Below are 72,089 nucleotides of genomic sequence, written 5' to 3' on the forward strand. Positions count from 1 at the left end.
GTTTGTGTGCTTACTGGAGTGTTGCTCTGGTGAATGGAAAATGCTACAGGAGGAAAGGAGAATGGCTGAAATGATGTCTGTGAGTAGGTGAGAGAGGATGGAACCTAATGAATATGTGGAATGGGGGGGCTTGGCTAGCATTTTAGACACTTGAACTGTCATAACAGGGAAGAAAGCAGGGCACTGATACAGGTGGATGTATAGATGTGTTGTGGGAAATTGTGGAAATCCTTCTTCATTCCTTCTGTTTTCTTGGTGAAAGAGAAGAAGCAAGGCTATCAGCTGAACATAAATATTGAGGAGGAGGGGCTAGGGGTTTGAGGAGAGGATAACTTATGAAATAGCAGTTTGTGAGGACATGTTGAAGGGTTGCCATGAAGGGTCCATATGAGATTAGAGAACATCAGTTGACTGTGAGACTGGTCAGCATGTCTGTATTTTTCTCTGACCATGTGCACCTGCAAAATACCAAAAGCACTAAATTTAACCAAGTATGTTGAGGAAGGAAAGGGACAAAAGATTTGAGGTGAATGCAAGGAGTAATTATAATTTGGACCATGATATTTCATCGGGTTAGAGAGGGAAGCAAAAGACTGAGGAAAATAAAGGACAGTGAAGAGGAGGAAGGATTAATGGATTGTAGGTACTGACGGGGTTGAAAAATTATACAAATTGAGGCACTGGATGGAAGGAGCTAGAAAGGATAGGTAGTGGTGAATGGAGAGTGGGATATTAAAAATTAGATTGGAGGAGGCTTTAGTGACTTTTAATGACAAAGTGTTGGATACACCCATGAGGTTATGTCTGTGGTATGGTGGGGAATAAACTCATTTTAGAGAATTAAAAATTTAAAGTCTGGGTTTTGGAATAATCATTTACATGAAAAGTTAAACCACGAAGAATTGCCCCAGGTATGTTTTTACAGAAAGTGACAATCAGCCAGGAGCTAAAATCTTTGAGGAATAAGCACAAGTGACACTTTGGCAACCATAAATGGTCATAACAAGAAGAGACGGTGGTAGTATAGTTTAACAACAGGAGGTTCAAAGTTTGTTCTGCTTTTGGTTTGTTTTTGTTTCAGAGAGAAAAGAAGGATGTTCTAGAAGTGGCAAGGAGTGCATAGTCCCAGTAATAGCTGAGAAGCGAAGGACAAAACAGACATTAATTGTTAGGGCTGCCAGGAAAGTCAGGTTTCAGTAGAGGAAGTTGAAAGGGGGAATATAGCAAATAGGTGGAGAATATGGTGAGTTTTACTGATGGTTGACTATGAATTTCGAGAGCAAAGAGTGAATGGGTTTTAGGAGTTAGGCTGAAATGAGAGATGAGGTATAATGAGTTTCTAGGGAATTAGAGTTGGAGGTTGAGGGGTAACTTGGGAGTTGTGAGCTTCCTTTGTGACTGAGAATAACAGTCATAAAGAACACAACGGTCTTGTTAATCTTAAGGCAATCACGACTGGGTTGCTTGGGAGAGTGGGGTTGGCATCTTGCGAGAAGCATGCTGCATTTGCTCCTGGCAGAAAGGTATGGGTGGTGGAAAATGTAAGAGTGGTCTTACACAGATTAATGTGTGTGTGTGTATTAAATGACAATCTAATTAATAAGAATTATTGTCATGGAATTACATTTTTTGAAAGTTTATTGTCATCGTCATCTCGTGTATAACTATGATATATCAAGTAATTATTCTCTGACAGGTATTATAATTGGAATTTACATAAACTTTATATTGTTAACTTCTCACAGAAGTGTCGGGAAGTAGAATTCATGGATTCCATTTTACAGGTTTTAAACTTCAGACAACTGAGACCCACAGAGATTAAGGAGCCTGTCTGGGTCTCACAGTGAGCAGTAAAGAAATCAAACCTGGTCTGTGTAGCACACAAATCACTCTTTTTCTGGTGATATTAACTGCTTCTCCACTAATGCACACACCCATTGTCTTTCTTAACTACTTCACTTGGATATTTCTGTGACAGCAGACAGAAATCTATTCATGGGAGAAGTGCAGACCTTTCTATAGATAGATGATTTTCTGGAGATGATATTATTTACAGAAAAAAACAGTTTTATTAGTGATGTCAAATGTAATGTTTTCCCCTAGGTTTCGTACAGTCTGACAAAAAAAAATTCCAATTATAGACTAATTGATTTTTGCCGTAACTCAAGCAAATAGAGATTTCCATAATCTTTGTTTAAAAGAAAATATAATTATCCTTGCTTTTATTTATATGTTCTGCCTGCTATAATCTTCGAGTCTCCTCCTTCTTTTAAATACTCTCTTCAGTAATTTACCTCTGGAGTTTTTCTTGTGATTGAGGTTGGGCTAATTTAATATGGTAGTCTGAATTCGATTATCCAAGGGACCAGTACTGTAGATAGTATAGAGTGACACTGTACAAAGGCATTTCTCATCATAGCTTAATGAATAACAAACTTCTACTATCTTGGAGAAGAGTGAGTATCTGCTTTAGAAACTGGCTTTATCATTTCTCTCTCATTGTGCTAGAGTGGCAGAGAACCTTCTCAAACAAGATGCAAAAAGACTTTCTTTTAGAATATGAAATGATTCACAACTTTTGCACATTTCAGAACTTTCTATATTCTATTTGGGTACAATTCCTTTATCTAGGTTTCTCTTTGCTGATCTCTTCATATTCTTGCTCACATTTATGAGAATTTTTCCCCCTTAAGCACCTCATATAAATTAAGTTAATTTTAAAATTACAGAATAAAAAAATGTAATTATCTTTTCTACTTAACTTAAAAATCTACATGAGAGAAATAGTATTCCAAAACTAACAAATTCATCTCCATCAATCCAAACATGACAAACTGTGAGCAAACATTGATCAAAAGCAAAACATTCTAATGGAAGGAGAAATAACTATCTCCTTTAAGACTATAGCACTATCTTCTTTGTTGGGGGTTGTGATATTATGATTTATAATAAGAAATATATTTGGCCTTTGACACCATTTGTTTCACAAAGCTCCTAAAACCCTTAGAAAATGTTGTGATAAGAGGGACTAAAATTGTCTTTTGTTATGTTAACGAGGTGACCTTTGGAAAGCTGCTCTTTTAGGTAATCTTAGGAAGGGGTTAGTTGTCAGGGAACCAACCACGTGATTAGAGGGTTGGAACTTTTAGAACCCCCACCCCAGCCTCTCAGGAGGAGAGTGGGGCTGGAGATTGAATCAATAGCCAGTGGCCAATGAATTAATCAATCATGACTTTGTAATAAAGCCTCCATAAAAAACCCAAAAGACAGGGTTCAGAGAGCTTCTCGGATGGTGAGCAGGTGTAGATTTAGGGAGAGTGGCAAACCTGAGGAGAGCGTGGAAGCTCCACCCCCTTACACCTTGATACCCCGTTCATCTCTCCCACTTGGCTGTTCCTGAGTTATATTCTTTAATAATAGATAGGTGATCTATTAAGTAAAAATGTTTCTCTGTGTTCTGTAAGCCACTCTATTAAATTAATTGACTCCAAGGAGGGGTTGTTGGGACCTCTGATCTGTAACCAGTAGGTCAGAAGCATAGGCGGCAACCTGGACTTGCCACTGGCAACCAAAGTGGGGGGCATTCTTTTATGACTAAACCTTTAACCTGTGGAGTTCTGATGCTGTCTCTGGGCATATAGTGTCAGAATCAAGTTGAATTGTCAGACACCATGCTCATGTCCAAGAAATGCATGTTGGTGCTAATGGAAACCATCCTACCCACTCACCCAATTTGGAAATTGGTGACCAGAACATAAAAAAGAGGGAACTTCCATCCTATTGGATTCAATCATGGGTAACGATATTGAGGGCTTTATATTAGAGGAAAACATTAGCTATTCTATGGAGTAAGAGTGAATTTAAGACATAAAAACAGTTAAGGTCCTGACAGAAATTATGAAGAATGCTGATAATCAGAAGTTTGGCAGTTCAGCTGGTCAGCAATAAAAATACTTCCAGGATGAAACAAGAAAGCCCAAACTGGTAAATATTTCTGAATATTTAGGTGCATCCTTACAACTGCATATTTTGGCCAGCTTATCTTTTTCCAGAGATATGGGAAGCATCTTTAAGTCAGAGACTGTATCTTATTTATCATTATGTAACCCACCAGGTCTTCCAACTATTCTTTTAATCATTAGTGTGTTCATTTATTCATATATTTATCGTACCAACAATAATTGCATAGCTACTGTGTGTGTGTCAGGTACTGTGCTATGTCTAGAAATAGAATAATTCATGGACCCTATTATTTTCTTATTCATTTGTTTACTCGTTGATTTAACAAATATTTATCAAAATCTCATTATTTGTCAGATACTGCTTTAAGAATTTAGAATACATCAGGGAATAAAAAAGAAATCCTTGCCCCTGTAAAGCACATGTTCTAGAAGAGGGAGATAGAAAATAAATAAATAAATAACACGATAAATACTATATTAGAATGTAAAAGTACTATGAAAAAAAAACAAGTAAATCAGTGCAAATAGGCTCAAGAGGCTGAGTGCTGGAGAGGGTTGCAGTCTGCAATTTTAAGAATAGTAATATGGGTAGACTACACTGAAAAGGTGAAGGAGTTACCCATATGGCTCGTTGGGCAACTATTTTAGTAAGAGAAACAGCCAGTATAAAAGCCCTGAGATGTTATGATCCAGTAACATAAAGGGGCCAAAGTGGTGGAAGTGGAGTGTGCAGGTGGGGAGCAGTGGGAGTTGAGGTCAGAGAGGGTTTAGAAAATGTGATCATGTGGGCCCTTTCAGGGTTTGTCTTTTTCTCCATGTGAGATGGGGAGCCATGACAGAGTTTTGAGCAGAGAAATTTAAGCTGACTGACATTTTGAAAGGGTTACTCTGGCTGCTATGTTGAGAATGGACAACTTGGAATCAAGAAAAGACATGGGGAGGCCACTGGAAAGTTATTGCAGAAATCCAGGTTTGTGTTGGTAGCTTGGACTAGAAGAGTACAGAATAGGCAGTGGAAATGACCAGAGTCCACATGTATTTTGAGGGCAGAACCAACAGAATTTCCTGATGGACTGTCTGTAGGTTATGAGAGAAAGAGAGAAGTCAAGGATGACTAAGGTTTCTCAAATTTCTTAGAGTAATGAACAATAAAACCAGTGGTTACAATGTAGTACAAATAATACTACAGGTATAAGTAGAGTCTATCAGGAGCCTTGAATTGGTATATATTTAAATAGACAAGAGTGTCAAGGAAGGCTTTCTAGAAGAGATAATATTTGAATAACACTTGGTAAGATGGTTAGGTATTTATGAGCTACAGAAAGTAAGGGAAGATAATGATGCAGATTATAGAGAAATAAGCAAGTAGAAAGGCAGGAAAGAGCAAGGAATACAGGTGGAGAATTGGTAAGAGAGGAGAACAAAGTAGACAGACAGCAGGAAGTCATGCAGGACTTTAATATACTAAGTACAAACTCTTAAGCTTTATCATGAATGTTGGGAATAGCCTCTGGAGGGTGTTAAGCAGGGGTGTGACATAATAAAAAGGATGAGGTTTGAAATACTGTGTCAGAAAAGATATATTAAAGGGAGATAGTTATGGGTCCACTTTAAGGTCTAGATAAGATGAAATGAAAACTTGAACTAAGGCTGTGACTGAGGGGACACATGAGAGATTGAAAGTAGGATCTATAAACCTGATTATGTATTAAATGAGGGTGGGGGAATTCCTCAGGGTGTCATCACTTGACAGAGGAAACTAAAATGTAGACAAGCTTGGAGAGAAAGATGATCAGTTGAGTTTTGAGTAAAGTGAGATTGTGGACATCTAAGCTGAAATGATTAATAGGGTTGACTACATGTATCTAAACTGGAGAAAGTTCCCACTGGGGATTTAGGTTGTAGAGCATGGCAGGAGATGATAGCTAACACCACATGTTTGGATAATATCACCTAAAACAAAGAAAAAAAACCGTATTGCTGAGAACAAAGACAAGTGCAGCACCAACATTTAGAGGCAAACAGAAGGAGAGGTGCCCATAAATAAAACATAGAATGGGGGAATGGGGAAAGAGGGAGGTGTTTCAGGAGAGAGGAGTGTCTTAGAAAGTGGAAAATTTTAAGAGGAAGTGGTCAATGGCACCAAATGCTCCAGACCCTCAGGAGAGGAGGTGAAAGTATTCCATTGGATTGTCATTATGAATGTCATTAGTGACACTCCCCCTAAAAAATATTGTTGTGGTTTATGATCCTAGAAAACAATGTAGAATCTTCTAAACAAAGGGTATGAAAGGCAATAGTACTAAGAAAAGCTGAACATAGACTCCCAATTCAGAAAATGGGTCAACATTTGCAACTCTAGGTAAGTTATATTAGTTAGATATAGGAATTCAATGTCTAATTTCTTAAATCTTTGCCTCTAAGAATATCTTCTCTCTGTTTTTATATGTGTGCTGCTATTTTAATAAAAATATGTATGTTGTTGTAGTCAGAACCTGGGAATTATTTCCCTGGCTTCCCATGGAAGAGATATTCTTCCCACCCACCCTGTGCCTTTGTCCACTTTTGTGTGTGTGTGTGTGTGTGTTTGGCAGAAACCCAGTATGAGGAGTGTCTGTCATATAGAAAGAATTTACTCAATGTTAAGTCAATAAAAGTAAAAGCAATCTCAGCTTAAGAGATGAATAGTTAATTTAAATCTTGTCAATTGATGGTAGATAATAGTATATTTATTGCAGAAACTTTTCCATAGACACAGATTCCCTTAATTTCTAACCATGGCTACCAATTTGCAAATAATGCCATTGTATATAAAGAGTAGGGTGGATAAAGGTGAAAGGTTCAGACCTACACTTTTTTTTTCATAGAAAATCAACTTAAAATAGACTTCCCTGCTGATGGCTTGGTCAGAAGAGCCACACCATATACTATGTTCTAGAAATATATTTGCTGCTTTAAGCCTGCAAATCACCTTGTCCAAGTAATGTAACTTGTTGTCTTACTTTTCAATTTACACTTCAATTCTGTCTTTTAAAAATAATAATTATTATATTTTTTCTAAAAAGTATGAATAATTCTAATAATAGACCAATGGAATACAGAAAAAAAATCCCAGCTACTTGCCCAGCAGGTCCAAGTTGACATTCTACATGACAAAAAAGATAACAAATGCCTGCAGTACAAAGAAGTAGAGCTTAAATTAAATCCAACCTAACTTTAAAACGTGTGAGAAAAATGGCTTTGTCAGGGACCTCAGAAATACCAAGTGTCCAGAAGTGGATGTGACTAAGGGTAGATTTTCATAAGTAATCCGAATTAATGTGATCCCTGTCCACTATTACCTGGAAATGATGAAAAAAAAATCTACCATAAACTTTGATTAAAAAATGTTTGTAAAGCTAAGAAAGGTCTTGTTATAATGTGCAAAGCTACATCATAAATGAATACTTGTCCTCCACCTCAGTATTTCACTATGTATACACTCTGAGACAGGCATTTACTCTTCTGACAAGGAAGATAAAGACCATAGATCAGAATAATTAAGGTCTGTTTTCTCATACTGTTGTGAACACCCTTTCCCTTCACTTATTTTTTCTTTCAAGTTTGCAATGCCTTTTGGGCTTGAGTTGTAGTCTTCAGCAACCTCCTGTCACCTGTAAACGATCTCTGGTGCTTTCCTACTCGGCTTTTCTGGGTAGACACTGGAGGGTTAATACCGTGATATTGAGACTGTGATATTTATGCATCAAGCCAAAGGCCACCTGTCCAATTTTTGCTTTCTTGTCAATCCCAGTCCTGGAGACACTGCAGTTTGCCCTGACTTGAGGACAAGCTGACTCTGGAAGTCCCAACAGTACCAAGTCTAGGGCCGGAGAAGAGCAAGTCTTAAACTTGGAGTAAACATAGATCCATAATTCCCTCCTCCACTTTTGTCCCTAGTTATTCCTGATCCCTCTAGCCTCTTTCACCATTCATTTCATGTGCACAATACTTCACCTCTTCATTCATTCTGTACCCTACTCTATTTTTGCACTCAGACTACATAGATAAGTAAGATACCCAAAACCTGAAAGAAAGTTTAGCATAGTGAGAAAAACAGAGTCCTGACCTACAAGGAGGAGGTTTATAGTCAAAGGTATGGGAAGCTGTGTACTCTGTGTCCTGTGTGGTATGGGAGAGCAGGGGCTAAATACGTGGGGACTGTGTGCTGCAGACCAAGGGCTATCCCTATGCTACTTCTATATTTGCCTGGGAGGTTAAGTTTTGTATTATCAGTATTTTCCAACGGGGCTATTCCTAAGGTCTGGAATCTGAGATATGTTTAAATTTCAGCCCAATGTTGTATAGCTTTTCTGTTTAATCGATTTTCAAACCTCCCCGAATAATTGCCTTTCAAACAAAGGGGCACCAGATTTAGAAGGCCCTTCTCTATTGTATATCCATCAAGCAGGCTTTTCCATTGTCCATATTAATTCTTTCTTTTGGAAAGTCATGTAACATTTTTCTCCTTTTTATGGCAAGTTTTTCTTATTCTAAATGGTATAATAGTTGTTGGCATACTATTCTTGATTTGGTTATTTTGAGAGTCTAATACAATACTTTTCGAATGGAACAGCCCTCTGCAGTTATTTCCCTCTGCTCTTCCATACTAAATATACTCTTCCACACCACATATACTCTTCCACTTCTTGAAAAAAGGCCCAAACTGGCTCAGCCTCCAGGACTGGTCTTAGTAGACCATGTGACAGAGTTCTCCTTACATTAAACATAGTTGTCAGGTGTCAATCTGGGACTTATCTGAAGCTTAGTTGGCTATGAAAGTTAGGGTTTTTAGATTTGATGTCCCCACTTCTATAAGGAAAAAGAGTGGAATAATAGGAGGGACCTAAGAAAGTCAGAGAACAACACACATATTAGAAGTAGGAGAAGTGTCTTATTAGGGTGCCTGAAATGTGAGTCTACCGTAAGATCAACCTGGTTCATTCACAGGCCGAGATACAGTTAAAGGATTAGGCCTTTCTTATATATAGCTGTGATAGTGCCTCAGACATTGGTGGTATCAGTGGGTGGCTGTTGAAACTTTTGACCCTGTTGTATAATATCCATTAACATTTCTCCACCCCATCTCCACACTTCTTACATATGGACATTTGACATTTTCTCTATCTTATATATTATGCAAAGTGAAAGACAAGCCCTCTAGTTGAAGCCCCCTCCTCCCTATTAAGACTCCTTACTCCAATAGTACCCTATGTAGAAATACTGACACCCACCATTAGTCTCAGAAATTCAGCCAAAAAGTTGTACGTGCTTTTGCACTATGACCTCTGCCTTGAGTCTGGACACTGATAGGGCCTTCTGAGCAAATTGTTCTAGGAATCAACCCTAGATTAGTTCATGGCCTTAGAAAACCTTTAGATTCATCTGTGTTTTAGGAGTGTAACCTTGAACAAGTCACAATCTCTGAAATAAGATCTGTAATATTAATACCTCCCTTTAGAGTTATTGTGATATTTAAGGAATGCATGTTAAGTGCTTTGCACAGTAACTAACACAGGCGCTGAAAATGATGACCACTACGATGCCATGAACCTATCTGTTCTCAGTCAGGTATTCCCAATAACCTCCATGCTAAATCTCTCCTGATCCTCTCAACAGTATATTAGAATAGGTCTCATATTCCCTGAACTAAAATATGCCTATCCTATGCCTGGGGAGTGCCAGGATATTTCTGAACTAACCAAATTTAAGTTACTTGTTCTATAAGGGACAAGAGCCCACACTGATGCCTGTAGATTGGATCTAAAGCTGTTCAAATTGGACCATGGAATCTACAGGAAAAAATGGGAAACATTACCATGCTCCAGCTAGTCCTGACAAAAATGGAAAGTTAATTCTGTTTGAGTAATATATACATATCCCACTCTACTTTCCTGAGGTTTTCTTAAAAAATCAATTATTAAATTCACAGATTTGATATCCAAAGAAGGTATTTATAATACAAAATTATTCTGGTATCAGCTGAAGGTTTGTGTATCAGCCTTATAAAGCAAGGACATGTAGCTTTGTTTATGTTAGCACTTAGAAAGTGATTATATCAGTAACAGAGGTGGGAGGAAGGTGAGGAGGTGGCATTACTTTTCAACAAACATTTAGAAATCTCTGGAATTTAAGGCTGGACCAATAGACCCAACCAAAAATGGAAAAGTTGTGGCTATTTTTAATGGGTATTCCAGCAGTGATATATTATGTTCTTCTGCATTTTTGTTTATTCAGCTTGATGGAGGATATTTAAAAGGTGCTTTTGATTAAGCATTTTAATATTTTATATTTATATAGTACCTTTCACCCCAAAGGGCTTAATAAACTATGTTTATCCAGTTTTATAAATCTTATGCAGAATTGGCCTTTTCTTCACCAGGAATGGTAGGAAGCCATCTGTGGTAGGCATCTGCCCCACTGAAGGAGGTAAGGAATTCAGGCCAAGCTCACCAAGGCAGATTCAGCTGGAGCAGAAATCTACTAAAATTCTAACTATTGGGAAAATCCTACGTTGGTTTATGAGTTGGGGGATTGGGGATGTATGATGAGAACATTAATTAATCTACTGTTTAATTAACTAATTAATCTCCTATTTAGACAGTTGCTGTTGAGTCTCTGTTCTTGCTAGTATGTGAGGAAGGTTGCATTAAATTTTGGCATTTCCTGTCTAAAACCATGAACTCATTTCCATCAATGTGATTAAAAATAACAAAAATACCTCATCGGTTATTTACTTAAACTTTTCCAAGATATTTTGTTTGGGAACAATTTTTTCTATGGTTAGAATGAAGAATAGGGTACATATTTATGTTTGGTACATACTAATTTATAAAAAGGATGAATAAATGAATAATAGTATTTTAATATATGTTTATGTTGTCTATATTGATTTTAAATGATAAATACTGTATTGATTATAGCCACTAGTGTCAAGTAAAATGGAAACAATTACTGGATCACGTATTGGGGTCACTGGAGTCATGCTATGAGAGTTATGTTTTTATAATAGTTTCAGGTACTCATTCTTGATAGCTAAAAAACAACCAAAATACAGCTCATTAGCTTTAGGAATGGAAATAAAATTATAATCTACAAGTAGTAAATTTATTATTATGTTCCTGAGACTTTAGGTCACATTTGATTTTTTTTTTATTGAAGTATAGTCAGTTACAATGTGTCAATTTCTGGTGTACAGGGTAATGTCCCAGTCATGCATATATGTATATATATATATATTAATTTTCATATTCTTTTTCATTATTGATTTTAAATATTGAATATGAAGTCCCTATCTTTCTATCTCTCTGTCTTTGTCTGTCTCTCACACACACACACACACACACACACACACACACACACACACACATCCCTAACTGAAGGAATCCTACATCAGGATTCAAGAGACCTCTAGGTTAATCTTGATTTTTATCTCTGATGAATTTACTTGTCAATCTCTTGTTAACCTCAGTTTATGAGTTTATATTACTGGCTATGAAATGCAGTAATGGAGAAAGTCTACATATTATAAAATAATGGTATATTAAATATATGAATCATCTGAGGAATTTGTATGACTCTTCCAAGTCTCACATATCAAGTTAAAATCATCAAATTCTTTTAGGTCCTATAAAATCCTTTCATAATGTAAACTTTACAGCTGCATTAACCTTTTTAGGCTACTATGTTGTCCCTTACTGCATGAAATAAGGCATGAATGAATTTATGAGGTTTTAAAAGATGCCCAATTTCCAACTGGAAACTTTAAAATTCTGAGTTATTCAGCACTTCTCTGTGATACATTCAGTTGAATTGAAGAAGATACCACATTCAATATATTATTTTATAAGCATCAAAAAACACTTAATGCATATCCATATTTTTGAAGGACAAGACTGAGACCTACCTTGAAATATATCTAGGTTGTATCTATACTCTCTCTTAATGCTTCAAGCTTTCATATATTCACATTTACGTAAATAACTCTGTTGTATTTGGGATATACCATATTTGTTTAACTTGTGATGGTGACTTTTCTCCCATTTTCATTATTTTGTTTTTCATTAATTAGCAACATAACTAAGCTCTGAAATTTGCAAGTTCATATTTTAAATCAAAGGATTAGAGCAGTATTTATAAAGAAGTAAAGAAAGCTAAGTATCATAGTTTGGAGGAAAACCCATGTGTGCTGTTTCATTATATTATGACAGGTATAATTTCAGATGACACGTATGTTTATCTTGTTGTTCCCAGAAGGTACAACAATCTCAATAGCCAACTCCGCTTTCTTTGTAGCCTATAATATTTCTCAGAAAATTTCTTGCATAAGTAATTCCTCCACATTACATTGCTATGCGTTAGAGAATGGATTATGCCTGTGCACTTGGAAACAATTGATCCTGTAGGCTGGATTTCATGGGAAAATGAAAACCAAAAACAAAATACATTTTGACAAAGTTTGCTGGGCTAATACAATTTCTCAATCAACTGTCTACACAAAATACATTTTGACAAAGTTTACTGGACTAATACAATTTCTCAGTCAACTGTCTGCATGCTGGCTTTTACTGAGTGCCATGGATTGCAAACAGTTGGGTTACAAATAAAGAAGGCATCTTACTCTAATATTCATCTTATTGGGAATGCCTGTCTTTATGAAAATAATTAGAGTTAAAATAGTTAGTCCAACTAAATACTTTATTGTACTCCTATTTAGAGAGTCTTACACTGCATATTATGTAGAAAACAGAGATCCTGCTTCTACTCTCTTATCAAACTTATTTTATTCTGCATTGTAGTAAGCATAGCTAGTTTATGTAAATCATTATTTTCTCCCCAGAGGTCAGGGCCTATGTCATGATCATTTACATTTCTCTTCTTACTCAAATATCATGACTTGTGTTCAGTAGGTAAATAAATATCTGGAACATAAAAAAACTTAGAAGACTTAACCTGATAGAACCAAGGAATGTATTTGTCTTCGATTTTCAGATTTATAAAAAGGAACACATTGATATAGAGTGCAATCTGCCAAATTAATAGGTCTGTAGAATGATTTCTCAATAACTATAAAGTCCAAATATCTTTGGTACTCAAGACTCTTCATAATTTGCCACTTCCTGCATCCCTAGTCTCAATTCCATGACTTACTCCTACATATTCCACAGTTTAGCTGTGTTGAGTTATGCCTAGATGATCATACATACTGATTTACCCAGAATGGACATGGTTTATATTTGTTTTCTTGGCATGATTATTAATAAGTCTGATTTTCACTTTTATAACGATAATAGTTTCATATCAAGTGTGTGGTCAACCTAATTTACGTATTTCCTTAATGGGTCTGTAGTGTTTCATGCTTCTGTATATTTTGGAAAATTATTTTTGGAGTTTCTATCTGTCTATGTGTGACAAACATTTGGATACATGTTCAACCTTAGGTCTTGCACATGCAACCTAGGAGTTAAATTAGCTCAAATTTTCTGGGAGCTTCAAGTTTCTCAAGAGCTGTCTAAAACTATAAGAATCATGGAGGCCTGGTTGGTTTAGATATTCCCTAGAGTAATTCTGTTGATTTCACTGGGACAGTTCCAACACTGTGCCTTTTTCTGAATAATGCTGGGAACATCCTGGATCCAACTTAGTTGTTAATTTAGGACTACAGTGATCCCCTCTCAGACTGTTCTACAAGATCCCAAAACATGGCAGAGTCATACTAATTTTTTTCAAAGTGCATCCTCTATGACTGATCTGTGTTCCATAGTCTAGGAATTCCTTTATTTATCATAGCATTGTTTTCAGAGTAATTCTGGTCTCTTCTGAGGGAACTAAGAACTTCAAACCGGGAATTATTGAGGGAACAGAGCATACAGTTGGAGTGTTAGTAACTTTGATAAAGCTTATGCTGGTTTTTGTCTGCTTCCTCAGATAAGATGCTGATACCCAACAGGAACAAATCCAGTACATCTGCCTAGTTAAGTTACTTTGATTTATATGAATGTGGATATGCACAGATTTACTGAACTAATCTCCATGGCATTGCCTTCATCCATGGTTTTCTGTCTACTTGCCTCCCACAACCCCTGCCTTTGGTTTTTAGCTTTCCAGTTGAATAGTAAACGTTTATTTTCTCCTTTGGCTCAGAACATGAAACTCCTGTCACAGTTAATAAAAGGCACTAGCATCTGCTAAAACAACAATGCTGCTCTGAAAGCCTGTGGTTCAAACATTTTCAGTTTTTCTTTTTCCCTGCCTTCTTTTTTAGTCATGAGAGTGTAGGAGGGGGCAAAGTTCACAGTTCTTACAGTGCTAGTGAAATCATTTATTCTGCCTCTGCCTGTAGAACTAAGATTGCTGGAGGAGACCTTGGATGGTTTCATAGGAGCCAAGGGCACCTGAGGCTACTAGAGGTGTCTGCTTTGTGTCTCATAACAGGAATGTGAAAAAGACTGTGAAAAATATTGATGGGATAAATTGGCCTTATAGTAAAGTGAGAGTGAGTTTCAATGCATAAAATCATTCAGGTAAAATCATTAAGACTATTATAAATTGTAACCCAAGGCATGTGTGATCGTACACATGTGATGCATATGTGTGGTTGTAGACTGTCCCCTGAAAAGCACTTCTCAATGAATTTTCCAGGCTCAAGAAGAATAATTAAATCAAATTAGGTAATGTGTGGAAAATAATTTAAAAATTCTGAACCTTTTCTTTTTTCAAATCCATGATGTTTGTATACCTAAAGGTCTATGTGCTATTTTATTTACTGCTTCTCAATAAAAGAATATCAAAATAGAAAATATTCATAAAGAGGGAATATAAATGATCTGAGTGACAGAAAAATCCTGCGTGAAAATTAAATGTTGGACAGATAGATAAGCTTGAGAGAGAATATACTTATTATTCATTAAATTATGAAGATTTATCTATCAAACCTGCAAAACAAAATTAACTGGGTCTTGGTTTTACAAGTGCCATTTTGGGATGCAAAAATTATTTCCAAAAGTGGAAACAGGGTTAGGGAACAAATGAATGATGTTGAACTGTCTAGAGTCTATCAATAGTGGAAAGCCATTACTATCCCTAAACTTAAAGGGACAAGGAAAGAAAGTGATACTGCTGGAATTCAAAGAGATCTGAAGCTTTTGAGGGGAGGGCTTCCCACAGGACCTAGAAAATTCATGGGACACAACCCCTGCCGGAAATAGAGGACAAGGATTTTATTCAATTTGGGCTGCTATAAGAGAATATTACAGAGTGGGTGACTTATTTATAACAGAAATTTATTTTAGTGTAGTTCTTGAGAATTGGAGATCCAAGATCAAGGCACTGGCAGATTTGTGGTCTGGTGAGGAACTGCTTCTTGATTCATAGATAACTGTCTTCTTGCTGTGTATTCACATGGTAGAAGGGGGTAAAGGAGCTCTCTCAGGTGTCTTTCATGAGGGCACTAATCCTGTTCATAAGGGCTCCATCCTTATGACTTAATCACTTCCCAAAAGCCCCACCTCTAAAAACTATCACACTGAGGATTAGGATTTCAACATGTAAAATTTGGGGGGACACAAACTTTCAGTCTATAGCAGAAGTGGAAGTACCCACTCTATCACTTTCAATTCTTAAATATCCTGCTGTGTCTCTCCTTAACTGAATCTAATTAAAAGACAGAGGGGAAAGTGATCCAATGTAATTAACTCCTTGGGTGTCAATTCTCCTGGGGTACAGAGCACGATTGAGAAAATTGAAACATTGGTCTGTGAATAAAGGAAGGGCAAGTAAGGTGGCAAATTCGCAGCATAATCTTATACAACAATGTTACAACTTCGGTATTGGTAGTTCTCATTTTACAGATGCAAAACCTGAGTCTGGGATTGTTAAATAATTTTTCCAAGATCACACAGCTAGTGAAACTTAGACCATTGCCTTGAATTTATGTTTCTTATTTAATAGCCAATGCTAATTACTATGTTATATTGCTACTCCAATATTTATATTTTTTTCTATGGATTGTCACCATAAAAAATAAACATTTAAAGGAAATGTATGTATAAAAATCAAAATTTATGGATGGATCAACTAAATCCAAAGAAAAATATAAGGGAAATGAAAACTAGATATTGGAGGCAGTATAGGGGAAGTCAGAACATACTGTTTTGATCTTTTCAATTCTTTGCTTCCATTGCATGTTTTATTTCTTACATTCCCAGCAAAAGCTTAGAATTCCTGTCACATCAATCCAAAATTAGCTTTTGCGGGCTAAGGGCCTTGGGCATGAATGTTTGCAAATTGGGTAGAAAAAGCATCGCAGTGGTCCAAAGGCTCCCAAGTCAGCTTGAATTTTCAGCATAGCTTGGACCAGGGCCTAAAGTAACTGTCTGGGATGTGTGAGTGTGAGGGAAAGAAGTTGAAACTGCCTCCTTTTTCATATTTTCAATATTAAACAGAAACCAAGAGGGAAATGGTTCCAATATTTTATCATGTAGATTACTTCTAAAACATTCTAATCTGACAATGTTGTGTAAATGGACTAAAGCAAATGAAATTTTCTCAAAGCAAAGTGAGAAACAGAACTGCATGATCTTGATTATAAAATGTAAAACATTACATGTATTATTTCTGTGAGTAAATATTTTTTTCATAAAATGTAGGAGTAGTCTGTTCCACCACCACAGTAAAATTAAAATTTGTACTATTTTAACACTCGGTACACTGTAACACCATGACCAACCATAGTCCAGAGTTCAGTTCATTTTGTTTAGATTTTCTTCTCAACAGCCAGTGTCGGATAGTAGAGGCCTAAAAGGATGACAGAGACAATGGATCATTAAGCACTGAACAAAGAGTTCTTCAGCGTTTAAGGCGACTAAACAGAGGAAGGAGGGGCCATCCAGATAGATAGCTTTTCTATAGTGTGTTATTTAATATAAGGGTTCACAAAAGAAAGGAAGTAGAAGGTGCATTAGCAAACAAAGGAGAGCAAAATAGGGTATAAACAAATAACTAATTTTTTTATAAGAGGAAAACGTCATGCTTACTGCAAAAAAAAAAAAAAAAAAAAACCCCAGCATTTTTTAAAGATCAAGTATAAGAAATGTGACAAGAAAAATGGAGAAGTCAGTTGTTGAACAAAGGATTGTGTTCTGGCAGAGGGACTGGCATGAGCAAATGCATTGGTTTGAGAGGCAGTGGGTAATACAGCTTACTTGTAAAGATCCTGTCAGGATGTTAGGAAGAAATAACAACTACTGGCTTTTGGTTAAGGGTGGATAAAAAATGGTGGGAGAACATGGAGGTTTCCAAGCCAAATCAAGAAAATGGAAAAGGAAAATATGGATTCTATAAGCACTTGGGATGTGGCAAGAGTGTGTAAGTCAGTGTCATCTCCTCCTTGGTATTACATTTCTTGGAAATTTGTTCAATTTTGAAAGATACATGAAATTCTGTAAAAAATAATTTTACAAAATTTATGAATATATTGCATATAACCTTCCAGTCCTTACTGATTTTACTACCACACTATTTTTACTTCACCATCTACGTGAGAAAAAAAAATGGGTGTCTGATGTTGCTTTATATGTACATTTGCTTCAATGCATATTGCAAATGCTTTCTTTGATATCTTTCTATATCAATCTTTTTGAATTTGGAGATGCATTTATGAGATCTATCAATTTTATATATGTATAAACATTTTATTCAGTTCATTGCTGTGTAGCTGTGCTTTGCATGGCTGTGTTACAGTTCATTTATACTTATATTTTGTCCAGTATTACTCAATTAAAAACAATGCTTCAGGCCTCTACATCCCATAATGTGCTTGGTGCCCCAGTTCCCATTTCTCTGTCATGGGAGGCTCACTCCATCAAGTGCTACTTGGAGTCCTGCAGAGGTTTCTTATTTTTACTCAGGGAAGAAGAGAGCTTTAAAGGCTAAAGCTTTAAAGGTTTTAAGGGTAAAGGGTTGTCTGCTTCCACCCATACAACAAGAAAAAAAGCTGGAAGATTTTCAATTCAGACTATTCTTGACCCATCAGAGATCTTAAGTCACAGGGCAAAAACCTAACATAAAATCTTGAAAGAGACAGGAGCCTACACACACAAACAGAACCTCAGCATTTGCTTATTTGGGGCAAGTGCTGCCGATAGTCATTTAGTCTGGAAAAAAAGATTCAGCTAGAAACTTTTTAGCAAATTCCTAAGGTTTAGCATGAAAGTGTGAAGACACTGAGAGACACAGGCATAGGGGGTTTTACGTTCCTTTTCAGACTTTTCCTCCAGGAACCACAGCAAGTGCTCACAGGAAAGATCAGGGAGAATATTGAGAAAACTTACCCAGTTAATAGTGCTGGCTGGAGATGCAGAGCAACAGACACAACCAAAATCAATCCAGATGCATCTTCTCTAGCTTCCTTAGAGAATAAAAGCCTTAATCAGAGAAGGAAGGATTTAAAAAAAAAACCAAAACTGTCACCAAAGAGAGCTGGTGAAAACCAACTCTAGCTTGTGGGGAGGAAAAGGAAAAAATATATATTTTTTTAAGTTCCACATCTGGGTAAGTTCAGGGATATATGGGGATTACATCTCCAGGAAAGGGCAGAAACGTTTGTGAATGTCACTCTTCTGGGACCCAAATAAATAAATGTCTGTCTAAGGCGGAGGCTTAATTAAAATATCACAAAACAGTACCTTCTCCTCACTCCCCCTTATCCAACCACCATCACCACCACACTAACAAGCATTGAGTAAAAATGATCCTGTAAACATCTAGGAGAGCGAGAATATGCATACTCTGGGTAATAGTTCAAAGAGAAGTTCCACCCACAAGTGAGGAAGCCCATGGCCAAGCAAGGACAAGACATTAGGAAAAAAATTCTTTGATAATGAGTCCACATCCTAGGCACAAAATATCACTTAAGACACATGAAGCTTGTGATGAGCTGAGGCTAACCACAGCAACAGCCATCTTCAATCCAAGGTGACTTTCTGACTAGATTGACAAGAGCTTCCATACTAGCAGATGGAAAGGCATGTTTTATCTCCAAGATTAGAAATTATTTACTTCAGCATCTACTGTTCTATACAGTGTATTAGGTTTTCAAAAAAATTTAAACAACATATAAAAAGGCAATTAAAAACACAGAAGAGACAAAACAATCATCTGAACAAGATTCATGACAGAAAATGAAAGTATCAGATAGATAATTTAAAATAATTTTGCTAATATGTTAAAGGCTCTAATGAAAAGGCAGACAACATGCAGGACTAAATAGGTAATTTAATCAGATCACATGGAAATTTTAAGAAAGAACCAAATGAAGATACTAAATTTCAAAAATAAAAGTAACAGATGAAGAATGCTTGAAACAGGTTCATCAGAGACCCAACTAAGCTGAGGAAGGATCAGTGAACTTAAAGATAGGTCAATAGGAGTTGCCTATACTGAAATGTGTGTGTGTGTGTGTGTGTGTGTGTGTGTATGTGTGAAAGAGTGTGTGTGAGTGAGAGAGAGATAGAGACAGATAGGAGAGATGGAGAGAGAAGATAGAATATACAAGAGCTACAACAATATCAAGCATTCAGATGTGTAACTGGATTGCTGGAATATGAGTAACTGAAATCCCAGAAGGAAAAACAAGAAATAATAGGAAGAAGAAATATTTGAAGAAATAGTGGCTTAGAATTTTCTAAATTTAGTGACAGACATGAAACTACAGATGCAGGAAGCTCAGAGATCACCAACCAAGATAAACACATTGCATTCAAAGCTGAAAACTAAGAATAAAGAGAAAACCTTGAAGGTAGCTATAGGGGGAAAAAAAGACACATTACCTACAGAGGAACAAGGATAGGAATTACACAGCAGACTGCTCATCTAAACCCATGTATGCAGGAAGACAATGAGGGATTTCTTTAAAGCGCTAAAAGAAAAAAAACCTCTCAAACCAAAGTTCTGTGCTCATTGAATACTTCACTATTCTTCAGTAGTAAAGGAGAATAAAGTAAAATAAAAATTAAAAACTAACAAGAAACTGAGGAAGTATATTCATAGCATAACTAGTGCACAGGAGATATTAAAGAAAGTTCTTCAGAAAGTGGAATATAAGTTAGAAACTGGCAACCATACAAGGAAATGAAGAGGATGTAATATAGGAAAGTAATGGTAAAATAAAGTTTTGCTTTCAGTTTCTCTAAAAGATAACTGAATGTTTAAAACTAAAATAGCAACAATGCATTGTGTTTGTATAGTTTATGTAAAAATGAGATGTATGACAACAGTAACACAGGAGATGGGAGGGAGTAGTTTGTAAGAAACTGTTATGAGCTCCTTATACTTTGTGAGAAGCATTTTAATATTGTTTGAAGATTCATAGATTATTTAAATATTTAGATTCTGATACAATCACTAAGATTGTTAAATAATAAAAAAGAAGGAATCAATTCAGTAAATGAAATAGAATAATTTAAAATGCTTAGTGAAACCCATAGAGGGCAGAAAAAGAGGCTAAAAACGAATAGTTGGAAAAATTAGAAAACAGCTGAGAAGATGGTACATCTCAATCCAATGAAATCAATAATCACCTTAAAAATGAATAGGCTAAACATAAGTTAAAAAGATGAAATTTCTCAGATTGGATAAAAAGGTAGATACAGCCATATTGCTGTCTACAAGAAACACATAAATATAAACAAATATTAATTTACTATTTTTCACCTCCTATACATTTATAATGAAGAATAAGGGGGTATTTGGGTAAAATTTTTAAGGATAACAATTATAATCCTCTCCATTTATATCATTTTCCCAGTTTCAGTTTGCACATTTTTATGGTCCTGAACTATCATACAAAGTTAGGACTGACTGTATATGAGATAAAAGTTCTCATCACAAGAAAAAATAATTTGTGGTGATACGTGTTAACCAGACTTATTATAGTGTTTATTTTGCAATATATATAAATATTGAATCATTATGTTGTGCATCTGAAACTAATGTAATGCTGCATGTCAATTATGTATCAAAATTTTTAAAATAAAAATAAAGGCTTAAATTTTAAAATCCGCATTACTGAGATAGTTTACATAGACATAATTTATTGGTTTTAAATGTACAATTAAATGAGTTTTGAGAAAAATATGCATTCATATAGCCACCACCACGACCATGATATAAAATATTTCAGAGTCAACTAAAAAAATAAATGCCTTCCTGTCACTTTGTGGTCAATTCCTTTACATTATCATTTTGACCCATGCCCCTTGGCAATCACTGAGGAGTTGCTTCTTATGGATGAGTAAAGAAAGTGATTTCTTGAGATGGAATTTATTCTTGGTGAAGATGCTGTGAAAATTGTTGAAATGGCAACAAAGGATTTAGAATATTAGTTGATAAAGTGGTGGCAGAGTTTGCATGCTTCAGGGAAACCGTTCATGAAAACAAGAGCCAATTGATGTGGTAAACTTCGTTGTTGTCTTATTTTAAGAAATTGCCACAGCCATCCCAGCCTTCAGCAACCAGCACTCTGATTGGTCAGCAGCCATCAACACTGAGGTGAGACTCTCCACGAGAGAAAACATTACAGTTTGCTGAAGGCTCAGATGATGGCTAGCATTTTTCAGTCATAAAGAATTTTTTCATTAAGTTGTGTACATTTTTTGACATAATGCTATTGCACACTTAATAGACTACAGTACAGTGCAAATATAACTTTGCTATGTGCTGGGAAACTAAAATATTTGTGTGACTTGCTTTATTGATATTTTCACTTTATTGAGGTGGTGTGAAACCCAGTCTACAGTATCTTTGAGGTACACCTGCATATTATAGATAAATGGGTCATAAGACTAAAAGAAAATTAAACTATAATTTTCATTAAGGTTTTTTGAATATGCAATCTTGTAAAAATATCAATATTCATCATCCTCACAAATAAAAATACGAATTATTTAGAATAAATAGGAAAACTTATTTTCAGCAGTGATGCTTGCAAAAAATATTTTGGGATTTAATTTTCTTTAGTTAGGACATAGTCTACATTCTTCATTTCACAAGATCTTTCTGTTATATAACTGGCACTCTTAAGGTACCAATCTGTCTTGGAAGGCAAATTAATTTTTAAGTCCTGGTTAATAAGATTACATATAATAAATAACACCTCAAAAGAAACTGAATAAACTATTTTTTATTATATACAGAGAGCCCTCACTTTGCATGGTCTGACATGCTTGAATTTCTGTTACTACAGTTTAATTAAAATATATTAGTCCCCAGACAACACAGTTCAAATTTCAGTTGCCACAGTATATTAACTGTGAGTAATTATGTAAAGTGCAAACCTTGCCTCTAGCTTTTCAGTCCACAAATCAACAAATCATGACATAAATGATCAGTGACCAATTATGTCATTTCTTTCATAGTCAATAGGTAATTGGTCACTGCACATCTGTTCACACACAGGGAAGTTTTTAGTTGCATTTCCTTCTTGTCTCCCAGCGATAAAGCCATGTAACATTTTACAAAAATGAATAATCAAAAGAGGAAATTGGTCAACAAGAAGAGAGAGTAGTCTAGAAATAAAAATGAAAAGTGATAATGGTGGGAAAAAGTGGTTGTAACGAAAAAGGATGTAGATATCCCAGAGCAAGTGACGTTGCCAAATGTTGCACATTATAGGTACTCTCGTAGATACTTCACGATACTGAAAGTGCAAAGGATAAAATATTAGATGCTAATCCATACTTAAAAAGGAGAATGAGTATTCACCCAAGTGCAGAAAGGATACTCACTGAATCAAACGTTATACAAGAAGACAAGCACTATTCAAACTACTCTTGATAATGTTTGTTTTTAACGATGAAATACAACATTTCCATACTAATTCTTCTATATTTTAAATTACAGTATAATTATAGGAAATATTTTTACTATTTTTCATTTTCCTGTACATTTATAACCAAGAATAAGGGAGTTTTTAATATCTTGACAAAAATGTAAAAGATAACAGTTGTGGTTTTCCTCATGTATTAGTATCATTTTCCCAGTCTTATCTTGGACAGTCATTTTTATGGTGCTATGCTATGTTGGAAAGTTAGGACTGGCTATCTATATTATATACAATATATTGCATATTGTATATTATATACACATAGTAATTGATTTCATGGTTTGGAAGTTTTGTGTTCACAAAAGTAGTAACAAATCAACAAAGCAAGTATTGATTACCAAATATTTATAAACATGATTTCAGAAAGCTTCAACATAATACATTAGAAGGCAAGCAAAAATGGGAAAAAATTTTCAGATCCTATTCTGATCATATGCTATAGGTTAATATTGTTAGTATAAAATAAATAGTAAGAAATCAGTAAAATGCATAGTGCAGCTGAGTAGAAAAATGAGCAAAAGCACATGAATAGGTAACTCATAAAAGATGAAAATTAATGGTCAGAAAGCTTATGAGAGTTGTGTATAGTTATCAAAGACATGCATATTAAAACAGTGATGAAATAGTGCCACATGGAAGTATTTATTATTCGATATGCATCAGAATCACCTATGGAAATCACTTTATGTATCTATATCTGTATCTATTTATCTTTCTATCGATCATTTATGTCTATATGTATAGAGACATAGTATATATAGATATAGATATCTCCAGGCACACACTCAGAGATATTGACAAGAATAGGAATATTAATAATAACTTACCTGAAAAGCAAAAAGTTCTTTTCATGTTTTACTTTTGAGGAAGCACTCTCAAGAGTAAAAGACATGCCAAAGTCATGTGATGGAGCTGAGATATAAACCTAGGCTCTAGTGTTGCTGAACCACCAGCCTCTGTACCCCGAGAAATGAGTTCAGACTTGGAGACAGTTTGGGGAGTATTAGAAAAGAGCAGCTTTATTGCTTTGCCAGGCAAAGGGGAGTCACGGTAGGTTAATGCCTTAGAGACTGTGAATCTGTCTTGGGATTGGTGTCCTGAGGTTTTATAGAAAAGCTGGGAGGAGCAGAAAGGTGACAACAGTCAGGGCATTTTTCTGGGGTGCTGTATTCTTCTTAGCCTTGATGAATCCACAGAGAAACTCAGCAAGGTCTGTTCTGTTCATTCTTCTGAGGCTATCAGTCTGTGACCACTTCCTGGAGCATAGCATCTGGGTTGAAGGATAAGCTATCCTGGGTAAAGAATGTATAGGGAGTGGAGAGTGTAATGTAAAGGTGAGGGTTTGTCAGAGAAAAGAGAAAAATAAGTAGCAAGAATTTTAATTCAGAATGAATCAGCAAACGGTATCAGCATCAGGGAAGCCGTTCTGTTAGTTTCCTGCTCTTTCACTAGGGCCTCAAAGACTGTACTAATTTTACCACATCCAGTAGCCCTTATATCTCTTCTATGAAAAATAGCATGTCCCAGAATATTGTACTATTTATAATGGTCGCATTCCATCAAAATTATAGACAGGTCTTATTCTGAGACCCTGATGTAGGCAGGGTAAAGAGTTGAACATGAACTTTGCTTTTACACAGCTAATCAGGTTCACAAACCAGTAAGCTCCATGCCATTTAAAAAAAAAAAAAAAGCCCCTAAATGGAATAAAAAGGCAGAATTAAGATTGAGAGTCATCTTCCAATATGAAGAGTACAGATGGAAGAATGTGGTGAAGATTAGAAGGAAGAGTTTAATTAACAGTTGATTTCTATACAGCCCGGCATAGAGGTTTGTTTTTTCGCCGACACACTTACCAAAGAGATGATGTGACTAGAGCTCCATATGAAATTTGGATGAGAAGAGGGGAAAAATAACCATGGCATACAAGCAATTCATACTGCAAGGGTGTTTTTCCCCAGGATCCTGTTTTAATCCCATTTGCCTGATCTCTTGCCATTTCATACAAAACCAGTACTTTAAGACTTAACAAGATGCAGGTTGCCCAAAAATAGGAGCTGCAAACCTCCTAGGTGTAAAGATGCGAAAATTACAAAATTTATGACTAGTGGTTTTCTCTCTTGCAATCCATTTTACACAATTGAAATTTTAAGTGGCAGTAAGCGTCCCTTGTTCTATAGTTTTTCAAAAGTTAGAATAAAAAACCACCCTAATTTTGTGATACTGTCAACAGATTCTCTTTCTCTAGTCTCTTCTTCCCTCAGGAAAGCTCGGGATTGCTCTTATTGCCAATACTCTTCACTACTTTTCAAAGTTGATTTTAGTCTCTCTTTTATAGAAATTAAAGAGTGTCACTGAGAAATGTGTGACAAATGATCCTGGACTCAACTCTAGTAGTGAATGTTAGAACACAAACCATGAGAGAACAAAGAACAAAGCCTACCTATTTGTAACTTGTGAGTCAGTTTGAAAGATTTCAAATTAAGGCTTGGAAAATATTTCATCTGTGTTGATTGGTCCAATAAACTCTGACTCAGCTTTGGGGAAATGCATTTTTAAATTTATTTTTAAATCTGTTCCCCCATTCTAGAATCCATCTTAAATGTTAAATTTCAGGCAAAATTTTCTTTTTTATTCATTCTCATGTTTAATCTAAACCAAATTGATATGGCCAGTAGATTTTTCTCTGCATTCTTAATTCTCTAGGAAGACATGCTTTTCTAATTTAAAAATCCACACCATCAATGCAGTATTCTTGCTAACACTTAAAACCCCAATGTGGTAAGGCTCGAGAATTAACTACAGAAAGTACAAAAAGTACCAGTAAACGAGGTCTCCTGAAATATACCACTGTGATGTAATCTACAAAATACAGATTTAAGGAGATGCTTCATGTCCAAAGGAAATGGTTTCTTGAACAAATAAATTGCAAAATAATAATAATAATAGGAAATATGTAGATTAAGGGACATATTAACCAGTTGCTAAACACTGCATTTTATATAATGTATGGACCATATTTGGGTTCTAATTCAAACAAACTGTCAACAAATGAACTCTCAGGGAACTGAGAACACTAATTGTACATTTTAGAGTATTTAGAGTATTGTTTGGGTATGAGTATTGTGATTATACTAAAAGGACCTCAATCTTTGTGAGATATATAATAAATGTATATGCAAAAGTTATAGGATATCAATGAGTTCTGAAATTTGTATCAAAATATTCAAGGGGTTCTGAGTAAAAGTTATAAATGAAGCAAGGTAGATGGTGAGTTGGTTGTCTAGGATGAATGATGAATATATGGGAGTTCATTGGACTGTTCTTGCTACATTTGTGTATATTTTTTAATGTATCTGTACTTAAAAAAACCAGCAGGAAATCATGTCAGCTATTTGGTTTATCTTTCAATTATTTGGAATGTTTTCAGTTTTCTTTCTTAATCTACCTTTTCTACTTTTAAATGCTTTAAAATAATATAAAATGTGCTTACTTCTGACTGAGCAAATAATAGCTCTGTGACTCAATTTCCTCAGTTGTAAAATGGAGATAATAATAGAACGTCCTTAAAATATCACTGTGAATATAAAATGATAGAGAACACGTAAATTGCTTAGAAAAGTAAAAGCCAGATATTATTTTAAATATGATAGTGCATTAAATGCTATCTATTCAATCCTATACATCTAAGTACAGGTTGTTACCAATTTTTGTTTGTTTATTCTATTTTGTCTTTTTAACTGACAAAGAAAGTGAAGTCAGGGTTATATACTATAGCAAACAGAGGTCTGAAAAGTGCCAGTAAAAACACTCATATATATTAAAAAATACTAAAAGATAATAGCTATTCTCCATTGCTCTTGAAAATGAAATGATTTGTACCATGTACTATTGTGAGATGTCAGAGGAAATAAGAGACATAACAAAGAATTTTTTATCTGTGGAAATGAGATAGGAGGTAAAAACCAAGATAAATATGAGGAAGCAGTCAAGATAATTTCTAGAGGGACTCTCAAGCACTGTGATTTTAAGATCTTCATAATAATAGTAAAGTCCATGAATAGATAATGTTCAAATTGTGACAGTTGGATATGAGATTTGGTGTGAGATTAGAATGGAACATTATCACTCTGTTGAAAGAGGGGGGAGATAGACTTCTAAAGGAAATTAGGGGCTGGTTTAATAGCAAGGGATTTTGCTTGTAGGATATTATTATTATTATTATTATTATTACTACTACTACTACTTGTGTGAATATAAATAAGCAAATATATTCAAATTTGGCAAAAGGAATATGAATAAAAAGTCATGACAAATAAGCATTTAATTCAAAGAAAATATCTCATGGGCAAAAAAGAAAGAAAATCTATATTTATTGATACTGTGAAAGTATAAGAACTGACATTATAGAATCATTAAAATAATCTATTGCAAAATACAGTAAATTAGTGTTTTGGGTTTTTTCTATCCATTTTGAAGTGCTTTGCCCTCCAGAATTTCTGTATTCATCTAGGAAAATTGTTGTGTCTTTTCAGAGAAGCTTTTCAAGACTTTTAACTTGATACAACAGATTATTTCTCCTCTGTTAAAAATAATCAAGTTTCCTGCATACTAACTTGCTCACTTCTGCTTTTCCTTTTCTCTTCCATTTTCTCCTTCTCTTCTTCCTATAACAATGGATATAGAACTTGTGTCAATTCTTTTCTCACTTCTTTTAAATGGTTTTAATGAGGTATAAATCACCTGCCATACAGTTTACCAATATTAGTCTACAATTCAGTGGTTTGTAGGATCATTACAGAGTTATGCCACTATCACCATAATCTAATTTTGGTACATCTTTATCAGTACAAAAAACCCCTGTAAGCTTAATAAGTCATTTCCTATCCCACCTGTCCTCACTGTTCATCCACCAGCCTTTAGCAAACACTAAATCTACTTTCTATGTCTAAAGATTTGTCTATTCTGGAATTTTCCTATAAATGGAAAAAATATGTGATCTTTGTGACTGGCTTCTTTCATTTAGCATAATGATTTCAAGGTTCATCCATGGTATTGCATGTTCTGGTACTCCATTTTTTTTTGTTATTGTGTAATATTTCATCGTATGAATATGTCAAATTTTGTTTATCCATTTATCAGTGAATGGTCACTTAAGTTTCTGCTTTTTGGCTATTATGTGCACTGCTGTTGTAAACATTTAGTGCAAGCTTTGGTGTGGATGGGACTTTTATTTCTCATGGGTATATACCTAGCAATGGAATTGGTGGATCACATGGTAACTTTATCTTTAACTTATTAAAGAATTGTCAAAATATAAGTGGCTGCACCATTTCAAATTCCCACCACCAATGTATGAGGGTTCCAATTTCTCCACAACCTTGTCAACACTTGCCATCATCTGTCATTTTGGTTAAAGTTACCTTAGTGGGTGTGAAGTAGTATCTCATTGTAGTTTCAATTTGCATTTCCCTGATGGCTCATGATGGTTGAGCATCTTTTCACGGACTTACTGGTCATATCAATCTCTTCTTTGAAAAACATGTCTATTCAAATTCTTTGCCCATTTAAAAAAATTTGGTTAACTCTCTTTATTATTGTGATGAGTTCTTACGTATTTTGGGTATAAGTCTCTTATCAGACATAACGATTTGCAAATATTTTCTCCCATCTGTGTTATCTTTTCAATTTCTTAATGGTGTCTTTTGTAGCAATTAAAAATTTTGGTGTCACTTACTCTATCATTTTTTGTCATTTGTACTTTTAATATTGTATCCAAGGAAGCTTTGTCTAACTCAAGTATGTTCATAAAGATTTATTCCTATACTCCTTTTTAAGAGTTTCATGTTTCTAACATTTATATTTAGTTCCACGATGCATTTTGATTTATGTTTTGTGGATGGAGTAAGAAAAGAGTTCAACTTCATTCTTTTTCATGTAGATATGCAGTTGTACCAGTAACATTTGCTGAAAAGACCATTCTTTCTCCCTGTATCTTTCTTAGCACTCTTCTCAAAAAATCAATTGACCATAAATATAATGGTTTATTTTTGGAGTCTCTATTTCACTGATCTATATGCAAAAACCACACTATCTTGTGTCCTTAGAGAAATCCGTTCATTTCTTATAAGATATCTTGTTTATTGATATACCATTGTTCATAATATTCCTTTATAATCCTTTTTATTTGTGAAAGGTCCATAGTGATGACTCTTTAATTCTAAATTTAAGTAACTTTAGTCTTGTTTTTTTCTTTGCTTTACTCAGTTTGTCAATTTTGTTGACTTTTTCCAAAGAACAAACTTTTGGTTTCATTAATTTCTTTATTGTTTTTCTATTCCCTGTCTAATTTTGTCCCAGTCTGATCTTTTTATTTCCTGTATTGTGCTTGCTCTAAGTTTAGTTTGCTCTTCTTTTAATAGTTTCATAAGGTGGAGTGTTATGTTATTGACTTGAGATTTCTTCTTTTTTACATGTAGGCATTTGCCATTATAAATTTCCCTCCAACTATTACTTCGGCTTCAGCTCACAAGTTTTCAGAGGGCACAATCTTAAGTATGCACACAGTCACATTAAGGGGACAGTAGTTTTAACTGAGCCCTCTTTTACTATCTCTCTCCCTACTGATGTTTGCCTCTGTTAGTATCACACCCAGCTGTTAGCCTCCATTAATAGCCAGATGATTGCTCTATTGTTAGTAATAATGCCCTGGAGCTTAAATTGCTCCACAGTCTAATTCAGTTAAATTCATGCCACTTTATCTGGGTAATCTTTGATGTCTATCTTTGAGATGTGTTCTGATCCCAACAGAACTCTTCTTAGATGTCTCTTACCCTGATTCTCTCTGTTAAACTTTTAGCTAGTTTATTTAGTTCATTGCTTTCATGGAGCTGTCATCGTCCTTTTAGTTACTCCGTTGTTTTCAAAATTTCCCCTAGCCTCAGACTTCCCTACACTCTGTTCCAAATAGCCATTTCACTTGCGAAGAGCTTCAGAGCTTTCTGTTTTTAGTGTCTTCTACTCCTGTGCTAAATCTTCGAATCAGAGTTTTAGAGCTAGAGGCAGAGATAGTGGCCACTTCTTTCAGAGTAATACCCTTGCCTCATGAAGAGAGCCCTAGGCTGGGGCAGTAGCCTCTTCTCTTCTTGCTTTCCTCTACCAATATGGAACCTCTTTTCACTGAGTGAGCTTGGGAAAAGATGAACAGGGCCCCAGTAGTCTCTGCCCATTGCATTGTAAGTAGAGCCTTCATCCTGTGGATGAGGGCTGAGTTACAGAAGTGAGCTCCAGAATGCTCAGAAACTCTTTCCTAGAATGGAGTTCCTACAACACAGAGCTGAGAAAGGTGCGAAATGCTGGTGGCTTGCTCCTCTCAAGGAAATACTGTAGCCCTTGTCTGAGATTTAGAGGAAGGGAGAGCTCCATGTTCTTAGTTGCAGTGGCCCAGAGTGGAACTTTCATAATGCTGAATTAGGAGGAAGGAAAGCGGGAGTGGGTCATGCTCAAATGCCACAGACTCTTGCTTTTCTTGTCAAAATTTAGTAGATTTTTTTCGAATAACTGTTTCTTCATTTGCTGATGCTTTTATGATAATTTCAAGCCATTTTAACTTGTTTTACATAATTTAGCCAGTTACATTGTTTCATTGTGGAGAGGGTTCATGAAACTCTTCACACTGCCATTCCAGAAATCCTCTCTCTCTGTTCTCATTTTGCCTCATTGTGTGTACCTCTGTACCCATGTTGATATTCATACAGTAAATTATTCTGGTGTATGTATTCTTTGATACTTAGTGGTTGTTCTGCCTTGCCTGTTCAGGGACCAGAATAGTCATTGAGACTTACAGCTTGTCTTATAGTAGTAACTTAACTATAATATATAAATAAAATAATTACCAATGCTGAGATCCATGCTAAGCCTTTTCTGGTACGACATTTCATTTAATCCTGTAACAGATTATGAAGTAGAAATTATGATCCTGATTTTACACAGAAGGAACTTAGTTGTGAGAGATCAAATAGACTGTCTCCGGGGTAGATAACTGCTCATCTCTGTTGCCTGAAAAAACATGATCTGATGATAACCAAACAATGTTTTCTCTGGAGTTGTTTAGTTCAAGGATTGTAAACTAAACATAGATACTCTCAGTCACACTGAGACACACCGTAGAGGATACTGAAAAATGATGTTCTCTCTCTCTCTCTCTCTCTCTCTCTCTCTCTCTCTTCTAATACATTTCAACAAAGGGCTATGCAACACCAAAAAAAAAAAAACACTGCATAGTCTTTTTTCTTATATAAGGCTTATTTGACTCCTTGGTGCCAACAATTTAAGTAATCTGATTCTGTCCAACTCTGAAGAAAATATCTTTGCTACATTTTAAGACACAGGCTCTTATGATAGGTTACTTACCTTAAGATTGTCATAATCATTTGCTTAGTTTAATGCTCATCTAAAACATCTTTGTAATAGCTGCACAAGACTGACAACAGATATAAAAACAAGATACGAAAATTATATCATATATCAAAGCCATTTTAAACAATTCAAATATAATTTTGGCCAGAGAGTTTTCGGTTGATTTATTTATTTTTAAGATACCAAATAAAGACAATGATGTTACATGGGTTTTCTCCTTTTTTTGAAAGTCTCAAGCAGTATGCTGTCCCTGAGAATGTCTCCTCAGAGCCCAGTAGATCTTTAAAAATTTCAGAAGCTAGCCAGAAGGAAAAAAAATTGATTAGTGGTGTATTCAAAGCCTTTATTCAAAGGGCAGTTTAACTAAGCAACTAAGCAAATATTTTGTAGGTGTGATATCATAGAACACTGAATCTCTATTTTCTGGGTTACCATTTCCAAAATCCATTTTCTTTTTATTCAACATGCCCAGTGTTTATAACAGTCACAATAAGCAAGGGCTAGTTTAAAGAGTATTGTATTAGGTATTGAAAATATTTAGAGACACATAATTGCTTCCCCTAGAAGTCTGGGCAGAGTGTTAAACTGTAGGCCAAGAAGTGATGAAATGTTAGTTGAATATTGATGAGGAAGGGTAGAGGTAGTGTATTGAATTAATAATTACCAAGTTGGTTGATGTTACCCTTTTTTCTTATTGGCAAGAAATTATCATAGAACTTAATAGAGTATGTAGGTCAAAGAAAAAGTTGTATATATTTCTGTCTTGGAAAAATCAAGAAATATGAAACATAAGAAGTGAAAGAAAATATGAGATTAATTCCTCTTGCATAACAGAGCTGGCTAATTAAGTGATTATGAGAACGAGTAAGGAGCCCTGACATTAGTGACTTTCAATTAAGCAAGAAGCTGAAGTAAGTGTGATAGGACTTTTAAAACACAAACTACAAGTGACTGATTGGTCAGGCATACATTTTTCCAAAGCCTTGTAATGAAAGTCGAAGTTTCACTAGAAAGAGAAAGAAAACCAAAGTTCAGTAAAGAGATGATTTATGACTGACAGTAAGAGGATTTAGTACCTAAGGTATCAGTTTATACTTACATTTTATGCTTCTGTCAATCTTTCCCTAAACAACCTCTTACTTTAAGCATCCTTAAAGGTCATGACAGATGTCTAATAAAAAATGTTTATGTTATGTACTGAACAAGAAGTTATGTTTTACAGAAAAAGAGCATCAGGAATGGAATTGTTTATTGTTAACTCACGCTCCCAGTGGTCCATGCCTAAGGAAAATCTCTATTGTAGGAAGATTCAGATTTAAGTTGACATCTTCCAGAACTGCAGGCTTACGAGGAAAATGATCAGTATCTGTGGGGTTAGTCCTACATTTTCAAACATGTTAAGTGACAGTAAACATCAAAATCTCTTTCCAAAAAGACCATCTTTTCTCACTATTCTTTGAAAGAAAAGAGATAGATAACTAGAGTCTGTTCTTTTAAAAATACAGTCTCATTTCCAGAAAGGCAATGTGTCTGAAATCACTGCTATGGCAAGTATTAAGCTCATCTGCCTGAAAAGCACAGGCACAGCTACTTCCCCAGGGTGCATTGTCAGACTTTTTGATTTTCAAAGAACCAACAGAGCTAAGATACATGTAACCCTTTTCATAACAGCTCATCTTAGTGCTCCAGCCCCATGCACAGTCCCTCTCTCCTGCTAAGCAATTAGAATGATCCTGAGCTTTTCAAAGCAATGACACAGATCATTTTACCTTTATGTCCTGATTGCACAAGGCTCAAAGGGAAATGCTTCTAAAGAGGTTAAAATGCAGTCATCTCCTGCAAAGTCATGGCACAGCCCCAAACTCAGTCTCCTGCAGTGAATACAAAGGGATAAAAGCAGGATAGAGAATGTGACAAAATGCTATAGTCGATTCAACAAATATTTCTGCCATCTCTTACTTACCGTAGCGGGTCTGTTTTCAGCATTGTTACCTGTGCTTTCCCTGCATTATTTCGTTGAATCTCTATAATGAACCAGTGACGAAGAGATGTGTTCGCTTCTCAGGAAAGGCACGCAAAGCTACTCTGCTCCTTTCTCAATCTTCTCTTCAGTCATTCCCTAAAAATGAGTTGGGGTTAAGGTCAAGTTACCCTGTCACAACAAGGAAGTGCCCAAAGTTGGACCAAATTTCAAGTTTTATGCTGAATGTCAGTCCTAATGCATGACAGTCTGTACACAGCACCCAAACAGTAACAGTTTGTCCATTCTCACTCAGTGACCAGGCCTTGAACAGTGACCTGAGCTGGCTGCATTCCAAGCTTTGGGACCCATGGTCTTATCTTTCTCATTCCTTTTCCTTTGTCACTAGGAGGTATAGTTTTCTTATATATGTATGTATGTATGTATGTACGTATGTACGTATGTATGTATGGTGAGTTGAAATGAAATTTAGACTTCTGAGTAGATATAAATGGAGCAAACCTGACCTGCTTTTATTTGGGGTTAAAAGACATTTTCCAGGCTAAGTCATGAGCTTCTGCCCTGGAGTCTGGGCTCAGGATCCCAGCTGGCTTTGTGCTGGCTTCAAGGACTTTGTGGGCAAAGATGACTTCATTAAGGAAGGATTTGGGCTTGTGGTTCTGGTCAGATATCATGATGTCATTTTAATTGCATCACAGCTCACACAACTTCAACACTATTACTATTACAGTTTTACATGAGGGAGCCTAACAGCAGGGAGTTAAATTTGCCTAAGCTCACAGAATGCTAATGTGTGGCAGAACCAGGCTTTGAACCCAGGGTCATCTGATTCCAAAGCCTTTACTCTTTTTTTCAAGTCATTTTTTTTGAGGTATAATTTACATATAGTAAAAGCCACACCTTCTAGGTATGCAATGTTATGAAGTTTTTTTTTCTTTTTTCAAAAAATTAATTCTTTTCCATGAGGTAAAATTCACATGACATAAAATTAACCATTTCAAAGTGAACAGCCAGTGCATTTAGTGCATTCACAATGCTGTGCAATCACCACCTTTACCTAGTCCCAAACTATTTTTAATACTATGAATTTTGGCAGTCTCATACGAAAAGGAAATTCTGCAAAATGCAACAACATGGATGAACCTTGAGGACATTATGCCAAGTGAAATAAGCCAGTCACAGAAAGACAAATACTACATGATTCCACATACATGAAGTATCTAGAAGAGTTAAATTCATAGAATCAAAGCAGGGAATAGCAATTGCCAGGGGCTGCAGGGAAGGGGAAACAGGAGTCAAAAATGAACAGGCATAAAGCTTCAGTTAAGCAAGATAAATAAACTTTAGAGATCTACTGTACAATATTGTACCTACAGTCAAGAATAATGTATTGCTTGCAAAGCCTTGACTCCTAATAATTACTCTAAACTAAAATGATGTTTTTAAATATTAGCAATACAGACCATGTACAAACACCCAACAAGTGGGACAGTGAACAGTACTAGGGGAATTAAGATGAAGCAGCTGTTACGGTAGACAGTGAGTCTTCATTAAGGAGCACCTGATTCATAATGAGGCCCAACCACCAAAAAGTAGGAAAAATGAAGCAGAACACAGAAACAAGAAGGGAGAAAGGAAGCCTAGTTTAATACAGCATGCTTCCAATGGGCCACTGCAGCTGGACACATTGATATTGGTGCCCAGGGAGAGCTCCCAACAAAATAAACCAGCAGGTGACCGGAAGGTGACTAGAAGTTGGTCGTCATACTCCATGTCCAATCTGAGTGTCTCTTCTTTCTCTCCTCCCCTGATACTGACCCCATCCTAGGCCTTAAGCTATTTAGAGAACTCAATGTTTATTTTTACTCTTTTCTTGAACCCCCCAAAGTGAAAACACATGGCCCCTCATGTTCAGATATACTTAAGAAAACCCTGCAACAGAATATTAAAATTTGGAAAATTCTGGCATTGTGTTTGATAAACCAAAATAATGACTCCAGTTATAGTGAATGGTCCCAAATCAAGAGTCTCCTTAGTTTGGGTAACACAGTGAGTGCTCTCTCTCTGAGTATTTGATTTTTGCTATTAAATCAAATGAAGGAAAACCTAAATGATGTGAATTATATAGAAGTTATAAAGCCATACATGAAGTTTGAAGATACATACTAGAAGACAATATATTTTTATATTTGATACCAATTTCCTGGCACTCTTTAAGTAGTATTATCTTAAGATAGACCATGATAACATAACTTGCTTATTTTTAGTTAAACATGTACCATTTGAAATGGTCTCTGGCAGGCATTTGAAATTTACAAAGCATTTCTACTTAACATTTTCTTTGTTTTATGTTTCTCACATAGTGCAAGTTAGCTTTGTATTCCAAACACTAAACATCATTAGGGAGTAAATTCACAGACAGAGATTCTTGTCTGAGGATGGAGAATAAAATATTTAGCCTATATTTTGGAGTTGTAGGTTTTTTCCTGTGAAGAATTTATTAGCCAATGTTTTTCATTAAAAAAATATTTCTTTAAGAGCCAACTTACTACTTCAGGGAATTTCCCATAGTGTTTCATGCCGACAGAGAAAGATCTTCTTCCTTGGATATTTTATTTATCTCAGTGGAGAGGAAACTGGTGATGATGATGATTGTGATAATAATAATCATAATAAAGTTATATTTTAGGAACAGTGAAACGGGATTCAGCTTTTGGTTTGCTGAATTGGATTTAAGATATATATGTGTCTTTGTGGTGGGCAGAAGAGTTCTGAACTTGAAATACAGCTGATTTGTGCTGTTGTGTGACTACCCTAAAATAAAGTGTGGAATTCTGATTCTACCTCCTCTAAGGCTGTATTTGACATCTTCATAACCGTTCGTAAGGGAGAGAATGAGGAGAGTATATCCATTTATAAGCTGGTGAGTTTGAGTTTGAATTTCTTTTTAAGAAGATAATGCTTCCAGAGAACCAGATTATATATGAAACATATCAAAAAGAATCTATTTTGAGTAAAATGGGGCTGAGGTCCAGGTTCCTGCCCACTCAAGAGTCTCATGATGGGACCGAACATTAAACAGCACGCGGGCTCTAAGGCTTGACTGAAAACAGTTTGAAAATCCTTGCTTTTGAATCCTGGCTTATGTGAAACTGTAGGATGTCAGAAGTGTCTTCTTAATGTGGAGGAAGTGAAAAGGAGTAATATTCAAGGCAGGAAATGAGCACAATATGGTTGTCCTTTAAGAAAGCATATTTTGAAAGTTTAGTTGGAATTCGTTGTATGTGGTGATGTTAAAATGATGTATGGGTTCCTAGGCTAATCTTCCTGATATTCAAATGCCCATAGAAACAATAGCATGGCTGAAATGAATCTGTGAAGACCCTTAAGTCCTTTGGAAACGTTAAAACTAAGCTACTGATCCTACCTTAGTTTTATAATCCTTTTGGTTCATTATGATCCTCAAATCGCTCAGTCCTTCAGTCAAAAAACCCCTCTTTAACGTTATCTGCTAAAAAATAACCTGATAGAAATATGGAGAGGCTTAAGATTCAATGATGATGTGTTCCTGATTTGTAGAGGCCAATGCCAGCTTGAAGTAGATGGTCCTGTGGTCAGATCCTTCATCCCAATTTTTGGTTTCAGAAAATATTTCTCCATAAATATTGGAGTTTTCATGTGAATAAGATACATAGATACAGATCTAGATCTACGTATATATCTATGTCTACAACTCTTTATATATCTTTGGTGGAAACCAAAGTTGTAGTTAGGAGTTTCAATTTACCAGTAGTTCACAATTTTGGTACAATACGGCTCTCTAAGACCAGTGTCCTTTCATAAATTTTAACAATAAAAAGGGGATAGAAGAAGTAAACCTAAATGTATAAGAAATTGTTGGCATAAATACACTAGATAACTATTTCAAATTATTTTAAAATGACTGTTTTAATCATACATCCCTAAAAATATGTATCTTAGTGAAAAATGTATAACTACAAGAAAATTTTTGGCTGATCTCAGTCCTTTTTTTATAATAATATTTATATTATTATGTAATATTTATTATTATATATTATTATATAATATATTATATAATATTATTTATATTATTTATCTGTCTTGAGATAGATAAATAAATAATTACTGTCTGAGAAACCATTTTTTGTAAGAGAACAGAGATACAAAATCAAAAGGGTTAAATATGAACCTTGTTATCTTAAATTTGGATATGAAATAATGTTTTTACTTTTTTTCTCTTTCTAAAATTATATATATTCTTGCTCTGTGCATTAAAAAGCTTAAAACCAACAATAGTCCAGTAGAAATAAGCCTTCCTAGGGCTCAGATTGTGAACATTATTTCTTACTAAAATGAAAAAGGACTCTTTGAAATAAAAGCTGATTCCAGTTTGGGGTGCAAGATATGCAAGATAAACCTGAAATATTTTGTCATATCAGAAAGCAAGAAAGCTATTATAAAAACTATCATAGTTGTCTCAAATGGAAAAAAGAGTCTATCTGAGGAGAGTACCAACAGGTCAAAGATGAGACAGTTTGAGCATGACAAAGAATAATGATTGCATTAATTGAAACAGCTCAAATATATTAAAAATGACTGTAATAAAACAAAAACACAAACTCACTTTTTCATCTTTGGAGGTTTCTATAGTATCAACTCATTTTTTTCAAAAGGGTAAGTAAAGGGGAAAAAAAAAAACATTTACCTGCCTTTTGTAAACAAATTGTACTTAAAGATAACTAGGTAGTTGATAAGGAAATGTTTTTTATAGAAGAATTTTAGGGTTAAACAAAGAGTATCATGCAGTTAAGAAAATTACCATTTTCACTGTAATAAAATAATGGATCCAGGCAACCACTGGTTCTGAAACCAATATGACAATATGTTGAATTAACACCTTTAATAAAAGAAGACAATTTTAGTTCTTAGAAAAACAACAGTAGTATCATAATACTTGTAATGAATAACTTGCCCTATTTACATAATTTTGATTTAAAAAAATTTTTAATCATAATTTGGATTGGAGAAGAAATTATAAAATTAATAGTGGAAGACCATTTTTGATTAAAGAGGATTCAGAGGAAAAGAGTGCATTTGAAACGTGTGTTTAGAAAAATACTTTACTTTTGTTTCCTTGAATTTTATTCTGCTAGGGAAAATTTTCCTCTGCCACTGAATTAAGACTTGGCATTCCTATCACTTTACTCTTCACTCTCAGGTAATACAAGAACTTCACAAACACAGTATTTTATAAGGGACAGCCAGTAGTGTTGAAAGAGAATGTGTTTTTCTAATTACCTCTTTCCCCACGTGTCAGGGAATGGTGGAAACAGAAAGTTTGTATTGGGCTAATACTGTTGTAAAATATTTTCCTGCTCTCTGAGGCTGGCAGATATATTAAGGTTGTTTTGCTTTCATGCAGATTCCCTTGCTAGACTCTCCTGGTTGCAACTCCTGTGAAATAATGTCTTCTATTCCTCTTGCAGTGGTATCTCCTTAGTTCATGGCTTTTCAGCTGTCCACTGTAAAGGGATACTCTGTTGGTCTCCTGTTACCTCGCAATGGTTCTCTTGGACAAGGGTGGATTGGCTCCATTCCAGCAATATCCCCTACACTGGTTCCCACAGCTAGTCCCCAAGATTCTCACTATCTTTTTGACTGACATTGGGGCACACAACTCTCACTCTTGGGGTGCATTTCAATCATAGTACAGCTTTTTTTCAAAGCAAATCCTTATCATAAAATCCACTTTCTGTCAGATTATCCTTGTCATAGGTGAATTTTGAAACCAGTATTGACCATTATCAAATGCTGGAGTTTTTATTCAAATCTAGGAATTCTGGCTTAAGAGCTAAGGTTTCTAATCACTAACCTACACTATTTAAATTATTGTGCAAAGGTGCCTAACAACATTTTTCCTTTTACTTTCTTGACTGTGTGTCTGACATCTTAAGTTAGATTTCAAGCATCTACAAAGTAGAAATTATATTTTTGCTCAGCATTCTTTTTGTTTCTCCATAGGAAAAAAATACCTTGTACAGAAATGGTCTTCAGGTACTTCCAATGAATATGACAGTTTGTCATAACATGACAGAGCTACTCTACTTCCTCTTCTATAAACACTTAGAAATCCTGGATAAAATAAGATAAAAGTTATTTTAAATGAATACACATGCTCAAAACTTTGAATGAGAAAGTATCAGTTTCTTGAAATAAAGAAGGAACAGAAAGTCATAGAAATGAGCAAGCTTAGGTTCAAACACTCAATAAAGCATCAAAACCACATAAGCCTTAGTGGCTAGGAACAGGCTTCAAACACTTTGTACCAAAAAAAAAAAAAAAAAAAAAAAAAAAATTGAACCAGAAGCATAAGATGAACCTGATCAATCACCATGAAGTCAGAATTCATGAAGGGCTGCTTTGTCCTAGAAATGGAAACTGGGTAAGTTCTGTCTACCAGCTAGGGGAAAGTTTTCCATGGACTATAGTCATAGTTGGAAAGAGAGGCACCCACAAAATATAAATCCTCAGAGAATCAAAAAAAGTGCATTGACTTCCATGTAGCATAACTAAAATAAATCATATTTTAGACACATTTTAGTAAAATCATACAACATGAAATAAAATATGGAATGTATACAAAGGAAAAAAGGTAGTTAACCGTCAAAGGAATTACTCTTTGATGAGAGCGTGCTATCAGATCCTTATCTTTGAATCCTCAGAAGAAATAGCTTTCATCTTAGAATTCTATACCCAGCTAAAATACCATTCAATAATTAAGGTAAAATAAAGATAATTTTGGAGAGTCAAAGACTAGGAGTTCAGTATTCTCAAAACAATTGCTAAAGGAATATTACTAAATGAGATACTTAAAAATGAATTAAACTTAAAGAAGGGAGTTTAAGAAGCAGTTAAGAAAAGGAAGCAGAACATTTTGGAGTCTGATTTTGATATTATGTGCATAGATATTCATATAATGATTTTCCATTTTTTAAAATTTATATACATTTAGTCACACTGCATTTGTCAACATGAAATTGGTTTCTTTTTCATTTAACATTCATTTTTAATCAGTTTGTCTCTACAAAGCAAGAAAAGAAAATGAATTTGTGTAGGAACATACAAGGAATATCAACTCCATAGGTTAATATTTTTCTTGTTGTTAAAAATACCTGGAGCAAAAATGACTAAATTTTAAAACTTACTGAAATCTGGATGGTAGCACTACAAGTGTTGTTATGTTTTCTGTAACTTACTTACTTTAAAATAAAAACATAAATGAGCTCACTTCCAAAGAACAGAGTAGAGAAAGGGAAAAATGATAACTCTGCAGTGGAAAAACCTGAGACAACATCTTGTCAAAGTGATGAAGTTTAACATCATCAGTGACGCCCTGTGAATATCATGCTTCTGATTTGATGTGATAAGATCACATGTATCACGGTATTTCCCAAAACCTGTAACCTCAATCTAATCATGAGAAAAACATTAGATAGACCCAAATTAGGCACATTCTATAGTGTACCTGGCCAGTTCTCCTCAGGACTGCCAAGATGATAAGAAACAAAGACCGAGAAATTGTCACAGACCAGAGATTGGGGAGATATGGTTCAATCCTGAAACAGAAAGAGGACATGCATAGAAAAACCAATGAAATTCAGGTAGTCTGGGATTTACTTAGTAATAATGTACCAATGTCAATTTTTTAGTTTTAACAAATGTAACAAAGTAATTTAAAATGTTGACAATGGAATTGGATAAAGAGTACACAGGAACTTTCCATATTATGTTTGCAGCTATTCTACAAATCTGAAATTATTCCAAAAAAGTTTGTTAAGAAAAAAAAATCATTTTAAATTTAGGTAAACAAAATCTCATTATTGTAAATTGAATTGACATCTGAAGCAAACGTGATACATTGGAGGGGAGGGAAGAGCATGCTGTCCCATTTTGCCTGTGAAGATGTTAGCTGGTTAGACTGAAATATTTAAATAATTAATCCTCAGAAAACTGCAGTCACTTGGATAATTTAATAGCATAACACAGATTCTATGATTTTGCTCCATGTGGAATATCTTTTAAGCTTGGATTTAGTTAGGGAAGTGCTTTTTCTTCCAACAAGTTAGAAGCTATTAAACCATTCCCATTGCCACAGTGCTGGGCAGATCCCAAAGAATATTCAGACAAGTAAAAGGCCTGTGAATGCTGATCATACAGCGGAACACCACCCATTACAACAGCAGATGCCTATTCTAGTTTAAAGCAGGCAGCTGGCATTTCACAGAGTATGTTGGGGTGGGGGGAGACAATCCTCTTAGCAGTCTTGCAGAAAACTGTATTTAAAGTCTAAACTGTGACTAACTGTTGAGACAGAGACTAAGAATTCTGATAAAAGGAAATGCTAACTCATCACAAACTTGCCAGGTTTATGGCTTTGTGGGGCATAAAGAAGAAAATCTGGCAAAGCTTGGGTGACAAAGCAGACAATAACAGAGACAATTACATTAGTAATCCCTGTCTAAAGCTTTTGCCAGTTTCTTAAAAAAAATTTAATTCAAAATGAGGACCTGAACTTTAATCTATGTGTGAATATTTGTGTTTAAGCGTACCCTGATAAACTTAATGTTCTTATTCTATCTTTTAAAAATTCTTAATTGAATAATAACTTCAAGTATAAGTATCAACAGATATTTTGTGGTCATTTTTTCCACTGACATATCCCAGCACCTAGAACAGTGAATGGCATAAAATAGCTGCTAAGTAAATATTTGCTGAATGAATACATGAATGATTTTGGGTGCCCTTAGCCACTGATGTCTCTCATTGGTGCAGGGAGTCTCAGGATCAACAGGGAAGGACTGGCCAATTATTGTTAGTTAAGCTCCTGATCAATTCCTTGCTGGCGTCACATGTTTCCTAGTGTCAATGGATCTCCTGTTCCATCAGGGGAAGAATGATCTACCCAGACCACTATCTTAGTCAGCTGAAGCTGCTATAGCAGAATATCATAGATGAAATGGCTAAAACAATGGGCATTTATTTTCTCTCAGTTCTGGAGACTGGAAGGTCTGAGATCTAGATGCTAGCTAGCATGGGCGGGGTCTGGGGAGAGCCCTCTTGCAGATGGCTGCCCTCTCTATGTGCTCTCATGCCCGCTCCTTCATGCATACATATGCAGAAACGTACAGATCTCTCTTTCCTCCTCTTCTTGTAGGGACACTAATCCCATCATGAGCATCCCACCCTTTTGACCTGATCTAAACCTAATTATCTCTCAAAGGTCCCCCTTCCAAATACCACCACATTGAGTGTTGTGTCTTAAATAATGAATTTTGTTTGGTAGAACACAAACATTCAATCCATAACAGTCACCTTCTGTTGCCAGCTTGGGGGTCTGGTGATGGAGGGTCTGGGCCTCCTTCTTTGGTGGGTGGGAGGTCCTAAGAAGCTCTTCATACTATGTTGTTCTTCAATCCTGGGGTCCTCAGTTAGTTTGCCTTCCAATTTCCATGTTTCCATTGTGTTCTCATGTGAGTTCCTCTTGGGCATCCCTCCAGGTTTTTGTTGTATTTAGTGAAAAGGAGCAAGGAGAAATGAGTCTATGGTATCTTGTTCCCAGAAGTCGCATTTAATTTTGAAGTCCACAGAAAGTTCAGCTAAACCCACCTCCTTATTGTCATAAACTTTGCACAAATATTTGAGAACCTCAAGTTCAGAAATTTTCCTGCTGTGATCCAGATCGTGCCAAAACCAACTACTCTCATCTAGAGAGTCCCTGAGACAGATATTTTGTTATAAAACCTGTGTACAAGCTCTGCTTTTAAGCTATTTTATTACTGTTAAGAGTGGACTTGCTCCATCAGAGAACAAAAAGTGGAAAATCGGTTTCAAAGATCAATTTTGGTCATTTCTTTCTTACCCATAAGCATAGAAATTGAATTCCCTTATTATGGAATTTTCCCTGTCTCTTGGCATGATTGAGTCTCTTAATTTTAATTCCTTTTAATTTTATTCAATGAATTAAGTCATCATTTGTGTATGTATGAAAATGTTTTAACTGAGCTTATTATGCTTGAAAAGGAGTGACAGTAACTATTTTGACTTATTACTTTCTGTTTGGTTACGATAATCAAACATTCAGCAAGGAAGAATAAAAGCACTGTAGGTGGTATAAATAAGCATGAAAAAGAGCTTCCAAAAATCTCTTCCAAGTAGAGAACACTTCCCCCTCCCTCCCCTCCCTTCTTCCCACTCCACCCACGTCCTTTCCCTACTTTTAGACTGTTCTTAAACCAGGAAGTAAAAGTTGTGAGTGGGAAGGGGTGGAGAGTGTGTATGTGTAACCAACAAGGGAATTTATTCTCTTGATGAATCATAACGATTGTACTATAATCACACATTTTCACATACAGTCCTGAATTCCTGTGCCAGCATTCAACTCCCTTTGCAAGCTGACTTTTCCTGTTTTCTTCTCCAGCTTTTTGAAGCAAACTAATATAATCAGAAAATTAGAGTTATAAGGAGACTTGAGATGATCAAATTCCAACCTCTTGCTTACAGAAGAGAAATTGAAGGTCTAGAGCATGTTGAGAATCATTCAAGTTCATGTACTTATTAGAGGTGGAACTGGGGTTAGAACTCATGGCTTTCAGGCCAGCTCTCTTTCTATGATACCACGTTATTTCATTTCAGTTGTAGCCACTATGAGCTTTGATGCTTTCATACATAATATTTGGTAAGGCCTGGAATAGATGAAAGACTATCTCACTGCTGCTTACGACTATAAAAATGTTAGACAAACAAACAAACAAAAAATTGTAGTGACAATTTACAGCTTGAAACATAACTCAATACTTATGATTCATGCATTGGTATTCTTAGTCATCCTACATCTATTTGTCTTCATCTTTTCTTTCCTTTGCTTATAAAAGAATAGAGACATTATAGGGATTGTGAATATATTTTTGTCTTAATACTGAAACTCCTGCTGCTGGAACAGAGATGGCTATTGGAGACAGTGTCTCACAGATGAAGCCCAGGTACTTAAGGGAAGAAGAAGGTCCAACAGCTAGACCAAGGAATAGGATTCCCCTCTGTGTGCCCAGATCCAACAGAGGCCCTTGTGTGTAGGAAAAATAGTAAATATTTTTAAGGAATCCTTGAAATGAACTTTTCGTATAACAAGACACATTTTGTTCCAGACTTTGTATATTAGCAGTTAGTGCAGATGTTATTAGAGTGGTTAGCAATAATTTGGAAAGTGGTTTGGAACCTGATATCTGATGATGTGAGAAATTTCACCTCTCAAATCCTGATTGGTACCTGGGAGTGCACAATATTGTTAATGGATCAATTATTTGGGGAAAATGTATCCCCTTTTATAAAACTCAGGTGAGTAGAAAGTACAAGACCAAACACTTCTCCCCATTTCTACATAGACCTGGATATAATTCTGTCTGGATGAATAAAGTGTGATGATAATCAAGTATGGATAAATTTATGTCAAATTAGGCAAAATTTGATTACCAGCCATCTGTGTGTCTGCAGACTGTTGTCTCTAAGGTGGAGGTGAATGAGGAGCTTGTGCAGAAACACAGGAAGTTTTTAAAAAGCGTATTGGAAACAATGGTGGTGTGATGCAGTTTGGGAAACTGCAGAGATAAGTCTGTACAAAAGTGTTGCAAATGAGCAGGTTATGATTAATGAAATTTCTCAGGGAGACAGAAGAGAGCTGGGGAAATAGAAATAAATTAATTTTAAGTGCTGTCTGATCATAAAACCAGGGAGGAGTTTGGCAAGCTGTTGAAAAAGTTGAAAGGAAGAACTTCAATAAGATCATAATAATGACATCCAAGTATCTGGAGGATGATCATGTGGCTCTGAAATGAGACATACTGAGAATGACACTGAAGGGCAGAGCTGGGACCAGTGCAGGGTAGATATAAGGAGAAATATTTCTGTGAACGGGAGGTAAAAGTGTCTTGACAGCTAAAACTGATCAAAACCGTAATGGCCTGCTTTAGGAGCTAGTTTATTATCACTGGTGGTTCAAATGTAGGCTTAATGACTACTTAATAAAAACAACATAAAAGGAATTCAAGAATATAAGAGATTCTTATATATTAAGATTCATTCTTAATGAACTCCCGTAACCAAAATCCAGTGGCTATGATTTTATGATTCTGCTAAGATCGCTGTAGCTAGTAAGCATTGGGACTAGAGCAAGTACCTGGCTGGCCTTCTTGACATCCATTCCAGAAACAGCAGCTCAATACCTCTTTGAATTATGTATACATTTTGATACCAGTGTTCCATATCGACTTGATTTTCTTCATATCTGATTGAATCAGTCTGTACTCCCTTAGATTAGCTACAGTGAAGTGTTTGTGTCTATATAAACACACATGCACAACTATATTTGTGTATTTATTGTTGACACGGAAAAACATAAATGGTACCTTTCCTAATGGATATATAGCAAATAACCTGTTGTAGCAGTAATATTCCTAGTGGGAAACGAGATTCACCCCAGATGGTTTAAAGTAAGAGACTTTAGTGAAGGGACTACTTACAGAGCTGTGGGTAAGCAATAAAACTCTGGGAGCAGCAGTGACCGGGAGCTAGTATTGCTCCTAAGGTTGATGGCCCCTGTGACAAATCAGTACTCCAGGAGCCAGTGAGTGCTGAACAGTGGTAGAGGAACTCCCCAGCCGGGCCTGGAGTCATGAAGGGTCACAGCTACTGCCTGGCTGCTGCAGGGAAGGAAGAAACCTACAGACCTCCCCTCCCACATTATCATGTTCCAATGCCACTCTTTAGCCAATTCCAGCTGGAAGTTGGCCAGCAAAGGGAGCCCAGCTAGTGCGTGCCAGAGAACAGCCAGCAAACCTACAATATACATTGGTTGAGGTTCAGTCCTTAGAAATAACATATATTGCTAGATACTGAGTACATGCGTGCTTTATTCTGGTTATTTTTTGCATATTTTTATTTTTAAATTTATGTTTGTTATTGTTTTTGAAAGGCTTTCAAGGGCAGATTTTTTGATTGTGACTTCCTTTATTCTGAACAGACGCTCATAGAGGCTTAAAGCTTAATTTTATTTCTCATTTTCTTCTCCACTGTCTTTCCTTTAGTTTTTCCAAAGATTTTATTTCTTAGTGTTTCTCCTTACACTTGTCACACAACGCTATAAAATCTGGTGATATTTCCTTTATCAAAAGCTTGCATTCTTTATGTTACTAATTTAATCATCAACAAAGATAATTGTTGAACAAATGGTATAAAGCAACTATAGACAGTAGCTACAATCTACAATGCCAGCTGTTTAAATCAGTGGAGCCATTACTGGGAACATTGGGTAGACATTAATGGACATAAGAAAACCATAGTAATTTCAAGAAGTGAACATTTCTTTGAAAACATCAAATATTACATCTTAAGCCTTTCAGGTTTACTTTTGCAAAACTGTATATTTGAAAGAAACATAAATACATATTCACATCTTTTGAAGTTTCTCTGACACCAGTTTCCATAGATGCTTTATGTTTTGACCTACAAATGTCTTTGGTTTTCTCTCTTTCTGTTTCTCTTTATTCATTGCCCTCCTATTTCTATCTCCTGTCTTTAGTGCATAGTCTATTCATCACCTAAACAATACCTCCTAGTATTTAGACATATAGAGCTTCTATAACACTGTAAATATATAAGTTATTTAAAATAAAATGGTTACTGCAGATTGGGGACTGGAAGTAGAATTTATGGAGAGAAAAAAATGAAAATCATATATTTATAGATTCCTTCAAAAATTTCAAAACTTTGAAAGTTAGAAGATGGACTGCTCAAGACTTTATTTAGTTCCAAATTGCCCAAGCATAAATCTGGGAAGAACATATATTGAATTACGTTTAAAAAACAATACCTTCTTTAATGTTTCAGAGACAGGTTTGAATTAGTTGTTAGTTATTTACATATATGTATATATATATGTATATGTATGTGTGTGTGTGTATATGTATGTGTGTGTGTGTATATATATATATATTTGTACCAGATCTCTGCCTAGAGTCACTTCTGTGCCAGGGGTGCAGAGAGGGGGAACCCAAGCAGATTCCAAGCTACCTACTGAGTTGAGATAACAAAGATAAGATTTCAAGAAAATAAATCAGTGAAGATTTTCAAAGCAGATTACTGCAAAACAGACATCTACACAGAAAAAGAGTTCCACAAATCTACATGGGGACCCCTCAAGTCTGTCGCTAAAGAATAAGCATGCTTGGGGTGAAAGTCCATTAAGCTAGGCAAAGAATGTCAGGGAAGCTAAAAGCTTAACAATTCCCAAAGCTCACATAGGGCTGGGACAATTTCACGTTTATTCAGGGTAGAAAATCCCACTGAATACCAGGGCATTTACTGGAAATCGCAGAAGGGTAAAACCTTAGAAGTATTGCTTATAGCTCTGGATTAAAAGCTCCTAGAGATCTTCCTAAACAAACCTTGAAAATATCAAGCTAATTTGCAAGTAACATAATTGCCAGCCAAAACAAAATTTCACACACCAGTCAAGAAAACAGTAAAATCCAGACACTCAACAACGTAACATCTACAAGTCAGGCATCAAATAAAAAAATCACCAGACATAAATAAATAGCAAAATGTGACCCATCGTTAAGAGAAAATTCTGTCAGCAGTAATAGAAAGGAGAGGAATAAAGCAATTAGCAAATAAAAACTTTTAAAATGTTATACAAATATGATTAAGAATTAAAGGAAAACATGAGTATAACAAGTAGATAAACAGAAGATATATAAAAGAGGCAAGTACTTCTGGTGATCAAACATACAATATTTAGAGTGAAAAAAAAAATCACTGGATGAGCTTTATAGCAGATTAGACACTGGAGAAAACAAAATCATAAGCCCAAAGATATAGCAGTAGACCTACCAAAATGAAGCAGTGAAATAAAAGAGCTGAACAAAGACTTAGTGATCTGTGGGAAAATAGCCATCAGTCTAACAGATAAGTTGGAATTAGAATGATCATGGAAAATATTTAAAGAATTAATGGGTAAAACGTTTCCAGATTTGATGGAAACTCTAAACACACAAATCCAAGAACTTCAAAGAGACAGAATATTCAAGTAGAATATCTAAATATTCAAATAATAGATAAAAAATTACACCAAGGTAAACCATAGTAAAATTTCTGAAAATCAGTGACAAGGGAAAAGCTGTCAAAGACTGCAAAGGAAAAAAGAAAACAGAATCGTTACACACTTTCTATCAGAAATGCAAGCCACAAGACAGTGAGACAACATTGTTAAAGCTGAAAGATGAAAGACAAAAAAAAAAGACCCTCTGCAAACTGAAAATACTATGTCAAGAGAAAATATCCTTCCAAAATAAAGACAAAATACTTTGTCAGACACATAAAACCTGAGAAAGTTTATTTCTAGCAGACATCATGGCCCACTTATAAATCAGTCCAAAGATGTGAAAACACTTCAGTACTTTTGTTGTTGTTTTCTTGTTTTGTCTTTGCTTTTGTCTTTTTTTAAGAAAGAAAATGTGCATCCCAGAAACGACATGAAAATTTCATATTCACCACTGGAAAAAAAATTTAGAATGGATTTTTAGCCAAATAGCCGGTAGCGCTTAGAAGAGAAAGTGGCCTCATCAGTAGCCAGTATAAACAGAAAGAACAAAGACATGGCAAGCTAACCTCTTTATTTTCCCTGTTGGTTTACTTGAGAGGCAGAATAAGTGTGTGACAAGCAGAGCCTATCTCGATTTTTAAACTCACCTTAACAGATTTTCTCATGACTACCTGTGCGCAAGATGGAAAAGTTTATGTGTGATGAGAGTACGTTTGAATGTCTTTTTAGATGACCAAAGATTATAATCTAAAATGTTGATAACAGAAGAAAAACTTAAACAATGAAACAGGATTTTTTGATAAGTAAGAATTTTCAATTATTGAGAGAAAACAGAAAAAGTCCTATTATAATGTTAAATATTATTTTATAATAGAAAAATATTTTGTGACTACTTAAATATTTATGCAGAATAAATTATGGAAAAGTCATTGATTAGAGACTAAAGTGTACAAACTCTGTCCTTTAGTAACTTAGGACTTTCTTTATATCACTATATTTTCCTATAGTTTTATGTATTCATTTGGGAAAAAAAGTGTAGGCTTTGGACTTGAAGATCTCTATAAGTTTTTATAGTTTCAGTAATCTCTTTTTCTAAATTTCCATAAATGGTTGCAAATCTATTCTGGTCTTTCAGATACTCTAAAGTGGAGAGGTAAGACACATACAATCCTAGGAACTGCATTACTGCAGTAATAAATATAACTTCCAGATACTTAGTTTAAATTTGAAACTCAGTTTAGCATTTTATAACAACTTGTTTTTGCAGGGTTTTTCTGAAGTGGTTTTAAAAAATCTGTTATAAACTCTAGGTAAAGGCAAATCCTTTAATTAAACATGCGGCATCTGCCTAGGTACACACTGGATGGAAAATTAGAAGGCTTTTAAATATTTAAGAGGGAGGAATATAAATTGGCGAAGAGAATATTATTAGAGGAGACAGGATGCATAAAGAATAGTCAAACAGAGATTAATTATTTCTCTCCTCCCTCAAAATAGTAGACATAATTACCAAAGATGATGAAGTTCAGGGCGTGAGTATTGCTCCATCTTTATCTTTGATTTACTCCTCTTTCTCCAAAAGCTTCTTTCATTGATTTATAGGATATTTATTGGTGAAATATAAAAGATGTGAAGTCTGATGACACACAGCCACACAGTCACATGCACACATGCAGCACCGCTTGAGTACTGATGTTTCCCAAGGGAAACCAAGCAGAGTAAAAATATTTGAATAGAAACTTACAAAGGTGGTGAAAGTTAAATGCCTCAAAGAAGGATATACTGAGATAAATATTTGAGGGAAATCATACCTTTATTAGTGTCAATATCCTACTGGTTCTTAAATAGCAGTTTTATTAAACAAGCCAAATTTATAATAATTATACTCTTATTTATCCTCAATATTACTTAAACATATTAAAATATTCTACAAATAAAAAACTTACCTTGTAAATTTTCTGGATTGGGCACTTAAATAACACTCTCTAGTTATCTGATTTCACCCAAGACTCCACTGTTACCCCAATGTAATAACATTTCAGCTTCCAACTGATAATTTATGCAGAAGAAACAGAAAGAACTGTAGGTTTTATGTCTTGGAATATAAAACTAAGATTGCTCCTTTAAGAGACAACTTTTTTGAATCTATTATGAGGCCCCAGGAGATATGGTAACACTCAAAAGTCTGGCTGTGGGTGAAGAAATAAGAATATTAACTTCCACTGTTCAATTACTGTCTCTGCTGGTGATGCTTAAATACATGTCTCTAACCCAGATCTCTCCCCTGAGATTCAAATCCACATGCCTTGTTGCCTGTGACATTTCTACTCAGATGCTTCATTGGCAGCTAGCATTCAACTTTTCCAAACTGAACTTGTTTCCTCCTGGAAGTCCTCTCTGCCTCTCCTATTTTCTGCCTTTCTGAATGGCCCTAAAGGCATAATGTGATGAAAATGGGTTGGTCATTGCTAAGACAGGTTAGCACTGGGTGGGAATAGGGGGTTAATGTAATCTTACATGGTACTCAGTCCTTCCAGGAAATGATACTTGTCTCTTACTCTAAGAAATTTTATAGCTATAGAAAATATGCTATGAAATGTTTCAAAATGTTTGTAGCTAATTTGTTGTATTATCAAGTATTATGTCTATCATAATTCTAAAAGCTATAAGTATTTCCCCCATATTGGGATTTATGATTTAATGTGGCAGTATTTGGAAGCGTATCATAACATGAGACACAGAATTTGAAGAGGTCCCATGGGGTCATGGATCACCATGTCCCTTGATTCTATGCTTAACCTGGCACCACTGCCTTCTAGATTCTCCAAGACAGAAACCTAAGAATTTTCCTGCATTACTCCATCTCCTTACCTTCTACCTTATAGTCAGTTATCAACTACATTTGATCATACCTCTCAAGAATTGAAAAGATTGAGGATGGGATTTTGTTCACAAAACCTACTCTTCTCTTTTTGACTTCTCCAAGTTTCTCAATCACATGAACATAGATAAAAGATGCAAGAGCCAAATGGGAAACGATATCACATGGCAGTTATTAGTTGATGTTCACCAAGTATTTACAGCTTTCCACTTTCCAGGCTCAAGGTTGAACTGCACTACCACACTACGTTTTGAAATATTGTCTTACTTTGAACAGTGAAATATGAAAAGAAGTGACAGGAGAAGGATCCCAGCAGATCCTTTAAAAGCCAATGAGGAATTCACCACACCCCTTCTCACTTCTACAGTGATGTGGGATGCAGAGGAGGACATAAGCTCTAATATCCCAGCTCCCTGAGCCTCTGTGACAAGCAGACTTCCTGTCAGCCCACACTGGACATAGACCAGGAGCAAGACATGAACTTTTGATGTGTTACACTACCAGCTTTGGAGTTTGTTTATTTTGACAGTATAAGCCAGTCTATCTAGACTGATATTTGTCATTTAACTGACAGTTGAGTAAACGTCTAATATGTGTCTTCCTGCCATTCTCCTTGGGGAACTTCTCAGATGAAAGAAGATTGAAGCATAGTAGTTTAAGTGAAGTCTCTCACTTCTTGACCATTTAGTGTAACCTATCTGGACTGCAGAGGAAACTGTTATCATTAGGCACCTGGCAAAAGAATGACAGGTCCACACCTGTGTCCCCAGTAATCTTCATCCAAACTGTGAAATAGGACTTCCCTGTAAAAATTTCATCGGAGTGTTTGCTGTTAGTTGATTCTTTTTACCTTCTCCCACATCTCATTTTTGGGGCTTTACATTCTGTGAAGAGATGGAATAATGGCTGGACCTCAGAAGGGGCCCTAAATTCCATTATCTGGAGGAGATCTTTTGGCTTTCCCCTAGAGAACAGGCTCTTACCTCATGAAGACAGAAAGTGAAAGATGAAGACATAACATGGCTCTTGTTCCTTAAGGCATAATAACTTTAAACACTAAATAAATGTGGTTCATTTAATATCTTAGACTTTAACAGATAATGCTAGCCATCTCTTCTTTTGTAGGAAAAAGAAAGCTGTGAGAGGAGACATTGGAAATGTGGGGGGAAAGTGTCTTCCTTTCCATAAGAAAGGAAGATTCATTCTTAAAGAGAAGGATAACGCCTCCTCCCTCAAGTCTCTCTGTCTAACTTATTGATGTTTCCCTACTCTTACTCCCACTGAAGGAATTCAGGCCATCATGCTCCCTCATTTGAATTATATCAGTAGAACTTTACAGGCTTCCTGACTCCTTGTACAGTTCTCTTCAGTCAGTGTTTGTATCACAACCCAAGTGATATTTTTTCTAAAAATACAAATCAAAACCTGTAAGACTTCACTTAAAATCCTCCAATTCTTTCTCATGGCTCTAAGGATAAGGTACAAAAATCCCTAGTATGACCCATAGGAGTCTGCCACGTCCGGTTCTTTCTCTTCTCCTTTGCCTTATCATGTACCACTAATCTTACAATTTATTACACCCACATCAGACTTCTACTTATTCAAAAGCACCGTGTTCCCTCTGGGCAGTTACATTTACCATTCCACTTTCTGGAATAATACTGCCTCCTTTCATTGACTGTCTACTAATTCTTCAGTTTTCAAATTTAAATGTCCTTTCTCCTGGAAAACTCTGGTTAACTTCTCAATGTAGAAATTATGGCAAAAGTGATCCTGGTGCAGTCTCATACTTGAAAGGTTTTACTTCTTGTATCCTGACTGCTCTCCTGTGAAGGCCTAGAGGTAGTTGACATAGGCAAGGAATAGAATTTAAGGATTTGTCTCCCCTTTATATTATGTAGTGGTAGGATGATGGATGGTACCAGAGAGCACTGATTTGTAGAGATAAAGGTTATGAAGGTCTACTTCAGTTATATAAATGTAGGTCTTGGCCTAATGGGGTTCACAGGACCATGCCCAGGGTTTCATGTAGGGGATTATGGCAAAATCCTGTAATAATAAACAGCAGACATTTTTCTAGTCTTAAAAATTCAATTTCCTGAATCTAATCCATTCTCCCAAGCTACATTTAACTTATGCCTCCAAATTTTCTCTCTCCACTGACTTTCCCTTTCATCTGCAAATATACTCATGTCATCGTAAATAAATCACTTTCTTCAGTTTGTTACTGTTGAAGTTACTGTCTTATCTTTCTCCTTCCTTTTGTCACCACATCCCTCAGTAGAATGAGTTACACCAATTCCCTCACTCACTCAGCATTCACTCATAGTTCAGCCAAGAATGACTTGACCTCACCCTTAGCTTGTGGCCAGGAAACTTCCTGTTTGCTAACTCCTAAGGTCGGTGCTGTTTTGATTCTTCTTTCTTGCAGGCTACTTCTCCTGGGAAAGTAATTTTCCATGACTTGGAAAAAAATTTACACTTTAGCTCTAATTTTTTCACTGTCTCTTAAATAAGTTCTTAAAATACCCTCACAATTATGTTGTAGCCACAGTTCAGTTTAATTTTTAAAAATACTTACTGTATGATGAGCCCTGGGCTAGAATTAATGTGAAGATAAATTATATATAGTCCCTGATTATTGGAAACTCCCTTGGAGGATCTGATTCTGTTGGGCTTCAGTGATACATGAGAATCTGTCTTTTGAACAAGAGTCCCAAGTGGTCAGATAGATTCAAGAAACAGTGATCTAGAATAGTGGTTCTCAAACTTTAGTGTCCTTAAGCATCACTTGAGAAACCTGTTAAAATAGCAGATTTTTGGTTCTATCTTTCTATAGTTAGATTTAGTAGGATTCAGATAGGGCTCAGATATTGGAATTTTCAACAAGCCCCCCACCCTGTTATGCTTATACAAAGGATATGAAGACAATTCTATAAGAAATTTTGATCTAGTGAGACAACAGGTAGATAAATAGATGGCAAAAACATATAATAAGCGAAGCTAGACAAATATTTTGTCTTCTATGTTTTTTTGAGGGGTGGTTCTCTGCCTTTTCCCTCCTGGAAGCTTAACAATGAGCTCTTTCAGTAGAACTGAGTTAGTTTATGGAAACCCAAGGCCCTTAGGTGATACCAAGATCATTTGTATGCAAACTCATCTAGCTAAACTCAGGCATGAAAAGGTCTTATTCCCAGCCAGGAAGCTCTCACTGTTACATAGTCAACTAGAGACCACCTTCCCCTTCCTATCAGCCTTATAAATATGTATATGTAGAGTGGTGAAAACAGAGACCTCCTCCTGGAACACACTCTGGGTGAGTCCCCTGTGCCTGGCCCAACCACTCCATAGTGAAATCTTGGAGGATAACATATGACTGGTTACTTCATCTGTCTTTAAACTTCCCTAATAATTGTACTAGCAGCGTGTGTTCCTATACCCCTATTAGAGCCATCACTGACCACAATGGACATGACACATTTTATAGCCTTGGTGATAAGGAATGGATGAAAGAGTTTTAATAGGCTATCCTAGTGGTGGAACATCCTTCTGTTGATAATGACAGATCACCTCGATGGCTGATGACCAGGTGACCATATTGGCTGTGAGCTACAGCAGCCTCAGGGTGACCAGGTCACTGATCAGACTGAAATGCCTCCTACCTGGGTAGTTGTGGTATTCACGAACTGTCTGTAGATTCCCCAGACCATTAAAGCCCAGAAGCAAAAGGATCATCTGGATATTCCAGAAGACTGGATTCACTTCAGGATAAAAACAAAAACCGACAACTAGAATAAAGCTACTAATACTAACAGGGAAAAGAGGCCTGTTTCAGCAACACCTGGGAAGATCCAGCAGGAGAGCTTGCAGGTAGGGTCAACATATATGGCAAAAGAAACTTACTCTGTGGCAGCTACTCTTGTAGGTCTGGGAAACAGGTGGGAATACAGAGATTATGGCCTCTGCAGATACCCAGAACAGACTTAAGAGAAATACAGGGATAAGCTCAGTAAGAAATCAGGGTTGAGCTGGGGCCAGGTTCTCACCCCAGGCTTCATTTCCCATTCCCCACCCTGAGGGGAGGCCTTTCATAAGGCCTTCTATGTTGGAGCTGACAAAGCTGTAGCTGGTTATTTTATCTGGACTGCCTTACTGTTCTTTTGTTAGACTGTATAACTGATTTAGACTTTCTGAGTTCCTTCAATCCAGTGTTAGTGAGAAGGCAGGTTGGTTGGATGAAATCACTTGACCCCTGCTGATGGACTCTATCACATTTGGCCAGCGGCATTGCTGAGAAATGACTGTAATTCTAAAACTTGCTATAGTCACGCAATTGAAACAATATTGCTTTCCAGGAGTAGAGACATGAATCAGTCTCCGTATAAAAGACTTAATGCAGGCAGGGGTGTTATACAACACTGTTTCTCAGTTCAAAATCTGATCTGACTAATTAAAAAAAAATCAACTGGTACTTAGTACTTCATTTTGGTTTGTCAGTCCCATACTGAGAAGTGTCCTCTTTTGTTCCAACAGTGACGTATATCCTAACAGTGAGTTAACAAATCACATCCGTTACTAGCACTTAGTGTGCATCCTTGGACTAGCTCTTTTCTGTGCTCCTCCACAAAGAAGCATAGACTAAGTTTGCCTTCTTTTAGCAAGGCACATTGAGTGTACAGTGACTGTCCAGAACTCCACAGCTAGGGATACATCATCAGTGGGTTGAGGAAAGCATAGCATAATGTGAATAGCTTGTTAAAGTCCAGCATTCTATTACATTGCCTTTTTAAAATTGATTCTTAGTTTGAAATTTTAAAATATACACGAAAAAGATAGTATACTAAACCACCATATGCACATCATTTAATGTCAACATATACATTCTTAATATCAACATTTACCAACACTCTGACATTCCTGTTTCATTTATACTGCCATGCTTTTTTTTCCCCCTGACAGTATTTTAAGCAAATTTCAGATGAATATTCATAATATTTTTAGATTGGCCCCACCAAGGAAACTGCTTGCATTTGCATGACATTCAAGCACAGTCAACTAAAAATGGATGGACCTTTTATAAGGACAGAAATCCAAGGTCCTCTTGAGACTATATAGGCATCAGCCCAAAATGATATTCCACAGCTTATTAAGAGCAAACTACTGGCCATGCAGCTAACGCTTAAAATAAAAGTGACTTGACACCTTATTGGCCTCCTTGGAGATCAGAGGCAGCATAGCCCATGCTTGGGAGTTTTACTGTAGCCGAGTCACCATACCAGTGGCCAAGATCAAATGGGATCCCTGAAGCAAGAAATCTTGCAAGTATCAGTAACACAGCCTTGCCCTTTACCTCCACTGTCCATTTCAGGGTCAGTGATATTATAACTGTCATCTGTGAACAGTCTTTAAGATGATTGGTGCTCCTGCCTGTGAGACAGCAAAACATAATGGCCCTTTTTTTTGAATTGGAAGATTATCTCCCACTGCTGACCAGTACCTACCCTCTGCCAAACTATCCTGAAGTTATATGGTCTCCCTGATGGAAAGTTCATGATTTCTTGATGTTAAATTCCCACCCTTCAGTGGGTTGTCTCTGAACCTAAGTCCATAAATTAAAAGAACTCCTTGAAAGCTCCACATGAAAATGATTGTCTACTAAGAGCAAAGCCTGGTCCTACTTCTATCTTATACTTACAATTGTTACAATAATGTAAGGCTTGCCCATTTTCATAGCTATAGGGATGAATTTGTACTCAAACATATCTGTGGTTATGAATGAGCAAAATTCTGGACTTCATATATCAAGTTCTCCAGAGATGGATTCTAATCTCTCTTTCCAACCTTGTCCCTTGAGTTGTATTTACCTGCTATGTCTGAAAACTGCAGTGCAATGTTTGCTTTTGTTCACACTAATTTCTCTATATGGAATACGTCCCTCACTCCATTTCTGCACATCCAAATTTTACTGATTCTTCCATGCCCAGGTCAAATGTTACCTCATTCTCTGACATCTTATAAACTTTACTTATAGTTCTGTTTTGAAGCATTCTTCACTGTATTATAGTCATTTATACTCACAACAGATTTTTAGCAAATTTCTTTTGATATAATTGCCATACAATATTATATTAGTTTCAGGTATACAACATAATGATTCAATATTTGTATGTATTATGGAATGATCACCACAATAAGTCTACTTAACATCCAATCATACCAGGAACTGAATTGTATGAGGTTAGGCTCTGGGGAAAGAGACATCAACAAAAAAAGACCTGTCCCCATGGAGACATGCTTTAACAGCGTGGCTGGACAATTAACAGCTGCTGTTCTAGGACACAGCAAGGCCTCTAATAGGAATATGTCAAGGGTGCGGTCGGAGCACAGAAGAGGGGTGGCTCTCACTGTTGGCCTTATCATTAAAGGCCCCAGAAAGATGTGATGCTTGAACACAGACTGGAAGGATGTGTAGGAATTCCAACATAGGAGAGAGGAAAATGTGTCAATCCAAAGGTACTGCAACTCTCCTCTCTGTTACTAAGCTGTGAGCTCCTGAAAGCAGGAGTGGTTCCAGTCCTTAAGGCCTCAGAACACTGTTACATCTGGCATAAAATACGTACTGTCTGGCTTAGTAAGTACGTATTGTCTGAAGGGGACTTTTAGGATAAGTGTGATCAAACAACACGTGGAATTGGGCAACACCTAATAAGAGGGTACCAGTGAATACTTTACACTATTCCTTAGACCAGTCCTGCTGTTAGAAAACTGGAGCAGGAAGGAGGTTGCTGCTGTTTTAAGTTCTGGTTAGAAACCTAGGAATACAGTACAACTCTTGTCTTCACAGAACTTCTAAAGACTCACACTATTTCTACCATCGTTAAGAGCCCTATCCAAAGTGAATACTGCTGATCTGTGACCTATATCGTTTGCACGGGATGGTAATGGGGTTTCTGAGCCTCCCACTGCTCCCCATTTTCTCTGTTTAGTCAAAAGGTACACATTTACAAGGCCATCAGCTTGGGTCAATAGTATGAGCCTGGGTCAGGGGAGAACTTTCACCTCATTAGCACCAAGTTCTCACCAGCTCAAGTAATCTCAGAAGAAAACAACCTGAATAGGTTATAAAATCATGTTTTTAAAAATCAAGAAGAGATAGTGGGACACAGATTTGGAGTTAGAATAACTGGGCTTATGACTTAGGCCTATATTTTTGCTTTGTACTGGTCAATTTTTTTCTTTACTTCACATCCACGTTTCCAGAAAGTTATCTATGCTAATGGTCTTCATTTTTGTCACCTGTGGCTCATGCCCAACTCAATCTTGATACACACTTCTATTTGTGCCATCTTACTAAAAAATGCTTTCCCTAGAGTTACCACTGTACCCTGTATCAAGGTTGACTCAACTTCACCACAGTACCTGGTCCCTTTGACCTTCCCAAACTACTCAAAACTATCTGCGTTTTGTTGTTTTTTTCAGTTTTTTCTACAAACAACTCTCTCCTAAGTTTCTTTTCATATTTTTCTTTCCAAGAGATTTATCTTCAGATATTTTCTGTTTTAACTTTTAATACTCTGTCTGATGAATTTAATCCTCTCTCCTCACTTATGTAAACATTGATGGAATGAAAATACAATTTTAGTCCAATCTTCTGACCTCTAGATTTCTATATCTAGCTCTACTTGAAGGTCCCTTTGAACATTCAAATTTAGCATATCCAGAATTGAACTCTATCAACATTTTACATCTTTAGTATCCATCTAGTGCCTCAAGTCTGAAAAATTTGTGTTGTCCGAATTTGCCTTCATATCTTTTGTGCCCTTTTTTTTCTCAGCATCTCCACTGCCCTCAGTGGAGACCTTGGATGGCTTCAGCCTCCTAACTAATTCACCTGTCTCCAGTCTTACCCCTCCTTAAAGTCTTTTCCTAACTACTGCCAGTGTGTAAGTGTGTGTATTTTTTTTTAAAACAAATCTAAGAATATTATGTACCTATTAAAATATATTCATGGCTTCCCATTGCTTCAGGCTGCCTTCCAACCTCCCCAGCTTTGCATAAAAATCTTCCATTATCTGGCTGCTCACATCTGTAGTCTCATTAGTTGCAACTCCACTCCTGTACCATATGCTCCAGCCATCCTACACCACTTGTGGATTCCATGGTGCCATAGCCATGCAGAAATCTGCTCCTTATTATGTACTGATGTTGCTGCTTGATTGCCCCATGAAATCCTTGATCTAACTAACATGATCAGTCCTTAAAATTTTAATTATCTACCTTTTGGTAGTCTTTCCTAACACACATGGACACACACACACACAGAGCTAAAACTGGATTAGCTGCCTTGTTTGTTTTGTTTTTATGTATTTTCATAGCATTCTGGATTTACTTTTTTTTTTTTTTTTTTACAAACAACAATACTGAATTTTAATTGTTTGTTTTCTGTCTCCTCACTATTTTGTTTCTCCTTAATACTGGCTTTCTGCATAGCATTCTGGATTTACTTTTTTTTTTTTTTTTTACAAACAACAATACTGAATTTTAATTGTTTGTTTTCTGTCTCCTCACTATTTTGTTTCTCCTTAATACTGGCTTTCTGCATTAGTTTTCTTTCTCCTCTACCACCCAGCATCATATACAGCACAAAACAGCTACTCATAGCCTTCTGAGTGAATGGATCTATGGTTTATAACCAGCTGTACCCTCTGTTAAAATGTGACAAAATAACTTACTCTGTATTGCAGGTTCTCCATTTATCAAATAAGAATTACAGCAACAGCTACCTCATAGGTTTGTGAAGATTAAGTGAAATGTTGCAGATGAACAGATTTTGATACTATAAAGCACTTAAAAATTTTCAAATCAGAGCTTAATCCTTGGCGATAATCCTTAGTCAATACAAGTGTATTTACATTTCTCAGATATGTTTGGGTTTCATAAAATTTGCATGTCGCTGGAAGAAGATAGACCCAGCAATAACTTTCATAATCTGAAAACATGAATCAAAACAGAAGGCACTTAGCTCAGCCATTACATTTGAGAATAGAAATGCAAATAAACATGATACATTAATTGGCTGATATTAATACCCAAGTATGGGCATTTTATATATCTGTGTGTATGTATGTGTATATATACATATACATATGATTTGAATGTCTTTCTCTTTCAAGTAAGTTGTGAAAATAACAGCATAAAAAGCAGCTTTATACAGCTTTCTTCCTTACATTCATCTTTTTTTTTTTTTTTTCTTCAGACTACACAGTTCTTAAAGTGGAAAATAAGGCGAACACACTGCATTTGAAAGCTTTCTCTGCAGGATGACTCAGTCTTCTGGCCATTGTTCATTCTATTTCTTTAGCTTATAGAACCACTAGGAGGTGAATTTAAAGTTTTCAGGAAGTCAGTGTGCTCACCTCTCAATTTACTCCTTAAATAAATAACAAAAGAGTTAAATGGTCATCCTCCAAGTGCTGTTACATTCAGAAAATGACCAGGCAAAACACACTGCCACCTTTAGGTCCACATTGTTATAAAGCTGGTATTTTCAAGGTAAAATCTACTTTCTTTTACTGATTAAAGCGGGTTCCTGTTTTCCTAGTCAGAGCCAGGGAGTTAAAGCTGGGAACATTAGATTCTTCTCTTCCTCCTTTGTCACAAGGTATTTGGTCAGGCCTGCTGGACCACAGAAGCTTTAGCGTTTCTTTTCCAAGGGTCAGTCAACAACTCTGAGGTCCCTGCGGTATTCAGGAAAGAATTGTCTTTGATGTACAGTATGTATGTATGTATGTATGTATGTATGTATGTATGTATGTATGTATTGTATTCTAGAGAAATAGAAAAAAAAATTTAGAGCAAAACATTGAATGGCAGTTAGATTTCATGGAGGGAAGAAAGTTTTTCTCCACCCTCCTAGGTTCTGTGTCTGGGACCTACAAATTAAACTGACAAAAGACAAATTAACAAGAGAAACCGTTTATTAGTATGCATACGAAGGTCTTCGTAGAAAAACAATGAAGATCCAAAGAAGTGGTTAGACCTAGGGGCTTATGTAGCATTTTAACAAAGAGTAATAAAGTTGTGGAGACAAAGGGAAAGGGGTTTAGGCTTTTAGCTGCAATAAATTGTGGAAAGGTAACTCTGTGAGAGGAAGCTAATGAAAGAAAAAGGGTATTTAGTAAGGTACTGTTTATGCAGACTCCTCTGGGTGTTATCTCTGGTGATAAGATTCATTCTGCCCTTCCTGGTATTGGGGAGGGGGACACACAAAAGAAATTTTATGCCTGATTTTCAGGTGGAGAAGGGGAGGGCACAGAGTTTTTATTGTACGTGCTTCTCCTCAATTGTCTTCAGCTCAAAATAATCCTTGATGTCTAGTAACATATTTTGGGTTGGCTTATTATAATTCCATTCAAAATTATGTCTTATGATTTATATACAGTTGACCCTCGAACAACATAGGTTTGAATTGCATGAGTCCACTTACATGCAAATTTTTCTCAATAAAAACATGCTATAGTACTACACCATCAGATCAGTGGTTGATTGGATCTGAGGACGTGAAACTGCAAATATGGAAGGCAGACTGTTAAATTACATGCAGATTTTTGACTGTGAGGCACTCAGCACCCTCAAACCCTGCTTTGTTCGAGGGTCAACCGTGTATATAATTTTAATTGTCAGTTATGATATACAGCTGAAGAACTTTCTCTTCCCAAAACCTGAAGATTATTGATTATTACAAAGTTCATTTAATATGATGGAAAATATTGTTTATCAGTCTCCTTTCTGTCCCAGTTCTCTTCCCTTTTTTTGTTTTTTACTCACAAACTCCAAGTGACATATATACTACAAAGCTGCGCCTGGACCATTGTTACTTCATAGTTACCTTTAAAGTGTTCATTATTTTCCCTAAAAATTATCTCAAAATGAAACTTTAAAATAATCCTTGCAGTGGGAAAACTATCATCACATATCACCCATAGAAAGTTATTGTTTAAAACAGCAACATAAAAATATATAATTTCCATTTTATTCTTTTTTACAGTTTCAGTTTCTTTGCTAAAGTTACATCTGATCTTGCATACTATCTATTTCATTAGAACTTTTAACATATTAATCATGGCTATTTAAAATTCCCTGTCAAAGAGTTCCAACAACTTTCATCTAATTCTATTGATTTCTTCATCTATTGGGAGTGTTTTGTTTTATTTTTTTCCTTTTCTTTTATTGTGCCTTATCGTTTTTTGTTTGAAAAACAGAGATCTTTTGTATTGTATAGACTGACATAAATAGTTTCTATTCTTAGAAATTGGCATGCTTTTGTTCTACAAGGACTATAGTGTGGTAATACATCCAGAAGTTATTCTGAGCTTAAGGTCTGTCATAACTATGGTTACACTCCGTGCACCACAGTCTTTGAATTCTTCTAATGGCCACAGTCTTTGAATTCTTCTAATGGTGGTTGGTATTCAAGGTGGGGCTAATTTGCCAGAGGGTTCGTCTCAATGTCAGCTCCCCACCTCAACTTCAGATACCCTCTTTATACAGTACTTCAAAGCAGTGTGTTTCTTATAGCTACTCCAGCAATATTCAAAGTTCATTTTTACTTAATCATTGTTATCCTAGTGGTGGGAGCTGTGGAGACATTCTTTGATGTTCTGTGTAAGCCTCGGTCTTAGTACACATTGTATACACAAGTTCAGCACTGCACTTGCCATTCTGGATCCAGTATTTATTCCTTTCCCTTTTCTAGGAGTAGAGCATTATTATCTGTTTCTTTCAGCTACAGTGGATTTTCACCAGTGACCTGTGGGAGACAGTTTTTGTTGCCCTTTCCTTGGTCATTAAGGCTTTCATTCCATAAGAAAAGCAGGACAGTAGGATCCAATTATGTAACTGAACCCTTTCCCCAGTGGCTGTCTTTCCCACCCCCAATACCAAAAAGGAAGCTCTTTCAGGACTCTACCTAGTTCATCTTATCAGCATCTTCAGGACAATACAAGTCACCTGAGCATGGGTAATCAGGGATACGATCAAGTGCTGGTTTTCCCTTCTCCTCAATAATTGCAGAATGGTGTTGTCAACGTAGATCTAGACGGATTATTGGTATGGCAGATATGGGATACATCTGACCATTGTTTGGCTGAGAAGTGTAGATTTGAAAAGTAGTTTAAGGCTATTCTGATAGAAATGTGAAATGAAAATGGGTCAATAATGGACAAGGACGGTAATTAGTTAAATTTAAATGTGAAGCTGCCACTGCCAGGAGGAGGGGAAAGAACTGACTCAGTTTTCAGCAATATCATCTGTCTCTGACATCATGAATAATTTTCAAAGTGGAGAATGCTTATGGACCAGTAGGAATTACAGATTGTGTAAATGGACAGAGTGACAGAATCTGTCAGTGTCACTGCGCAGTGCAGTGAGAACAAGGCCACAGTTGAAATCTGATTACAGACAGGAGTTACAGGCATGTATTTGAGAATTAAACAAAACAGATACCTAGAGTTAGATGTTCTTAGCAGTAAAGGGAGTGACTGAACAAGTTGAAATGCAAATATTCTATAAAACTGCAACAAACCACATCTGCTTTTTCAATACTCTAGAGCGCATGAAACAATAGCAGGAAGAAAAAAATATATTAAAATTCACCTAATGTCTTTGCTATGATCTGAATGTTTGTGTCTCCCTAAAATTCATACATTAAAATCCTAACTCCCAAAGATAATAGTCTTAGTAGGTGGAACATTTAGAAGGTACTCAGGTCAGGAGGGTGGGGCCCTCATGAGTGGGATCAGTGCCCTTATAAAAGAGACCCTAGAGATCCCTCACCCCTCCCACCATGTAAAGACATAGCAAGAAGTCTCTGGCTATGAATCAGGAAGAAGGCTCTCACCAGAACTCCTCCATGCTGGCACTTTGATCTTGATTTTCCAGCCTCCAGAACTGTGAGAAATATGGTTTTGCTTATAAGCAACCTAGTCTGTGGTATATTGTGATAGCCAGCCCACATGAACTGACAGTCTTTTCATCCCAGTGTTGTAGACTCCTTTCCACGACTGAAATCACATCACATTGTAGTCATCACAGATGTAGTTGTCAGTGTTTAAGATTTCCCTTAGGCTGGTAATAAATATTTCCTCTGTTCACATATTATCTCATTGGGGGGGATTTTTTTCCAACTTTTTTTTCTTCTTTAAGAATCATAAGCTCCCCGAACCAAAACTTTGCATAGTTATAAAGGAAAATCCTGCAATTTCCTTATATTATACATGGAGAAGGGCATAACAGTTTATTAAAATCAGGTAAATAAAAAATTATAAATAATATTATAATAATGTATTTATTACCCAATAATAGTTATTTGCTAGAGGGAGAACTTTATCCTGTTTCATTTGCACTGCAGAGGGAGAAAATTGCCAAATTATTGTATAACTATATTTTATCCTTTATTTGCCTAATCACTCATGTTTATCATCTCTCAGTGTTTTTAATCTTCAAATGATCTTAAGCATTACATTATGAAGCCACCTGAACTCACAAACTATAGAACCAAACAAAACCACATGAAGATATGCAGGTACTAGGATATGGAAGGGTTAAGATTGGCACATATCATCCTGGGAGCATAGATGTGAGTGATAAGGTGTAGAAAAATAGGCATGCAGTCACTTATGTATCATCCCAAGAAAACTTTGGTTAAGTGTATCAAACATGCAGAAAAAAATAGAGGAATAATATAATGAACACTTATGTACCCTCATCCCAGCTTGGCAAGTTCTTGGTATTTTTTCCATAATTGGTATATATTCTTTAAAAAAAATACAGGAAGAGTTTAACTCCTGTGTGATTCCCTTCCCTATCCTATTTCCATCTGTCCATTCCAAGACATAATCTCATCCATATTTTCTCTTTTTCATTCCAAAACTATTATTATTCTGCTGCATGTTTGTATTGATAAACAATTTATGTTTAGTTTGTATTTATATTGATACATTTTAAATAAGTCAAGAAAATAGAGAACTTTTATAATTTCATTAAAATATGCATTTTATTGGGGGATACCATCCCCTCCTCATGAGGCAGACATAGACTAGTGATGGAGGAAATCCAAAGGCCTATTTTGGGTTGTGGCTAAAGCTGTGTGTTTCAGGCAAGTTCCATTAACTCTCTGAATTGCAGAATTTCAGGGGAAAAAAGTAGAGAAAATATGTACTTCTTGAGGCTTTGTGAAGTTTATATAAGATATGGTATGCAGAAGTATATGGGAAGCTATACAATGTTTTCAGTATAAAATATTTTTACTCTGTTTCTTCTCATCTCTTGATCCTTTGATACAACTATTAATTTCTTAGTGTATCAAGAGGCTAAGTAGTTCTTAACAGTTCTGTAAAATTGCCTGAGTTCATTAAATACATTCTGAAAGACTATTTCTAGGCCAGTGGGAACCCTACCTATTATGGACTGGTAAATGATCATAGAGAAATACAGTGAGATATATATGTCCAATTAAATGTTAAACCGTTAAGCTCAGTGTTACAATATTTTGCAGAATGAAAGAGACCTTAGAGATTATCTAATTAGGTAGTCTAATTTAACACACAAGAATAAAATACAGAGTCAGAGGTGACTTGTTTTAGTCACATGTGGAGACTTTTAAGCAGAAAATAAACATAGGTTGAATTGTGATACCTCTTCCATTTAAAGTATTATTATTATTATTTTTATTTTTATTACTCATGTTTCCAGTGTTAAAAGAGAACAAAGCCTTTCTCTATGGAATATGATTAATGCTGAAACTGACACTACTAGAGCAAAATCCTGATGGGAGATTCTCTCCTCTCCTGAAGATGAGCCAGGCACTTGTTCACACAGCTATTTAATATAAATATGGACTTCTCTATCAACTGTGTGACTCTTCCTCATTGTCATAAGCTGTTGACTGCATGTGCATCAGTGGCAGAGTTTCCAGTGATTATGCTGTTGTTTTTCCTCTTAGATCAGGGCCTAGACTATTTGCTCATTCTGGAGGAGTGAAGATGCTGGCAGATCAGATGCTGCCAGCAGCTATCTGTCAGGCTGGAGATGCATGGGATGCTCAGCGACAGGGCTGGGGCTCGAGCAGCTACTTCAGCTGCTATTCACTCTGGAGTTCAGGGCATCTGTCTTACACTACCTGTCTTTCAAAGAAGTCAGCTTCCTATGTGGAAAGATCTGTAAATCCCAAAGAATCCAAAGGTGAAAGGGAGCAGTACACATTATAATTGTGTTTGATTCTTCAATCTGCACCAGAATAGGAAGCTCACTCTTATTTATTCCACCCATTCCCCCAGGCACATCCAAATTGCTTGAGTTTCAGCTACACACACTTATGCCAGACAGAAACGCCGCTCATCTGCTGTAAAACCACTCACAGCGTATCAGTTTATCTTGCAGCACTGATGTTGGTGTGTTTTAGTGCTTGGTGTTCCCAGACCAGAATCTAAATGATCTGGGTTACAGTCCTGGCTCTGTGATGGATTGGCTATGTGACCTTAGGCAAATACTTTCTGCCTGGACCTCAGCTTTTTCCATTGCAAAATTAAGTGGTTGCTTAGGTAATTGCTGAAGTTCCTTTTAGCTTTGATTCTAAGATTTCTAAGTAGGCAATTATAATTGCAGCCACAATGTATTGAACACACACTTCTGACTGGACACTAGTCCAAATCATTTACATGGATTAAATAATTTACTTCTCAAAACAGCCCTTTGATGAAGTAAGTGTTGCCATTGATTCATAAAGGAATGGCTAATCTCTTCCAGATCGTATTAGTAAGGGCAGAGCTGATACTCAAACCTATTTATACCTGATACCGGAGTCAGAGCATTAAGGTACCTTGAAAAGAATTCTAATGGTCCTGTAGACCTGGACCTCAAAAAACCCAGGTTGTCCTAGCATTAACTCCTTATGTCTAGAATTTCCATGGTATTTCTGTAATTTCTATACAATCGGGGTTCCTCTCCCACAACAACATAGTGTTGAGCGTGGACTCCTTGGAGTTTTAGAGGCACTTTTATGATTTCCTTAGAAGTTCTATATAAAAAGAAAATAGTTTTCCTCCAGTCCCTGCCCTGTGAACATCTCAGTTTGGAATGCTATCTATAAATTAACTGAGAAAGTGGATTTAAAATTAATCTTATAGTTACATACAATTACATATTTATAATCTGCTATATAAGGTCAATCCCTGTTGATTTTTAATTATTAGAAGCATAAAATGCATGAGATACTATAATAAATATTTCAAAATAATTACCAGCTTTTTTTGAGGAAGGATTGGCCAATAAGTATTATCTATTCCTTATGTTTTTGCTTTCTGCTAAGAAGAGAAAGGGGGTCAAAGTTGTTGGAAAGAAATGGCAGGGTTTAGGGGCAGATTTTAGAGTGGCCTCTAGTTTCTTAATGAGCACAAACTATTTACTTCAACTCATCATTGGTTTCTCCATTTGCAAAAATAGTAAATGATACCTACCTCACCTGCATGAAAATACAACAATATACAGAGTCATAAAGTACCCTAACAGTATACCTCTCCTTGATTATATTAATGACCTTCTCATCAGACTCCATATCACCAGGATCTCTTCTCTGTTTGTTTATTGATGTCAAAATGATCATTATGATTATGTTACTTTTTTCAGCTTGAAACATTCAATTATCCCACTTTGCCAAGAGAAGCAAACTCAAATTTTTCAGCTTGGCATATAAGACCTGTCCCAATCGAACTGGGGTGTCCCTTTTCTGTCTTGTGTGTCCTCATGTGATAACCTCACACTCCCCTTCTTTGCTGCCTCACTACATGCCCTATGTAGTTAAATAAAGCTTTCAAGGTGGCCAACTCAAGCTAGAATCTATGATCTCTCTGCTTTTGCATGATATGTTCTATCTGCCTGCAATTCTCCTCTTATCTTTCCAGCTGACACGCACTTCTTATCTTTCAAGATCTTACTGAATTTTCACGTCCCCTAAGAGCCCAGACTCTGCCTTTCCCCAGCTAGCCGTTTTTTGCTTCCCACTCTTAAGGCACGTGGTGTTGGGTCACCTACTACACTGCATTCATTCTGGTTGTTAGTTTACTCCACCAGATTGTGGAAGCCAGATCTGGATCTTGTTCACACATTGTCTCCTGCTCTCTGGTGAAGTGTGATAAATTGCAGCAAACAATCCATCAACATCATCTTAATGTTCATTTTTTCCTAACTCTCTAGACATGTTAAAGATTTCTCCAGAGTTTAGATATCTTTTATTCAAAATAGCAGTATGGTTAAAAAAAAAAGTTGAACCTACAAGATATGAAAAATAAATGAGTTTTTCAGAGCATATATCGTGGAAAGCCCTTATATACAATGAACATATCATGTGAATGCAGTTGAAGAATGTAATACATAGCCTGTCATTGTTGTGAATTCAAATTGATAAAAACAACTGAATTTACATGAAAACAAAAATATTACATAAAACTCTAAATTTATAGTGACTTAAACATAACATATACATTTTCCTAATAACTCTCACGCTGAAAATCAGAATTTTCAATGCACTTACTTTCTTAAAATGCCAAAAAGTGTGTTGTTATAACAGTGTAGAAAGTAATTTACCAGAAACCCATATTGAGCTTAAGGTAGGCATGTGGATTTTTGCATCACTGGAAAACCTGAAGGCAAAAACAATTCAGCAGCTCCTCTGAAGACTTTTGTACTGTCTTCTGCTTGCTTTTGTTTTGCATATATTTTGCACATATTTTCAAATATGTCTACCAGGTCTATATATTGAGTATTTCGTACTCTTTGGTAAATAATCCTTATTCCATCAAAGTTACAGTATTTTCCCAGCACAGTCTAGACTATGATGGAATAATTTTCCATCCTTAGTCACAATGATTTGCCCTGCCCGTGTCACACAGATTGGATTGTTGCAACTTCACCAGCCAGTCATTTGCAGCCTGGCATATGCCACCAACACCAAGAGCTTAGTGTTATAGTAAATTGTCCTTCAGTGTTTTCCATGGAGTGCTTTTAAGTGAACATGATAATTAAAAAGAAAATTAGAACAATTTTATCGTTTGGACATCTTTGTTCAGATTTCAATATAAACAAGCTTTAGCTGTCCTATGTATCGCCCGATGCCATTGTTTTTATATCATTAATGATCGTATTATCAGGAATTAGAAATAGGATAGATGTTAATATCCCTATGTAGAAATTGGAGAAAATAATTCTGAGAGAAGACACTGGATGACCTATGATCTCTGAGAGCATCTTTGTGTATATAAAACAAGAACCAAATGCCTGCCCCCAAATCTCTAGTGCTAAATGTCTAAACTGAGTGACACTGGTTCTTCTGCATAACTTCATTAGCCCTAGACCTTTCTCCCTTCTCAGCCAAGTGTGCAGGTCCATCACAAATTATTTATTTATATTCTTTAGGTCTTTACATTTTTCCTCTCATTTCTTTCCTCACTGTTTCTTGCTATTTTCAGAACCTACTTCAAGATATATTACCTTGGAATGTTTTAAGCATCTTCTTACCAGGCTCTTTGCTTCCAAACTACTAACTCCTCCTATACAACACTCCGTTTTCCTGCCTGGGTAATCTTTCTTTATCATAAATCTGACTGTGATGCTTTGCTTACTAGGCAATTTCCTGTGACTCCAAGAGGCTGTACCCTTTAGAATAGAACAATGAGTCATCCTGATTAGCCTGACTTAACTTCTCCAGCTTCTGCGCTAACCATTCCTGCCCCTTGCAAACTTCAATCCAGCAGTGCTGCCCCCTGATGGTTATTTTAATGAATGCTCGTGTGTTTTAAAGGCTGGTCACCAAGTATTTTGATCTCTGAAATAACTTCCCTATTGTCCCCTGACTCATTCTTGAAGGGACAATTTATGAATATTAAATTTTTGTTTTATATCTCCACTCCCACACACTCCTGCCACAGATATGGTGTTTAAATATTTATATGCCATACAGTAATTCTTGTGTGAGTGCAAGAGTCACTGAGGTCAAGAAATTTTTTGTGAACATAAAGGAAGAAATTGCACTTTGGTATGTCTAACAAACGAATCCAATCTTGCATAGAAGACTTTTACATTAGATAGAAAATCATGGTTTTAAGTTTGTTTTGTGTTTTGCTTCTAAGTTGCTAAAGTATCTAAATGAACTTTATTCAGCTAGCTTAAATTTAATAACAAAATCACATGGACTATCCAACTTAAAAGTGTTCTCTGCATAGTACAAGTTTCTTTTAAAAATCAGTTATTTTGGTAACTGTATCTAAAATGTCTACTTTACTTTAAAGAGGTGGATAGTATGCTTAATTTTCTAATATCTGCCAGGTAGCAAACCACTGGCAGTAATTATTGTTGTCTCTACTTTACTGATACAGATGTTCATAGACGCACTAAAGTAGAATTGTCAGTTCAGCCCTTTTCTTGTTTATTAATTCTAACAGTATTGTGTTATGGTCAGATCACAGTTTTCTTACAGGAACTTTCTTAGGGCTCTTTGCATTTTACAAGGGCTAATTAAGGCACATTAGATCATATGATGCATAAATCCTCCTAATCAGACATTCACAAACTTCAAATGTCTCAATCCACTGCCAGCAAATAAATGAGGATACTGCTCTCAGTCTTTCCTCATTGTTGCATCCCAACTTCCATGAAGATACTTCACTTTTAGTAGTGACAATGCAACTATTTGACCCACATTTCTAGTGATGAGACCAGTCTCTCTCTTTCTGTCTGTGTTTCTTTCTGTCTGTTGGTCTCCCTCCCTCCCTGTACATACACACACATCGACATCCATGTTTGTATATACACAAACACATATATCTTAATTGGTTTATTATTATTTCTATTAAAAAAAATCTGTGACACTTGAGATCCTATCACATATGCCTGGAGAACACTTACCTGAAAGGAAGAGAGATAAGATAGAGCCCAGGGAGGAGGGGAAAGGATGTGGATGCTTAGAACTTAACATAACCTTTAGACTTAAGGAAGGTAGGTAAAGGGTTCCTCAGGGCTTTTTAGGGTAGAATATAAGGAAGTGCTCAAGGAGGAATCGAGTGTCATAAAAGAAATAGGAGAGAACTCTAATAGATGGCTTATTTTTGCGTAAAGCAAAATCAGTTTTCTACTTGATCATCCTTTGTTATTAACATCTTTAAGACATAGTATATATACTTGAGGAGCCCCAGGAGAGCATGATGGAATTACTCATATGGGTTGAAGAAATGGGAGGCAGTATTTTGCAAACAGCACACATGCGACTTTTAAGGACACACATACATGAAATTATAAAAACACTGCCTTGAACCAGAATGTTGAGCACATTTAACATGTATCACAATATTATCCTTGGCTCTTCTGTGATGGCCTTTTATTCCCTTGAATATATCAGTTTAGTGATACTCATGCTGCTGCATTTCTGGTGGACAGATGGAAGAACCACAGAGGAGATGGGTTTATCTGCTGCTTCCTTGCGTGTGTCTTTGTGACCCTGGCCAAGTTGGGACACTGTGATTAATATGAGATACAGATGTCAGCTGTGCAATCTATCTGACTCTGGCTGGCTGACAGGATCATTTGGCTGTGCAGGTGACAGTTTTCATTTGCTTGGGTTTGTGTAAGTACCTCCCTCCTCCCTGGGAAGGAGAGGGTCTCTCTGTGGCTGTTCAAGGATGATTCTCATTCACCAGACTCTAAAG

This window comes from Camelus ferus, chromosome 7 (assembly GCF_009834535.1).
Source record: "Camelus ferus isolate YT-003-E chromosome 7, BCGSAC_Cfer_1.0, whole genome shotgun sequence".
NCBI lineage: Eukaryota > Metazoa > Chordata > Mammalia > Artiodactyla > Camelidae > Camelus > Camelus ferus.